At 39.7% G+C, this 72089-nt stretch overlaps 4 protein-coding genes across 7 annotated transcripts in view; 3 read left to right on the forward strand and 1 right to left on the reverse strand.

Moving 5' to 3' along the window:
- The first annotated feature begins 9027 nt into the window (after nt 1-9027).
- On the forward strand, nt 9028-18955 carry LOC108665182 (ets DNA-binding protein pokkuri-like). Its single transcript, XM_018151914.2, has 4 exons — nt 9028-9108; nt 14726-14955; nt 15345-15452; nt 15653-18955. Exons 2-4 carry the CDS (start codon nt 14769-14771, stop codon nt 17080-17082), a joined length of 1725 nt encoding a protein of 574 aa, XP_018007403.1. The 5' UTR covers nt 9028-9108; nt 14726-14768; the 3' UTR covers nt 17083-18955.
- Nucleotides 18956-23239: 4284 nt separating this feature from the next.
- LOC108665184 (glutamate--cysteine ligase regulatory subunit) lies at nt 23240-44092 on the reverse strand. Its single transcript, XM_018151915.2, has 5 exons — nt 43954-44092; nt 38326-38509; nt 29769-29965; nt 25817-25931; nt 23240-25343 (listed from the first exon to the last, which is right to left on the reverse strand). The coding sequence occupies exons 1-5, from the start codon at nt 44047-44049 to the stop codon at nt 25183-25185; spliced, it is 753 nt and encodes a 250-aa protein (XP_018007404.1). The 5' UTR covers nt 44050-44092; the 3' UTR covers nt 23240-25182.
- A 2054-nt stretch (nt 44093-46146) lies between these two features.
- Nucleotides 46147-58066, forward strand: LOC108665170 (xylosyl- and glucuronyltransferase LARGE1-like). Its single transcript, XM_018151898.1, has 18 exons — nt 46147-46150; nt 46636-46794; nt 47213-47366; nt 47804-47960; nt 48657-48852; nt 49164-49378; nt 49801-49886; nt 50353-50500; nt 51025-51126; nt 51600-51764; nt 51863-52301; nt 52657-52781; nt 53245-53406; nt 53833-53939; nt 54550-54622; nt 55005-55097; nt 56122-56252; nt 56512-58066. Exons 1-18 carry the CDS (start codon nt 46147-46149, stop codon nt 56579-56581), a joined length of 2586 nt encoding a protein of 861 aa, XP_018007387.1. The 3' UTR covers nt 56582-58066.
- Nucleotides 58067-67223: 9157 nt separating this feature from the next.
- LOC108665178 (carnitine O-palmitoyltransferase 1, liver isoform) overlaps nt 67224-72089 on the forward strand; it is a 14524-nt gene continuing 9658 nt past the window's right edge. For 2 of the 4 annotated variants that reach the window (XM_018151907.2, XM_018151909.2), the window contains exons 1-7: nt 67224-67633; nt 68274-68428; nt 68932-69041; nt 70590-70756; nt 71143-71466; nt 71721-71809; nt 71980-72089. The exon at nt 71980-72089 is cut by the window's right edge and continues 1 nt beyond it. In XM_018151907.2, coding sequence (XP_018007396.1) covers nt 67493-67633; nt 68274-68428; nt 68932-69041; nt 70590-70756; nt 71143-71466; nt 71721-71809; nt 71980-72089 — 1096 coding nt within the window. In that variant the 5' untranslated portion in view covers nt 67224-67492. Of the gene's footprint in view, nt 67634-68273; nt 68429-68931; nt 69042-69092; nt 69125-69164; nt 69208-70589; nt 70757-71142; nt 71467-71720; nt 71810-71979 lie in introns of those variants that run through there. The other 2 variants (XM_018151908.2, XM_047881877.1) reach the window with 2 other exon arrangements.

A 72089-nucleotide genomic window follows, 5' to 3' on the forward strand; every position in this document is an offset into this window, starting at 1 on the left:
GATTACCGCCCTCGATCTTTGCTAGCGTTAGGCTACCTTAACAACTGTTCTTCACTTTTCTGTGGACTTATTGTGGACATATATTTACTCGAACTAGTCACTAGCTCGTGGGAACATATAAAAGTTACCCTAACTCTTCTTCACTTTTCTGCGAACCTACTGTGGATATATATAAGCTATCCTAACTCTTCTTCACTTATCTGTGAATGTATTGTGGATATATATAAGCCAACCTAACTCTTCTTCACTTATCTGTGAATGTATTGTGAATATATATATATAAGCCAACCTAACTCTTCTTCACTTATCTGTGAATGTATTGTGGATATATATAAGCCATCCTAACTCTTCTTCACTTTTCTGCGGACACATATATCTTACCCCAGCAGTTCTTCAGTTTCTTAGGGATAAATATAATAAGGTTACCTTAACTGTTCTCCATTGTTTGATTATCAACAAGAGACTTGCTCTGCAATTACTCGATCGCAGTGCCGCGATCAGCAGGCATCTATACAATGCATCATCGTGACTTCCCGTTTTGGCATTCGTGACGTCAGAGCTGAGCTGTCGAGCGTCACCGTCGCCATGGCAACGCGTCAAGTGTCAAGCAGCGCACGCTATCCTGAGTGCCACGAACTGTTACGTCAAACGACAGGCTTGCGGTCACAAGTCACGTGATCATATGAACTCATGAACTCAAAAATGAACTAAAAATAGTTATGTGCACTAAACAAAGGACTACTAAACCCAAACAGTATTTCAACGGGCGATCTAATATCTTCTGAGAATCACAACATCAGCTTCAAAAATCGTACAAAAAAAATCGTTTTTGTTTTCTTGGGCAACGCTGCCCACAGGGCGTTATTTGTGGCTCATTAATGTCCTAATACAAATGTTGTTATTTGAGTAATGAAATGCAAGAAAAAACATCCCAACCTATTTTAGTCAGAAATACCGCGTAATCAGATCATGACGCGTGACTTGAATTCACATTTTTGTATTATTCATATGCACATTTATATTTTTTATCAACATCTTTTAGCGGTCGTATGGTTCGTGAAAAATAAAGCATTTTTCCAAAGTGTTTTCTCCGATTCGATAACATTAATGCGATTCCCAGAAGGCCTGTATGAGGTTATCTTACTTATCCACAGCTAATGCTTGCCATGTCTGAGCTATGGCGCTGTAGCATTCCATTCATGCAATATAATAGCGATTGAATCACACATGCATTCCTCACGGACCCCGTAATAGCCCAGTGCTTGGCCTATAGCTACTGTACTAACTTACTGTCCAGAAATAAATTTGCTGTGATAACTTCCGGCGCACAGATTTGGTTTGACGCAATGCTGACTCTGGCGTTCGAAGTACTCGAAAAATAATGTTTGTTTCAAGATACTTGAGTTGGGCTTCGCAAGATGTTCAAGCCATCAAATCAAGAAATTTTGTTTGCGGGTTGATACAAAACACAGTCCAACACTACTACGGGCGGTGATCCAGGATTACCATGCAAGGTAAACTTCTGCATTCATGAGTAGGCACTAGCTTCATTTCTGCATTCATGATTTTTTTAGGTACGCATGTAAGCATAACGCAGCTTCCGGGAATTGCTCGCCTCTTCCGTTGCTTTAAAATTACAAATATTTGCTCATAATTTAAATTAGTGTTATTTATGTGTTCACTTCAGCGCACATGATTTTCGTTCTTCAGTTTAGAGAAGGACGTCGGGAGAACAATTCCTACATTCCATATGATACAATCCTACGCTCAGTTGAAGGAGAATGATTCCGCGTGAATAAAGTTTATTGTTTCTATAACAAAGAAGTTTGTTGCAATCGCAGCCTCATTTGGACCGAGTGAAGTTAGATATGATTGAGCATTAAGAATATACATGTAGAGTGCATATATCATATGATATATGCTATGAAGGATTATAAGATTACAGGCAATTTGACTACATTGTTTCTCGAGTGTTTGTGGCTAGGTTAACCACAAAGCACTGTTCCCAATGCCCCTGAGGAAGAGGGGCTTTTGGGGCAAAACTTCCCACTTTGCTCCTTCCCCACATCGCCCCTTCCCCACACCGCCACTTCACCACACCGCCCCTTCCCCTTCCCACCATCCAGCTTCTATTTATGGATTCGGTAATTCGGAGGCGGGTCTCTGGCGGATGGACGAGAAAAGCCAAAAATTAAACGAAACCGGAGTTCCACGTGCGGAATTTAAGGCTTGCAGGAATACAAGAGGTTTTACAACATCTTGATGGAAGTTGGTTCGGTAGTTATTACAAAACTTCTTATTCATTTCAGTCAAAATTCATAGAAGCCTGGAAGTGGAAAAAAATGTATATGCAATAATTAAGTTCAGCAAGTTTAAATCTACCGTTTGAATCAATTGGATATCTCACTCATTTATTCTTTCATTGAACTGTGCGTATTTGTTTACCTCTACACCTAGCTTCTACATCGCCACATCGGCTCTGAGAGTTACATCTATTTTTTCTCATCGTTAACCCCAATTACCCATGTTTTTTCCATCCCTCTACCTTTCCCTAACATTTCCTGATTTCCTTTGCTCACAGTCTCATCACATCTCATCTCCCGCAATCGTCTACCGCGCCCACCACCACCGCCGCCGCTCCCCCGCCTCTCCTTCCGTTTCCAGGAGGCTCAGTTCCGAGTGCTGCGCTTCCGGCCGCGGACTCTTAAAGCTGACCGGGCGACGTCCGTCACTCCGGACCCGCGTGAATGGCGGAGGGTTGCTGCTGCGCATGAATGGCGTCGTGCCCGAACATATGCCGCCATCCAGGTCAATTTTGTTCATTTCTTGTACTCTTACTCCTGAATAAACTATTCATGTTGTAGTTAACGCGATATAGCCGTGCACCTATCGCTTGTAATTACCTGCCATTAACTGCTAATACTGCACTGTTTATGAAAGCAACCAGCCAAGTTCATTGTTGCAATTTTGCACTAACACAAGGTTTTAGTTAATTTAGTTTCTGGCCACTGTTAAATTCATGATTCTGAGAACCAATATTTGGTGAAGCTGACACTGCACAATTAATGCTTTAGGTTCTCCCCGATAAAATTTGTACAGTAAATTGATCTTGCGTTAAAGTTGAAATGTTCGCTTAACTTAGAGGTTGATGTTTGCCACGACGTGAATAAAAATTCATGCTAAAAGCATGCATGTTCATTCAGTCATATGTATGTGGCCGTGGATGAGACTTCCTAAATTAAATAAATGCATGTTTTCGTCTCCAAGCATTGACATACCACGTGTTGTTATTTGTGCGTGAAAACTATAAGAAAAAGAATCGAGAAATGAAGAAACCAACGTTATTTTTCGGATATTCGTAGAAGAAGAAACAAAAAATTTCTGTCATTTGAAAAATAAAGCTCAGCGAGCCACGTATTGTGTCGCGTGATTATAGTTTACTGCTTCACGATTAATCCTGAAACAATCATGATTGGATACAAAAATAGTGATAATCACCGTTAAGCCGAAAGAAAACAAGCCCCAAGAATTATATTTAAAATTTTAAAAGATGACAGATTTTTTTAGCGCATTTTCTCTTTTATTGAAAAATGCACTATTGTGCTCGCCATGTCCGTCCGTCCGTCTGTCTGTCTGTCCGTCCGTCTGTCCATGACCTCAAGTTTTCGTCGACGAGAAAATGCGCTCTCTGTCACTCACTGCAGTGAGTACTGAGTTATATTTTTTGTATGTATGCGTGCCCCCTAAGCTATAGAGTGTCTGACTCCTTACTATATGAATTCATTACACATGACAGAATTCAGCCTCTTTTACTGTGCGATCTGTTGTCGAGGTCGAAAATTAACCTCTTTTGCTTTGCGATCTATTTAAGAGGGCGAAATACCGGTTCTTTACCGTTAGACCTAATAAAGAGGACAGACTGCAAACTCTTTCACATTGCGATTTATTAAAAATGACCGACTGCAGGTATTCTTGCTGTTCGAATCTAGTAAATAGAATATAACTTAAACGCATTTTGCGGGTTAATCTGAACTGAACAAAACGGAGGCATGAGTTCATCAAGCGTGATTTCACTTCCGCGTCAGCCACCCGTGTCATACACCCGCACTGAGGTCGGCCAAGGGACAGCTTGCTTGAAACCCCAGACATGCGATGGGGGTTGTTTTAACTCATAATTGTTCCTTCCCGAGGCAACAACAATGCACTGAGCCTTCGTATGTTAACTTAATAAAAAGCATAAATAAAATCAAATAATTACATGTATAATTGCCTTGATTTTTCATTTTTCTAAAATGATTATGCAAAGGCTTACATTACATGCACAATTGTGTTCCGCGAAACTTGACGAAGATCTGTCAATCTCGTTAATTTGCACTTTACTCGTATGGATCAATGAGGCTTCAGACAGAGGCTATTCACAACCTTCGCTGCTTTAGCCGGTATTTCTGGCCGTCAATGCATGTGAGGTTATCTTTTCTCTTCGATCTTAGGTCATGCTATATTCAGCTGCTACGTCACCAGTTCCGAATACACCCCTCGGAACTCGCGCGAACACCGCTACAATCCTAAACTTGTGGCTAGGAAATCTCTGCACTGCGCTCAGTTATTAGCACTCAAAATAGGCCAAGCAACTCATAGACTTATTCCAGACCATTCTAGTATTTTAAACTGAAATTTACGCTAGAATGTGCGGCTAATTGAAATGAAGAACGTGTTGACGTGAGGGAGGGGACTATCGACCAACCGGAGGCTTGGCAACTGCCCTGCCTTGCGCCACTTCCGCTTTGATGACGTCAATGCAGGCTCGTGTCGCCTGCGTCTAACGGCGCTGCATGCGATCCTCAAACTCAATCTACATCGAGAGAAATTGTAGCGAACAATTTTACCTTGGCACATTATATTTGATTTCATGGAGAATAACGATTTCAGCTTGAGTCATGTTAGACTGCGTCTTGTTGACTTTTTCTGTCTTAGACTGCGCATGAATTAATTTTAAGGCAGCGATGACAAGAGATTACAGGAAGTCAATCCTGGTTAGTTTTGATGAGACACGCCGTTTTGAGCGCAAGTACTTTCATTGTAATCTTCCGCGACAAAATATCAAGTATGTCCTTAAGATTTGTAAATTGATTAATCCAACATATTTTCAGTAACGAGGAAAAATCCGTAAACATTCCATGCCTCAACGCGAAAATTACAGTTCATTTGTTTAGCAGAAAATCCATCAAATTTGCGTAGTGCAGAATTCACCGTAAAATTCATATAATTGCTCGTTTCTTTACAAGTAAGTTGCGTCGGAATAACAACGATCATCTCGCATGTCCACTGGAAGGTCGAACCCGAGTGACAGTGTAGAGTTGAACCTAACCTCGTGTTTACGTCGAGGCGAAGGAGATGACACGCTCAACAGGAGGATGTTCGAAGTGATTGAATTGCCAATTTTCTCGCTACTGTGGATTGTTCTCTGTACAATATAAAGCTTTCGTCAATACGCGTTATATTGTATTAATTTTGCCTCAGGATTGCGAATGCACCTAAAAAGATTGGAATTGTCCACAATGCAAAGGCAATAGTTAATTTAACAGATGTTGATATAAAAAGAACTCCACAAATTCACAGGAATTGTAACAAGTCAACCGGTTTTCTCAGTAAAGAAAACGCATGCAGTTTTCTACGAAGCGTTAACTCAACAAGCAGGTTAGGCAATTTCCGCAACTGAGATGCACTTCCTTTCCTCCAATCCTGTAGCTTCCTTCCCGCACATGCCAGCTAGGCATGAGGTCCACCGAGCTCTCCACGCCACAATCAACGTACGTATATGTAGGACGTGAACTACAGGGGCCGTACCATCAAAACTAGCTTTAATACAGGCAGCGGCCTAAATGCACCTAACGGTCAATTTTTCGTCTATGACTGGAGGGTTTAGCTTGACATGCTGTCAGTGGTTGGCTGACAAAATTGCTAATTTGTTACTATTTATTATATCACGGTTCCTCTGGTTGATCTCCTTAGGCAAAGTGGGTGCTATCATTTCCTTGATATCGATTCATCATATTCTGGTACTCGTGTTTCACAAGCGGCGTGCGTTAATTCGGTAATACAAGTTTTCATCTATAATGGCCTTCTTTCACTATTACTGATTGTAATCGTGAACGACTCATATTGAACAGCTTACATTTTTTCTTCGACAAAATAAATTGTTTGATTGTCGATGTTGTTAGTAAATTATAACGCACCTGCAAAACACAATTTTGCTCAATAATTTGTTTGACAAAGTCCAATTTTTGTTGAACCTAACTCAATATTTTTCATATTTACTGCAAGTAACTATGTGCCCGATGTATAAAAATTTTTTTATTAAAGACACACCATCTCAAACCGCCTTCCGTCACCATGCATCACTGCATAATTGAAGACGACTCGTCCTCGACCTGCTCGGGTTAATGACCCATTGGTGAATATGTGACCCAAGCAAGGCCGTGGACCTCAATTACCCTAAGTGACTGCCAGGAAACACGTTCCAGGAAGTGTCACTGTTATTTTTGGAAGTCGCAGGAGTGTTCCGTTGCTCGCTCCTCGTGTCGACTGCGTGCCTATTGCCGTATCCTAGATATATCGATTATACGTTGTCGGCAAGGACTCATAATGTAGGCAAGGACACTGTCGCGTCCTATGTGCTATAAATTATTTATTATTTAGGCGTAGTTACAGTTGCGTCCTTCAGACGTGCATTATTCCATTGCATTTGAATGTATGGAGGAACACAGCCAAGTAATAGTCTAATGAATTAGCAGTCAGAAATACATCTGCAGCAGGTTCCAAACAGAAACTTTAATCGAATCGAAAATGGTCTGTATAGCTATAAGATGATTAGGTCTAACTTATTTAGAATTTATTATGGTTTAACGGTTTAAAAATTTGTACTTACAACTGACTTTCTTTATTATATACGTTACGTTGATTTGTAATTTTTATATCCTTTCAGTTTGCAGGGGTTACGTTAAAATCGGCATCTGATGATAAAAAATGTACCCCTGTGAACTGATGCGCTATTTTATCCAAATATCTTTACTTATGTACTTCGCTATCAAGAAACCATTCAAGCCAATGTTTCCTGACGGTAACCCCTGTTACCAGGCCTTCAGGTACGAATAACGCTGAACTCGGTTGATAAAAGGTTGATTTAAGATACAATATCTTTTGCATCGGTGAGGAATAGTCGAATGTGGAGCGCATCGAAAAGTTCATTATTTTGCAGCTCAATCATGATAAATGGTTAAAAATCATGATCATTCTAACTTCACTCAATTTTCATAAATGAAATAGAGTAAAAATGCAAATATAAACTTGGAACACTAGTGGGATGTCGGCCTCACTCATGCAACACATCTTCTTTAATGAAACTTTAACATCCATCCCCGGAGTTAAGGATAATTTCTTAGTGAATTCAAAAACAAATTTCTTCGATGCATAGAAATAACGATAGTATAAGCTTACTGACAATTCCTGGTAAATGTAAAAGTGTTTCGGTTGCATAGAAACGAGCTGTAAAGCTTTAGTTCCGGTGCGATCAAGGTAAGGAAGCAGATCGGTTTTTGGAAGACTGCGGCGGTGGCACGTTCCGCTTCCTCAAATGACGTCATCGCCATCGATTGGTGACGCAGCTGGAGCGTCACTTGGGGGTGGCGGAGGTGGGAAGGTGAGTTGAAACGGGAGGCAGTGAAGGGGGGTGGCAAAACCCAACATAATATGGGCATTCTAGGTTATATTCCAACTATTTTAGGATATAGTTGTAGAAACCAATATTGAAACTTACAACGAAAAATTAAGCCATATGTTTTGTGAACTTATTTTCTGAAATTCCCAATATAACGTCGAGATTACACTCGAAACAAATTTCACGTTTGGCAGCTATCAATAGTATCTGCTAGTAGGTAATTCTATAATTACTATTGCAGTCATTACTATTGCAGTAAAGTTTGCATTTTAATTATATACTTATGTTGTATTCTCAAGTAACGCTTTTCACCTGCTACTGCAAAAAATTAGCAATTCGATACGCTTTTAATTATTTGATTACGTTTGATTGTAAAACGAGAATGAAAAGAACATAACTCAGTATTTTTATATTTTATAGAAAGGCAACACGAAGTCATTTCTACGATTACTACATAGTCACTAGCATACTTTTAAACTGCCATGGAGACGATAACTTCTTCCGCAGAGTGCGATGACACGTTCACCAAACATGTATGTGTACTCAACAATATAGTTCACTCGCTTTAATTTTCACATAAATGTAATTAACGCACGACTGGTTCAGCTCCGTTTTTTCTGCTCGCTGTGGCATAAGTTCTGAGATTTAAAGCTTTTTTAAGCTCATGGAAAGCATTCTATCGTGACGTCATCTCATAACTGCGTATTTGCAAATCTCTAAAAACGGTCAAACGAAAAAACAAAAAAACTTTCATTGGGGAACATGGTTGTTAAACTTGTACCCAAGGGCCGGAAGCACATTAGTTTCGTGTATATATATATCTATGTGCTTCGTAACCACTCAAAACGAATAGCGGGTCAGAAATTTATATCAATGTCTTTTTTTATCATATCAAATTGATGAAGCGTACAATCGAAAGATGATTGAACTCTAGTTTCAATTTCATTCGTACTGAATGGATGTCATTTGATTCAGACGAGAAATTCCACTGGGAGGAAGACAAGCCTGCAATTATGTGGGAAGAAACACTAAACTTTTCATCTTGAAGTATCTGGCAACTGCGGTATTCAGTGAATGAATAACAGAGACCGATAATCAAGTTACAGAAATATCATTGTCTTCCCATTCAACACAGTTTTTATTGAACAATTGAAAATCAGTGATATGTTATCATTAATTCCCTTTGTTTGGCCAAAAATAATCGCAAAATATTGCATAAAGTGCGTTTTGTACACAGAGCTACTATGTAACGTGAACGGAGTAGGATTAGAAGCTGCTGGGCTGGATGAGGCTGCCAGACTTCAGTTGGTAGTTGTCGAGTACGGCATTTGGAGCTCAGTGATTACAGTGCCCTCATAGCTACAGGACGTGCGTGAACATAGCTCCTGAAGGTGTGTTTTGTCGGCATCTGTTGCTCTCGGAAGAGAGAATGATTTTACCAAATTAGTCAAGTGTCTCAAATTAAATCTTTTGTTGTACAAGTATGCATTTGTAAAAAGTTTTTATTTTATAATATATATTACAATTTTTCGCTATTTCTATTTGATGTTTGGGTATCAACTTGAGAGTTTGTCCGAAGGAACTTAACACTTAAACCCGAATGCGTTACATTGTTAATTTGCGTTTTGGGATACGAATAACCAAACTATACGTGCATGATTTCCTTTGGTGCTGTGAGCAACTATGCGGAGTGTTATGTTGTCGAAAAGACGGTGGTGACAAACTTGTGGACAGTGATGGTGACTTAGAAGAGTGAATTAATTATAAAGAAAAATTGCGAATTCTTTCCTACAAGTTTATAGCGATTCCTACAGAGAAGTCAATTACATACGTTAAGTTATTTGTTACGGAGAGTTTCCGCGAAGTTCAACATTTCTTTAAAATGTTTTTAGAAGTTGTTGAGTTAGGGTTACCGGTAGCCGTTTTTTCTTATTATCAAATGCAATCCAGAATGAACAGTTCTACTCCAGAGGCAAAATTAATAACTGAACGCTTTTTCCATAATTTTAACATGGCATGATGGTTATGTCATCAATTATCTACCATTGAAGGTAGATAATTGTAGCGTTCATTTTATTAAATGTATCACGGCTACTCGAAATATTCAACTTAAAAATATTTATTCGTTTATCAATTCTCGACTTGTACTCATTCTCATAAAGAATTGGCTTAGTCAACAGTGAACTGCCACGAGTAACCATGACGTACAGTTACTTTCATCATTCCCTGAACCGTAATAGTTCGTTGTGCCATATTTAGGTTTGATACATATTAATACATTTGAATGTTCATATATGAACATTACATTCGTTCAGTTTTTCGTTCATATAAATAAGCATTTAAATCCTCTTATGCAAATCGGAAATCTTTGTTCACGCGCACCGCCCAGCGTTGCACCTGTCGCGCGAGTCAAGCAACGCGCCTCGCTTAAATCTACGGAATCTCATCGTAAACTGTCACTTGCCTCTCTATATGCAGACGTTTTCCGGTATGCAATTTTTTTAAGATATACGGCGCCCTTCTAAAATTGGATTGGTAAATTTTTTGAATTACCATTCTAAATATGTCAGCGCATTTTACATTGATTGATCAAAAAACCAACTTGTAAGACTAAACTTGTTCATCTGTATATAATAATGTGCATGTTTTTCCTAATCTCTACGGCATTACTCATGATGAGCTCGCTGCCGCACCTCGCCCGTTAGTAACACATCGGACGTTGCTTTGATGTACCCATGCGAATGTCGGCATTTTGGCCTGCCAGAGTTTCGGCTGTCATTTCCTTCCGCTGCTGCAGCTTCCTTCCGGTAGCTGTGACTGCCTTTCCTTTCCCACGTTTATTTATTGCATGTGAACGGCAACGAATTTTAGTGACACACATCTTGATTTCACTGGCTGCCCCAACACTCATTGGCTGTTGTGATATTGTGTGTTTTCATAGTTAGGTAAAAAACAGATAAAACAGTGTGCAGTGTTTGGATGAGAGGCGTCAGTGTGCAGTTTTTTATGAGAAGCGTGAGTGTGCAGTGTTTGTATGACAGGCGTCAGTGTGCAATGTTTGTATGAGAGGCGTCAGTGTGCAGAGTTTGTATGAGAGGCGTCAGTGTGCAGAGTTTGTATGAGAGGCGTCAGTGTGCAATGTTTGTATGAGAGGCGGCAGTGTGCAGAGTTTGTATGAGAGGCGTCAGTGTGCAGAGTTTGTATGAGAGGCGTCAGTGTGCAGAGTTTGTATGAGAGGCGTCAGTGTACAGAGTTTGTATGAGAGGCGTCAGTGTGCAATGTTTGTATGAGAGGCGTCAGTGTGCAGTGTTCAGCCCCGCATTTCACCTTGTAAGGTCTCGTAGTCCTAACAAGGACCTATCATTCCTTTAAGGGGAATCGCTTGGTCCCCTAAGGATCATGGGCGTCTCGTCCTGAGCCGATGAATTGCTGGGTGTGAGTGATGCCGCGCATGCTTCTATCCATTCTCGACGGTTCTCAACAATATCGTTCAATTTTCCTGATTTCCTGGCAGCTACTGCGATATTCTAAATGATAATTATCCCTTGTAAAATGATTTATGATGTGAAACGTGGTATCTTAATGAACCCCAACACCGTGTAGTTGTTTCTTCAAGCACGAGTCATTCTAACACGAGTCAATTCGAAATACCATGAACTTCTTATGTGAGAGACGTAGTTCAGCTGGGCAGTTGCCCCTGATGTGCTAAGCTGACATGCCTGGAAGAGGTCCTGACGTCATCAATGAGAGTGGGAGTTGCGTAAGGAAAGAGAGGAAGGCGTCCGGTTGAGGGCGGTTTTAGTTAAGGGGGATCTACTTATAGCTGCATTGCCTCTGCCGGTCGACCGATCTTATGGCGGCTGATGTTGTGTGTAAACTTCATCTTCTTAGAATGCTCTGCGTCAATCATGAATACTTAATAACGAAGACAAATCGCTGGTCGTACTTTACCATTCAATATTCGCTGTGACAGTTTTAGCTTGCATAGAATATTCAGGTCATTTTTCTCACTAATTTCGATGCGAATAGTACATGAAACAAAAGACACTGTTTTTGTGGGCGATAGGTATACCATCGAATAATTTTACTCCGTGCAATACTTACAGAAGTCAAGTTAGTTTATCGTAGCTCACCATAAGGGCTTATCAGTTAAGTGGCTGCACTACATTTCTGTTCTTATCAGAACTCTCTGATAAGAAGCATATCAAGCAGATCCATATCCTGTTTGTGGACCTTCTCTTTTCACCGGCTTCCGTATTATTCATTTGAGGAAGTCTAAATGAATTTTGTTACTAACTACAATACCGTCAGGAATGCGTCTTGTACTTTGAGAACGAATTGGCGCCCGTTTTCTCTTTGATGATTTTCCCCATTATCCTTTTCCCAACGGCCTGTTCTCTGTAGAAAGGAGCCGTTTCCTCTAGCGGCGTTTACCTGTTGCTCGGCGTGCCCCGACAGCCCGCAGCATCTCTCGCATTCTTTCCTCGTGCCCGAAGATTTACACCGCCATCTGTTCCTTAACTTTAAACAAGCTGCTTATCCAGTGTAAAAAGCTGTGGTCTTGTTGACCAGTCTGATTGTTGCAAATTATACCTTGTTGGCCAAATTTTGTTTCATCCAAATCACCTGCAGCAGTTGTGTTGCCAATATTTACGAGTGCTTGTAGAAATTTATTTTATTAAAGTTTAGCTGCATGTTTGGTTACTTCTCAGTTTTCTGGATTTCTAATGATTGGACTCAACCACGTTAGGCCTTAAATTTAACGCGAATTTACCGATTCCTAACTCCATCCAAGCTGTTCATTGGTCTATGAATGTCTCCCGTTTCACTTATTTATAGCTTTTGTTATCAATAAAACCAAAGTAACTTTTTATGAAGTATTTTCAGATTGTTTTTATGCATTTTTTATGTATCGAGTACCAATTGAAGTAAATCAAAACGTCAGTTCAATGCAAGCAACCACCCGCACATACACAAATGTTTCTGTTTCTACACAAGAGCGTCTTTAATAACAAGGTTTCGGTTGTTTCACGAATCGTTCCAATGTGGTTGCTGACCAGCTGGAGGCGAGCATCTCCGTATGCGGTTTGTTAGCGTTTTGTTAAGAGAGGACGTGCTCCTGCGACCATGCCCTGCAGTGGTTTGTCGTCCTCTGCTCAGCTTCCATTCCTTCCTCCCGAAGTTATTTTTTTAAAATCTTTTTCTACGGTTTTTTTTTGCGTTTGGAGCGTCGTTCCTTGGTAGCCCCAAGATCCCCGCCGGCGTCCAGAATCACGATCTCGCGACTGCGTCTTACGAACTCTCCTGCCGCTTCTAAAACTTATGGCATTGATTGTTAAATTATTTCATGCCTAATAACAGCACATTGATTTCTCTCATTTAAACCATAATGCAAATCGAATTTTTGCTCACGAAAGAAAACAACTTGCAAGAAGTAAAACAGATATTAGCGTAGCAAATGGATAATTGAAAACGTGAATTTTCTAATTTACCCCAATAAGAAACTCAGATGAAACTATTCCTGAAGTTTTGCCTGAGGCGAGGTTTTGTTTTGCTGGGAAGTGAATCTGTGACTAGGTGCATAAATAAATGCATGGTTGGGACGTTAACCCGTTAAAAGGTGAAAAAAATTAATGCATTGCTTGTAGTTGAACCTGTAAGTAGGCGAATAAAAGAGTATTGTTGGGAAGTGAACCTGTGAGGTGCAGCCTCGAGCCCCAGCTCAGCCAGGCTGCGCACCACACCCGCCACCGGATGTTGGTCATTACACCTCCCCATACCCACTCCCCATGCCCACCTCTCCAGCGTGCCCAGTATGCCCCCCTCCACCCCACACTCTGCTGCCCAGTCCTCCTTCTTTACATCCTTTCTTGAAGTTCAAATCCTTACTCGTCTTTTTCATGTTCGTTTGTCAGCCTGCGGGCTGCTTGCGTTTCGGTCGGGTTGTATGTAGGTATTGTCGACGGAATAAACGTAGCAGCACTCGTATAATGATGCGCTGTTGAGCAGGTGTTCTTAAAACAATAACGGAAAAATTCGTCTTTGTATTCAAGAAACATTTTGAAACCCTATTTACCGTAGACTTAGTTTGAAAGGCAAAGATTTCTACGGGCAAAAGTTAATTGAAGCAACATAACTCATGAAAAAAGATTCGATAAGGTAAATTGTTAGTGACGTCTGGGTATTGTGCTTGGATGCCCGCCCATAGTTGAAATTGAGCATTTTTTGTTGTTTACTTTTTTATTTCAGTTCAAGCATTCAGACGCGTTCATAGTTTTTCCATTTCTCATCCTGACCACCCTGTATATATGCAACATTTTTACTCATGACTATCCCGTGCGGAACATTCCCTAGCGTGGCCATCCTGCATTCTTTGCACAGCCATACTGCGTTCAACATTTCTTTGCACGACCATTCTGCGTTCAACGTTATTTGCACGACCATTCTGCGTTCAACATTTTTCGTGGCGCGCAGGTTAACATTTTCGCCTGAGGAAGTCGGTCGGCAGACACTGTCTTGTATCAGGTTCCTGGAGCCTTTGTGGCGAACATCCTGTGCGTCTCTGTCCATTCCTTCGTCCCGCTCCAACTTGGGACGTCGCGCGCGCTCAACTGAGACGCGTCCTTCTCTTAAGTGGAAAAACCTGAACTTTTGAACCTTGAGTGTCTCTCAAATTTTCTGCGGCGCTCCGTTGATTTGATCGAATTATGTACGGCGTTTTAGTTTGCAATTTTGTCCGAGTGCTTTACGTGCACCTTGTTCTTAACGATTAGGTTACAGTGACACCACCTCATATAAATTTTTTCATCTTTGACTCCTCGATTTGACTTTGTAATTACATTCTTTAAGGGGCAATTATAATTTTATATATAAAGGAACCCCTCTTCGCACAAAATAAAATTTATTAAATAATTGTGAAATCTTTCGACATCGTTAAAAATCCCTATTTTTACGACATTTTAATGTTTATCCGTTTTCAATGTAATAATGACTTGTTTTTGTGGGCAGGTTGCCAATCTGCAAGTATCCATCGAGAGCCCATCTGTAGAGTATGAAGGTACCACCTCTGAACCTGACGCCTGACATGAACAGAGTCGGTATGTCGTTGCCCTTCAGTCCGGAGCTTCTCTGGAGGTCCTACCCCAGCATGGCCTTCTCGCAGACGGCGTCTGCGGCGCCTCCTTCACCTCTCGACGTCAAAAACCAGCTCGACATGAAGACCTTGCCGTCGCGTCTCAGTAAGTCTCGCTTCGTCGTAGTTATTGGAATTACCTACTTACTCGATAGGAATTAGGAATAGTTTTTTTTAATATGAAAGCTGGGTGATTTGGGATTATTCATTGATCATGAAGTAAATAAAAATCTGCTAAAAATTCTAGATTCAGAGGTTATTGATTGCGGTGAAAGCATATGAGCTGATAAAGGAAAATAAGTGGGACCCTTGAGAAAAATATTCTCACAGTTGCAGGCAATACCTAAAGAAACATATCTATAGGCTGTAAGCGGGCTTTGCCTATCCTGGGTACATTAATCCACTATTGAATTATTTGATTGATCATAATTATCTTGTACTCGTATCTTTTTTTGTTACGCGAGACAATTTTCTCATTGCCATATTTTGGTGCAGGTTTGGATCCCCGCGTTTGGTCGCGAGAAGAAGTAATAATTTTCCTTGGTTGGGTTGAGAGAGAGTACGACCTGCCCGCCATCGACACCTCCAAGTTCTGTATGAACGGTGAGCACACGAGGGCTTGTGCATGCATAAAGAATTCGCGGAACGGAATATATTTACTGAATTCTTTTATGAATTCTGACCAAAGAGCGTTTTATAAGAGCGTTTTCCAAATCTCAGTTAAGCAATTTTACTACATCGAATTTGTAGCTTAACGCGAGTTTTTTTAGAAGTCCACTTATGTGTTGTATTCACTCACGCAGGTAAAGCCTTGATGATGCTGAACAAAGCAGACTTGTGCGAGCGAGCCCCAGACGCCGGGGACATCGTACACAACACCCTGCAGCAGATCTTGGGCCAGTCGTCGCACGTTCCTCCTTCCCCTTTGACTCCTCACCACCCCATGCTCTCCCCCTCCCCTCTCACAACCTCGGCAGCAGCTGCCACTTCTCAGACTTGGTCGTTAATGCCTCCAGAGTTCCACAACCTGAGCCACTTGCTCCAGCAGAACAGCTCCGTCACCCTCAGCCCTGCCCACTCAGAACAGAGCGGAGGCTCGCCCCGGCACCCCGATAACGCGTCCACCACTTCCAATGGCTCGGCCCCGGGCTACCCTCACTCTGGTAGCCAATCAGACTCTGAGGACTCCACACGAGATGCCTCATCTCCACAAAGATCGCCTGTACCGGCCCAGACGACATCCCAGTCGAATTTCTCAGTCCACGCATTGGCATCGTTCAAGCAAATTACGGACTACCAACAGCGAATGCAAGCTGCTGCCGCTGCTGCAGCTGCAGCTGTTCACAGTCAGCACCAAGAAGAAGCCCATCACAAACACCACCTGCAGCAGGCTCTACAGTTGCAACACCAGCAGCAGCAACAGTCTCAGCAGAGTGCGTCGCAGCTCCACCATCACGTTTCTCATCAAATTCCATCGCATGTCCAAATCAAATCTCGATCGTCGCCCCCATTGAGCTCATCATTGTCTTCAAGTTTACCAGCGTCGTCACAGCAACAGCAGCAGCCGCAGAGTCCTGATGAGGCCGTGGAACCCGGCACAAATGGACGGCTTTTATGGGACTTCTTACAGCAACTCCTGAACGACAGGGACGGACGGTACGCTCGGTACATCGCGTGGAGGGACTCCAGCACGGGCGTCTTCAAGATAGTCGATCCTCCGGGCCTTGCACGACTCTGGGGCATTCAGAAGAATCATCTGAGCATGAATTACGACAAAATGTCCCGCGCACTGCGCTACTATTACCGTGTCAATATACTTCGTAAAGTTCAAGGCGAGCGACATTGCTACCAATTCTTGAGGAACCCAACCGAACTTAGGAATATTAAGAATATCAGTTCCCTGAAAATCCCGTCTAGTGTATCTCCTCAGTCGCCGCAACGGCAGCACCAGTCTCAGCAGCAACTGCAATCCCACCAAATGCCTCATCAGCAGGCGCTGCACATGCAGCAGCAATCTATGATCTCATCTCAAATGGTGTCTGAAGGTCCAGAGGATGAAGAGGAGGAAGGACCTACCGACCTGTCAATGTCGAGCCTGCATCACCACCATCATCACCACAGCCACCACATTAGCCGTCACTCTCCACAAGACATGCATTCTCGTCGCGCTGATTCTCCTCAAGACATGAGCGTTGACGCGCACTTCGTCAAGGAAGAAGTTTCCACTGATTAAATGTGTCAAGAAATTTCGTTGTGTTTCGATTGTTTTTGCGTGACTGAGGTTCTAGATGTGACTAGATCTTGTGCTATTTAATCATTCGCGCTTTTATGGGATTTCAACTTGTTTTATCTGATGTCTGTGTTACTACAAAGATTTTAGTTTAATGCAAATCATATTGTATTTCATTGTTCGGTATCCACATTTCATCACGGTACACATTTTCATTTTAATTAGATTTTTGACTCACGTTGAGTTAAGTGAACGCGTTCTGATTTCATTTAATGGGGTCCTTATAGTGAATTTATTGCTCGTGTATTTTCTCTTGTATGTGCTGAGGTTTACGGTTTGTCTGAGGAACCAAATTTACTGTGATATCCAGAGCGTGTAGATATAAACCCTCCCTTTTTTCTAATTAGTTCTAGTGTAAGAATTGACGTATAAACTTAAGCACTTAAGACGGTATTAATTTGCTATTTGAGTTATTATGAACATAGGTTTTTTTTAGCGTAAAGAAAATCTTATTTTCATCGGGATTTGAAACCACGTTGCATTATCGTAGCTTTAGCGCTTTCAGTTGTTGAGCGGTTATACTGAATAGTCGGTTTGTACGTCTTTCTTTTGTTCAAAAGCACGATGGGTAGAATTTCGTGCTAAGCATTGTGCAATGGCACTATTGGAATATTGTTCCTCTCGTACGTGTATAAATAAATCTTTGTATAACTGCTATTAGTTTATAACTCGTCTTTTTTTGTACAAACTTTATGTATTCGAGGATTGAGAGCATAAACATTAATTAGACTTACTTGCCTTCAAACATTCTTTGAGTAACTGCTGGATGTTTCAATTAGCTGTACGCAGCATTCTATGTTCTCTTTAATAACTCGCTTAAAGAGACGATTAGATGCTTGTACATTTCTTCACCTCTATCTCCGTTATTATGTTTTTGTTATTATGTCCGCAACCTTATTATGTACTTTATCTTTTCAAGAGCAGATTCTCTTTGAGGTTCGGTAGTCAAATAACAGTGATGCAGTCAGACGTGCCCTCACGCTATGGACAGAAGCTGGATTCGTTTCAGGGTACTGCTTATTCATGTACTCATGAATAAGCAGTACCCTGACTCATGCTTAAGTACCCTGACTCATGCTTATTCATGCTTATATATTCATGTACTGCTTATTTGAGGCATTATTTGTTACTTTTATTCAAGGGATTAAAAGACGTGTGAGAGTTTGTTACCTTAGTCATTTCCGAACTTGCCGAGTTGGCTCAGCGTACTGTTTTTTTGTTGTGGGGAAAGGTTTTCGTACAGAAATATAAGATGGGACATAGGAAATTTATCGCATGGAGTATTAGATGCTTCAACACAAGATGATGTTCAACGAAACTATGTTTACGTATCACGATTTGTTTTTGATAATTGAAGGTAGACAGTTGAGAACATCGTTGATTTTTTTGTTGTCGTCTGCAAAGATTTTGCGTGAACATTCCGTTGTTTTTCCACTTCTCCACAAGAATTTGTTCTATTCATTTTTTCTTTCAAAGCAATGAATTATTAAACGATGACGATCTTGTGTGCTGAATATGCAAATCATTCTTTAATTATGATTCATGCTTTAACAAATTTAGATAATGTTACTTCTACATCTAACTTAAGAAATATCAAGAATTTAACTCTCCGGGATTGAAAACTTTTCTTTCTCAACCTCGGCTTCAACTGACTAATAACTTTTGTAAAATTGTACAGTTTGTTTAATAACTACTATATTCCGTGTACTTATCTGCATCCACGTGTTTCTTCTTCACTTCCATGAAATCCATTTATCTATGTCCAGTAGGCCTTGTATAAATGTATTTATGAATAAACTCGTTTTATACAAATCAATACGACTTATTTTAATTTCACCAGCATTACATTACATGATGCGTCGCAAATCCAGACTATGATTCTAACAACGTGAAAGAGACCGGTATTAATGAACAGTATTCAGACTGGTATTTATGAACGGTATTCAGACTGGATGAACGGTATTCAGTGAGATTGTCAGACTGGTATTTATGAACGGTATTCAGTGAGATTGTCAGACTGGTATTTAGGAACGATATTCAGAGAAACAGTCAGACTGATATTTAGGCACGGTATTCAGAGACTGAGAGATAGTCAGATTGGTATCTAGGAACGGTATTCAGACTGGTATTATGAATTTTAAGTGAAACTTACGAACGCCACCAGAACTTGTTCTAATTAACTACATGGACCTATTTTATGCTTTATTTATCAAGCTAAAACAAAAGCTTACATTAATGATTTAGTGCTCGCTAATTTTAGGAGCTGAAACGTAATTTAAATTTTTAAAACGAAAATGAATCACTCATGCCAAGACAACTTTTCTCTGACATCAGTGGTTTTGACCTGGGAGTTAACTCGTTATAAACGTTCAACAGTATCTATGAGAGAGTAAATATTGACGGACTTGGAACTTTAGAGGAATGCTAGCAGCAAGGGTTCTTAAGAATAAATGCGATGGACGTCGGTTCTTTGATATATGGTACGTTTACCGCCTTCAAGGGCTCTCGATGTTGAGACAAACATTATGTACAATATTACTACGTATTTTGGAAATAAAAAAAAAACAAGAAGCAAACTGACCGGTTAAATAAAAGGAACCGCAATATATGTGTGAAAATAGATTGAGTATGAAGGGAAACATATGAAAGATTATAATGTAAACACTTATCGTCAACACCGGAGACAAAGCGCTGCACCGTTGAAGGAAATGTTGGACTCTTATGAGCATTTAATATAAGATAAAAAACATAACGATAATTGCATTATATTGAAAAAATAAAGAGTAAGATGCAAAGGATATGCAAGAAATCATTACAACGAAAATAACGATGTTCTTAACCACCAAATGCATGTAAATACTATTTTGATCGAACGAAAACATATTTTCTGATGTCGTTTGAGCTTGAGTTTGACCTCATATTTATTCCTTGCTCTTTGAGCCTCAGAGGTCTAATGCGGGGAAAGATTTACTACAAGCCAGAATTGACAGAATGAAAAAATCAGTAAAAAAATCAGTCAAAATAAAAAGAAATCATTCGGGAATTTCATTGAAATGAGAATTGAATGAGTTAAAAAATGGCAATATGTATATGATGTTGGGCTGAGAATTACGTCGACCGATGAACAGCTATTAGGAAAAATGAAATATTTGAGGGACTCTCCAAGCGAGTGCGGTGCTATAACATAACATAACATAGTGATCTCGGCGCTGCAGTGTAGGCCTGATGTGGCCTGTCGCCGATTCTTTTCCTTTTCGTGCCTTCTTCGCAGAAATTCTAAAATCGTGTCATTTGACCGTATTTTTTCATGACTGACGAAAGTTTGAAATAGCTACTCGACTTCCACCGGGTTCGATATGGTGCTAGGCATTTCAAATCTGAACATATATTTATCCATAGCTTTATCTAGTCTGTTCGTGAACGCGTTCATACTTGGAGCGCCAACGATGTCATCGAGGAGGCTGTTCTACATGTCGGTGATTCGAAGCGAGAAGAAATTTTGTCGCGTAGAGAAGTTGCAGCGCAGTTTTTTTAGCTTAGAGCCGTGGCCACTGGTGTTGGTTCTTGTTTCAAATTCTAGTAATCCTTCCGGGACCTTGTATAAACCATGAGCATACTTGTATACTTCAATGAGGTCCACACGCAGACGTCGATAACTGAGGCTTGGAAGCTTCATAATCTTTAATCTTTCTTCATAGGACTTGTCCTTCAAGCCTGGAATTATCCTTGTTGCGCGTCTTTGAACATAATTTATTAAATTTCTGTCCTTTTCAAATCTCGGTGACCACACAACATTTCCAAACTCTAGATTCGGGCTATATGTTCTTTCGGGCTAACTATGTTCCAAACTATTCGGGCTAAATATGTTCTGATGAATGACCAAGACTTCGCCACATTCATATTCATGATACAGTCAGAAATGTTCGCTGCACTCACTGATTCACGAAGTTTAACATAGTCGCCTTTCGCAAAGTTGAAACGTTCACGCTTCCGAGGCGTCTTTTCTGTATAGCACTTAATACTGAAAAACAATGACTGGTGGTGACTTTTGCCCAACGGAGACTCGTGGCGAAGCTCTTCTACCATTGATTCTTCACTAGTAAACAAAATGAAATCCTCGCAGTGTTCACAGATGACCATCTGATCATCTTCTCTCAACGAGGTCTCTTTGCAAAACTTGCATGCATCTTCAACTACGCACTTCGATCTCCTGTTCGATTTTTTCGGCGCATCTTGTTTCAAAGAACCGCATTCCTTCTTAACAATCTTGTTTACTTTCTTCCCAGCCATCGAAATATCTTCTTTCTTAATTGTTTAATGATTTCCGGGTTTCTTCACTGAGATTTAGCTAGGGTCTCTCACAGCAATAAATCACCGGAAACAATAAATCACCGGAAACAAGACTGTTTAACACAACCGCCCGACGGTAATAAAGTTCCGGAAGTACAGCACAGCCGCCCGACGGTAATAAAGTTCCGGAAGTACAGCACAACCGCCCGACGGTAATAAAGTTCCAGAAGTACAGCACAATCGCCCGACGGTAATAAAGTTCCGGAAGTACAGCACAACCGCCCGACGGTAATAAAGTTCCGGAAGTACAGCACAATCGCCCGACGGTAATAAAGTTCCGGAAGTACAGCGTCCGATCTCCAGATTGAGAGATAGCACGTTCAGATTGTTCAGATTGAGACAGCACGTCCGATCTCCACCGCGTCTCAATCTGAACTATAAACTTAACTTCTTCAAACATTTCTCAAGTTGACGACGTGTCACTCATATACAAGTGAGAATTGAAGCAAAGATGAGTATAGAAAGCTCCCACGACGTCATTGATGAGACACCAGACTCTATACCGAGCGCATCATCCTGATTCGTGCGAGTGTTGAATTTGGTGTGCGGGTGTGAACCAGTATGCAGAGCTGGGCAGCGCTACTTTGAAATGTAGCGGCCGCTACCGCTATCACTACATGCTCTAAATGTAGCGCCACTACAGCTACCGCTACTGAAAATGCAGCGGCCGCTACATGTAGCGCGCTACTGCCCACCTCTGCCAGTATGATTGCATCTCTGCTCTTTCGCACAATTTGAACCAGGGTGTATGAAAAATGCCAATGTGAACTGAAAGTGTATCGAAATGATCTATGACTCATTAGGCCGATCAAGTATCAAGCATTCCGGCAAAATGAATTATAGAATTCAGAGGAGATTAAGAAGCGAGCGAAAGCCTCGCTATTCACTGGAGTTTTAATTTTAGGGAAGCATCAGTGAAACTTCCTTTTCGCAAGACATCAGGGAAACTAAATAATAAATTATTTTGCTCGATTGACGTTCAACCTAGCAATTCTGACTGTTTTAAGAATGTAATGTTGACAGCAAGTAATGATGAATGCGAGAAAAACCGATATAAAATGTTCAACCACTTCATTAGCGAGTTTCATTCAGTGCACTCGCACTGAAGTGTAACCATGGCTATACAGCTAGCTACTCCAGTAGCTAGGTAAATACGATGCAGCTACTGGATTTCACGTGTACATTAGGCGACGATGGTAAAATTGACGAGGAAAAATAAAAGGGTTTACAAAATATTAATAAGTTGTACTAGAAAAAAATATTAGAAGTAGCCCAAGCTAAGCTACTTCGCGTATCGAACACCTGACTTCAGCTTCAGCAATACGGGCAAAGAATAATAATAATAATCCTAGCAGCGAGATGTTTTACGTTCAAAACTTGAGATCAAGAGAGGACATTTGGGTGAAAAAATTCATAGCTAAACTCACATTGAAAGTTTACATTGCAGTAAAGGGTGGGAACTTCTTAGAAATTTCAATCCTTCTGTTCACATAATTCATGATTTAAATTTTTTGAAATGAAAAAAAAATAAACAATTCAAGTTTTCCAATAGAAACACAAAATAACGAGAAAAATGTTGCTCGAATTTCGTGAGACCGTCTTACAGTATAAAGAGAGTAGCTTACTCGGCAGTACGGGCTCGATCACATCACGCATGGATTTGTACAGCGACATGGACTGCAACGATCGGTACAATAAAAGGGACCAGAAAAACTAAATTTCCAGCTGCAAATGACTTTTAGCAAAATTTTACAGAACAGATTTGAAACTCAGATACACAAATTCATGATAAATTTATTCGAACAAACAAATCATATGGATAGGGTTTTTTAGTCAATTCTTGAGCGTACGATGCGCGGCAGAAGCGTCCTAAGTTATATTGCACTTGATTACTATTTGGAGCATCACCACACCGCACCAATGATGCTGCGAAGAAGAAGTATCACAAAGACTCCAATAAGCGCATGAGCGCCAACTATAACCATAGAGGCGACCTAAGAGCCCGACATGGAGAGGACGATTGCACCGAACAAAACAAGGAATGATGACGAATTCGCCCTCGATCAAAATATTCGTAGATATGAGAAAATAGTACAAGTCAAAGAATTATATTAATTACACATTCTTTGTCTGTAGAGCAGCTGCTCTCTAACTCAGCAAGATAATCATGACTATACTAATTAGTTCAAGGTTATTGTTTAAAATAATTTTCAATTATTTCTCAAAAGTTTATAATTTGGATTTCAGAATCTAACCAAATGCTCGAAACACCACATCCAACAATCATCTATCGAGTGTTTACTCCTACATCCATTACGAGTTTCCTAAATGCATTCATTAACAACTTTCGGCTCTAACTTCGCATTGCGAGAAATTTCTTCACGAACTTAAGCTCGACCTCGTTTGTAGATGTAGCATCCACAACAGAATATCATTTAACGCCTGTGAAGAGTTTAGAACAAGGCACTAAATTTCTCAACTTCTTACCATATTTTCCCTCAGCTTGTGAGGGATTCTGCCTACATTGTCGAATGTTTGATAAGTTAATTATTATCGGTGCTTGAATATGTGAAAGCTAACAATTTGCTGAACACATTTAGTGGCGATAAAAATTATTAAGGAACTTAAAATCTTATAAAGGTGGTCAAAGATGAACAAAACGCTTAGAATTAAACAATCGCTGCTTAAATTTTGCAAATTATGCATTGAAACTGACAAAATTTTATCTACGCACAGAAAATAAAGCGCATTGCTTTGGATATCATGACTAGGGACAGCGACGGGCCCAACTCTGATAGAACACTGAAAAGAAATGTATTGAAGAATAATTTCTTTCCTGTAGTAAGCTTATTGAAAAATAATTTCTTTCCTATCGTAAGCTATCATGTATATACCGCAGTCAGAATAATCCAAGTTATTCCTTCCGATCTCGAAATTGGATGTTAAAAATAGTAAGATAAGCCAGACTGAGTAGGAGTGAAAATTTGGCAATTGGTAACTGGGCAAATTCATCCCTTGTTGTTGCTGTCTCGCCATATGATTTCAAATTAAACTAGGTCTTCTGACAACTTCATTCTATGCCGAATATTAATGCACGTAATACAATTCGGCCGAAATCTGCAGCGAGCCACCCAGGCTAGGACGTGTTAACTTCTCATATCGGGAAGTTCACACTCCGAGCGTAAAGTCTTTGTGAGGGAATATCTGAGCCAGCACGCATTTTAGGGCAACGAGAGGTTTCCAGGTGGCCGATGAATAGCAAACGGTCGGCTAGTATCAATTGGCTGATGACATTTTATTTTTACGAACGATGACCTTTTATTTTTACCGTTTCTAGTATAGGATGCTTAACCACTAGCACTCTAGGGCGTGGCATCTGATGAATAAAATTAGTACAGTCAAGATCGTCATTTGCCACAAAAGAATCTTGAATATATGATTCAAAATAATAATTAGAAGTATCATTTCTTTTTGGAAGATTACATAAATAAATCTCAGTCATACGTAGACCATAACTCTCCCTTAGATAAAGGGATTTATAAGCGAGCGTTCGAGCTTAATATCAATTTGCTTCTTCCACCAGAACGATATCATCAATATTTCTAATAGAGGCCGCTGGAGAACAATCACAAACGCATTTTCCTCTACTTAGGGCTTGTAATTTAATTAAAATAAACATTATAAGTGAAGTGTCTAGTCATCGCAGTCTAGCGCGATGGTATATCCCTTGTCGAGGATGAGGCCAAAGCACGTGTGGATGGTGCGGTGTCGAGCGAGCCACCGCACGCGACAGCTCGAGTGCGGGGCGCCCACGCGACCCAGGATGCTGGACACCACGTCTTCGTCCAGCATCTCTGTCAACAGGAGGGTGATGTGGTCATATAATAATACAATAGTAAGGATGGTGTGATAGAGGGGATAACTGTGTAGAAAGGGTGGTGTAATGGAAAGAAAGGTGTAATATAAAAGGATAGTGTAATGGAAAGGATGGTGTAAAGGGTAGGAGGGTGCAATAAAATGAATGATAAAATAAAGAATGTGATACTTTCAACATTAGTCTGATTAAATGGCAAATTTATCAAGAATTCATAAGCAAAAAGGGAGTACCGTATATTCGGAATGACGTCGCGTAACATTTATATCAGGATTGCCGAACACCACGACAAGATTGCCGAACACCACGACAGGATTGCGGAACACCACGATTGCCGAACACCACGACAGGATTGCCGAACACCACGACAAGATTGCCGAACACCACGACAGGATTGCCGAACACCAGGAGGTCATGGTGCCGTCGCAGTCTGTACCGTGCAGTGGCACGTACCGTGGTCGTCGGAGTGGGTCAGAATTTGGACGTCGTGCGTTCTGGCAAATTCCGTCATGGGCTCAGACACCGTGCAGCAATCGTCCACGTTGATCTGCAGCGTCGACGGCTTCACCTGCAACAACAAGTCTCTTGAGTTGCGAAGCACCAACGATCTGTCGTAGAGATAACGTCGATTAAACGTTCTTTCGATGAAATAAACTCGTAATTAACTTTGTTCCAACGAAGTCAACGTTGTTTCAGCGGAATCAAAGTTGTTCTAACGAAATAAACGTTGTTTCAGCGGAATGAAAGTTGTTCTAACGAAATCAACGTTGTTCCAACGCAATCAAAGTTGTTCTAACGAAATCAACGTTGTTCCAACGCAATCAAAGTTGTTCTAACGAAATCAACGTTGTTTCAGCGGAATCAAAGTTGTTCTAACGAAATCAACGTTGTTCCAACGAAATCAATGTTGCTTCAACGAAATCAACGTTGTTTCAACGAAATCAACGCTGCTTCAACGAAATCAACGTTGTTTCAACAAAATCAACGTTGTTTCAACAAAATAAACCTATAATTAACGTTTTTTACAATCGAATCAACATTATTTTAACGAAATCAACTAGTAATTAACGTTGTTCCAACGGAATCAACATTGTTTCAACGAAATAAACTTGTAATTAACGTTGTTTCAACGGAATCAACATCGTTGCAATGATATCAACTTGTAATTAACGTTGTTTCAACGGAATCAACATTGTTTCGACAGAATCAGATCGTAATCAACACAATTCTCCTGAAATTATTTAAGAGTTAAATAAAACTATCAATGGCGTAGTGCCCTTGCCCAGACAAGGAAGAAATTAAATGTCCAACGTCTTTTCACTTTGAAGGCCCTAAACGCATAAATAATTTTTAAGTCAAACATTATTGAAGTTTACGCAACTGAGTTATTCATTTCTAATCATTCGATTATTAGGGGCAAAACCAAATAGACAATTTTGTTTCGTTCGGCAGGGATAATTTTTTCCGCACCCTAGAAAATACGAGTTGTTCATTTATAAGCTTGATTTCTTTAGGATTTTTGTAGCGCTGACCAATCAGCGACAGAATTACTAACCAAGCGAAAGATATTGCAATGAAATATACCAGTATTGACCCTAATTTATTAGATATTGCAATGAATTTTTCAAGTACTGACCATAATTTGAATGATATTAAAATGAATTATTATAGTATTGACTCATTTCATACATATCGCAATTTATTATTTCAATTTTGACCCTCATTTCAAAGTCCCACATTTCGATTGGCCAAACTTCCTCCTTGTCGCGGAATATTATCCCAACAAAATTCGGGGATCGCCTATAGGCTTCAGCCGAATAATCATTACACTCGGCACAAAGATATACTCGGTCTGCTTGGCCACCCGATCAAAATCAGTTTCTGGTCAGAATCTCCAATCCGACTTTATAGTCGCCTGAGAGTATATATATAGACAAGGGTTGGCTGAGCCGAGTCATACCGAGCTAGCAAGCTGCCCAGAGGCTGCCCTTCGAACCCTGAGCTGAAACGGACATCGAGAAGCTGATTTACGTGCTCTCCGAGTCCTAAGCGATCCTAATGCAGGGTCGCTCACGCCTCTAGATTTTGTTAGGGAAGCGACATTTGTGGGCATCAATACCTTCAAGCGCCAAGGACACTCAACGACCGCATAAATACACCTCAGTGTCGCAGGTCGTGTCGCACACAGCCACGCCGAACGCTCTATCAATCGATCTCAACATTTCGGCGAAACGTGTCAGGCCCCGGCGCGGTGGGAGGCGTGAATATTCTGGCGGCTGAGCTAAGAGTTGCAGCGGCGGTGCTATAAATTGCACCAGGCAAGACAGCAAGTCCATGTGGCTGCGGCGGGGCTATATATAGCACTAGGCAAGACAGCAAGTCCACGTGACTGCGGAGGTGCTATATATAGCACCAGGCAAGGAAGCAAGTCCACGTGGCTGCGGCGGGGCTATATATAGCACCAGGCAAGGAAGCAAGTCCACGTGACTGCGGCGGTGCTATATAGCACTTGGAAAGACAGCAGTTTCATGTGGCTGCGGCGGTGCTATATATAGCACTATATAGGCAAGGCAGCCAATCCACGTGACAACTTCGTTGCTAGTACAACTCCCTAGGCAAGGCAGTTAGTCACTTAGTCTAAGTGGCAGCGGCGGTGCTATATAAAGCACTAGGCTGAGCGAGCAACCAATCCACGGGGCAGCGGCGAGTGCTATACGAGGCGGTATTTAAAGCAGAAAATACTATACGGTGCTATATATAGAGGAAAACTGCAATGAGGTAAGTAGGAAGACCAGGAAATGGTTTAATATTAATGATTATTCCGGCCAGGAGATACACATACAAGAGACCGTGACAAGCCTATCCAAGCATAGATAAAAGTTCAAAATCTACGGAAGAATAGATAAGTAAACTAATAAAATTATTGCGTCTGTCTACTTAGCAGTATCTGGTTGGTAAATGACGTTTGTTGTACCAGGAAAAGGAAGCGAAAATTCAAAACAGACTTCACGCAGTAAACTGATACCGAGTAAACGGAGAATGTGCGCTGAGTAGATTTCTTCTCTAGCATTAGATATTGACCCTCTAGCATCGAGCGCTCTCGGCGTGTAAAAATGCCATTTTTTGTGACGCACGATGAAGAGTGACTAAATTATACCTGCTAAGAACTGAATAATTCAGTTCCGCAAAGTTGGGACATTAGCCTTAGTCTGACGTCACAATTTTGCGGAACTGGAGTTGCCCGAGTTGGTTGCCACATGCATGGTATATATCAGCATTACGTAACGACTGCGGAGGCCTTCTGAAACATTGCTTCGCTTCTCGTGCAGTGGGCAGAATGAATAAAATATCCATCTTTTGAATCCATTTGGGATATTTGCCTGTAGTTTTTTGTGAATAAAGTACTTATTGGCATGTGTTTTGATAGTGTATTAGTTTAATTGCGGTATAATAGGGAGTGCAGGGGTAATATCAATTAGTTCGTTAGCAGTGTATCGTAACTAGTGCGCTTAAGAATTACTCAAATATTTTCAGAGCGAAATCGATAATCCTGAATTACTGCATAATATAATTAAGGGGAATTAGGATAGTTTAAATCATCTATTCAAATCATGAATATTATAAGTATCAAAAACTAATTACTAATTTTTTCGAGTGATCAATCGAAATTTTTATCATATTCATTTTAGTTTCAGGAGCTTGTTTCCTCTTACTTCAATTAGAAGAAGGCAAACTCCAATATGCTTTCTTGTGTTTTGCCTTCTACTGCGGCCTGACCATCTTGGCTCCTTTGCTTCTGCTTAATTCTAATTAAATAATACCAACAGATAGAAAAATAATTTTTCTTTTCGGACTTAACTGCTTTTAGTTGTCGTAGTATGTCATTCCGTAGTATGTCATTGAGAGTACCGTGCTAAATTTTACCTACCTGGACTTGTGATCGCACGCCTCGATTTTCAAGCTATCTTATTGACCTTAGTTAGGGATGAAAATTGCGAAAAAAATTCTTCAAGCCTTTGAATTTAGTTTAACAACGAATAACAAGTCTTTTGAGGTGATCGAATTAAAATATAGGAACTTATATGAAGGAAGAAATGTGCGATTGCCCTGCTTGCCTCGGCCAACTCGTAGAGTTCCTCAAAGGTCCGGAAGTGTGGCGGGAGTTTGAACTTACCTCAGCACACTCGTAGAGTTCCTCAAAGACCTGGAGGAGTTGCGAGGGTCGGGCTTACCTCGGCCCACTCGTAGGGTTCCTCAAAGACCCGGAGGAGTTGCGAGGGTCGGGCTTACCTCGGCCCACTCGTTGAGTTCCTCAGATACCCGGAAGTCAACGAGGGTTGAACTTACCTCGGCCCACTCGTAGAGTTCCTCAAAGACCCGGAAGTGTGGCGAGGGTTGAACTTACCTCGGCCCACTCGTAGAGTTCCTTGAAGAGCCTGTAGGAGGCGTCTGCGATGCCGATGTGGCTGACGATGCCGTCATGCACGGCGCCCTCGAGGGCGCGCCACGTCGGAATGAGGTCCTGCAGAGGCGAGTCGTCGCTCACGTCGGGCGGCGCGACGATCACGCTCTCTATGCACTGGCGATCCACGTTCTTCATCACTGCGAACCGCAAGATAACGAGGTTATGAATATTAGGAAAATGTTTAAAAACGTCATCCGTAACTGAATAAATCAGCGTACTATCTGTAACTTATTTAGTACCATTACACGGGAGTGACGTCCCGATATTTCAAAGTTGAATTATTTACTGTTCAACGACACTATTTAACGTGACATTATGTTCTTCTGCGACTTCAGAGGATATTATTCTTCACCATTGAACTGCTATGAAAAAACACTACCGTTAATAATGAGAAAATATATTCAGTGTACGTACAAAAAAAATTATTAGTCAATACAAGAGAATATACGTGAGCGTATGTTGCCTTCAGAAATTGAAGTTTGAATTTAAGAAAAGCTTTTTTTAAACGTGCGCGGTGTTGTATTGAGGCAAAGCGATAAAAAAACATGCATTGTAGGCCGTGGAAATGAGCAATGGTGTATGAGTACAAATTGAAAAAGTCGGTAAATGCCTGGTGTGACTGTATTTCCACACATACATAGTTGTAAGATGTAAGCAATGCAATTCTAATTAATTGGCACAAGGTAATTAGTCGCATTGAGCACCATTCTCCATTTGTGTGCTTATGCGCACACCTCGAGACGCATGAGGTTAATCTCAAACCATGGGCATGCAGGCAGAAAAAAAAAAACTCTGGTCTGAAAATTTCGATAACTCAGCGCGTATATTTAGCGCTGCGGCAACGCGTCACAGGAAATGTTTTCAGGCAGCCATATATGCGCGTCAAGAGCCGTACTATCAAAAATAGCTACGAGTTCGTAACTCCGTCAGCCAATCACTGACAGCTTTTCCACCTAAACGCACCAAACACCGACGAGGAACGGGTGCTAGGGGTACTTAGGCTGCCACGTGCACCTAAGCGAGTTTTGATACTTCATATGATAATTCATTATCATATGAATTATCATAAAGTCCCAGAGCACTTCAGTGCTGAGTGAGACCTCCAGGCTGCACACTCCCGGGTTCGACGTTCTGGGAGAAGTCGCATGTAGTAGCTCATGATTTCGCGTGTGGTCTTCAATTGTGAATTAAAATTGAATATTTTGAGTTATAAATAAAAATTCAGTAGATGAAGCCTCGATGGGTATTATAATTGTACATGTTCCCAGAATTTAAATATTCATAGTTTATGCATGTTTTAATTGAAGGTGACACCTAAAAATTAGTTCGCAAACATTTACTATATTTTCTGGCATAATTACTAAGATAAGAGAGGCCAGGTATAGAGTGGCTGCTTATTTACTCAGTTGTATTAGAGTGGCCAGGTATAGAGTGGCTGCTTATTTACTCAGTTGTGTTAGAGTGGCCAGGGATAGAGTGGCTGCTTATTTACTCAGTTGTATTAGAGTGGCCAGGGATAGAAATTAGAGTGGCCCGGGATAGAGTGGCTGCTTATTTACTCAGTTGTATTAGAGTGGCCAGGGATAGAGTGGCTGCTTATTTACACCGAGCACGAGCGAGGACGCGACAGAGCGGCTCGTCTTTAACGGAGATCGATAGCCTGGGCGCGACCTTGATTCTCATCTCACCGGCGCCGGTGGCCGCAATAGCGCCCGCGAGGGAACACTTGGTCGACGAGTTTTGCAATTACGATCACTAAATTGGCAAGAACAATTTATGAGCTTCTGACTCTCATGAGGAAAGCCAATATTAATAAACGAGTAGAAGCTGTCTTTCAATTAATAAAAAATAAAAAAGACAGGCACAATGAAAGTCTTATGAAGTGGTCAGTTTTACTGTTAACTTTCAATTTCCACTAAACCTTTTATCATTAATAAATCATTATAACAAGTAATTTGTTAAATTTAATGTTATGTTTTGGATTTTTTCTAATTTTTGTGACATACGTCGGGAGATTAGTATATATATCGAATAAAGATACCTTGTAAGGCAAGCTTAGGAAATGACCTAATATTTTCCAGCTACTCGGAACACGAAGCCTCGGGAGATCGTTCATCAAAACATGTCAGCAAACAAACGGCCAACGACGCAGCGGCTAGAAAAAGCATGCTTAAAAAATATATTACGTGACGCACGAACGAGCGCACAAAAGCTCGAATGATCGTCCATCATTCATGGCAGGCGGCTGCAATAGCAAGCATGCTGGAAGTTATCAAAGTTTCATCAGTTTATCAGACTTGCATCACCTGCAGAATTTGCTCGGAATATGCCCACCATGCAAAGCTAGACGCACAAGAGCAATGAACTAGTATAATATCGACGCATTGATTAAAGAATGTGGTTGTGCGTTCAAGACATTCATTTTACACAGCATATTCTATTGGGTGCGCTCTTTTCTCGTTTAAATTTTGTATGAAGGGCAAGGGTTGCAACGCAGTGAATACTTTAGTCTCGTCTTGGACCGGAAGACGCTTGTTTTACTCGCTCAATTAATTATAAGAATACCAACGAAAATATATAATGCTACATGAAATAAATTTAGAATAAACGAATGAACGAAATTTGAATATTTCACATTGCAATTTATGATATTATTTACATATTTGTCATCTCCACATCAAATATTTAAGACAAGTTCTTAATAGATATCTACGGGAAGCTATCTCATGAATGGATACCTACTCGTGGAATATTCAGCTCTTTCAGTTTGCGTGATTACGACTTTAACGAATTTATCAGCAAAATCAAATAAAAAATGAGTGGCAAAAAATGAGTGGCCAAACAAAAATGAGTAGCTTGGCCTGTTTCGTAGACTAGATTTGAATGAAGTGAATTAGAATGCTGGGCCGAAGTTGATTCAAGTCAACTACCCTTAATCGAAATATTTTAAAACAACTTGGGCTTTAGAATTAGAGAGTATTATTACAATAGTTGTACAATTTCAATCACTCTTCAAGGCATTCATTATACTTAAACAGATATACGTATTACAAAGCCGTGGAGCAATGACGCAAGAAATGTGTTCCACTAACCAGTTAAATGCTGACCTATACCAAGCCTCGCCGGGAAGACCGCTATAACCTAGTGACCGCTATAACTTAGCCTTTGTAAACTATGGGTAAAATCAATCTCTTCGCTCATGCTATTGAAGCCCATCATCTGAACCGAAGTGAGTCAACTTGTTTCTTTTGAGTACAGCTGGTGAGCGCGCTCCGGTATTGTGCCAAGTGGGACTGACCTTGACACCAATGTTATGGTGGTCACTAGGAGACATCAGGCAGCAATTCCAAGGTCAACATCGACCCATAATAATGATTGAGTTTGAATCTGGCGTGAGTAACGGTTGCATGACTCGTTCAATCCAAACATTATTAATTATGTATGGAGCTGTGGCGCCGTGTCATAGATACAAAATAAAGGCTTCCATAAAATATTGCTATATAGTCAGGAAACGAATGCATCATTCATGATTTATTCAACCTCACAAATTTCTAAATACATTTGAACAAGATGAGTTTTCATTTGGGATAAAATTCTTGCAAACGCCGCTTATATGAACTTGTGAGCTCTAGTTTCATTATTTACAAATGCTAATAAACATGGGAGTAATTGAATATATTGAGTAATTGTAATACTTGTACAATGAATAGTTTAAAGTACGAGTACGGTAGATTGAGTGAACAGGTTACAGTAACAAAGATTGCCTTGAGGAACTGTAACGTGACGCCTGATTGCGGTGTGAACAACACAGCAATCAGACGTCTGGCGTGGGCGGGCAGTCTGCTCTCACTCTCACAATATCGATCACGTTTAAAGATCACACGAAAGCGAATCTATTACTAACAAAAATAACCTGCTCTGCCATCATGCACGCAACTGGCGCTTTATTTTCACCAGCTATATTACAACAATTTGCTGTCTCTTGAAATTACCAGAAAATACAAAAGCGCAGAGTTTTTAATGATAATAGTAGATGACAGAAGTAGTCCACGCGGGCAGGCCTAACTAGAAAGTCCCTAGGCTAGAATGAGCACACCGTAAAAACTCATCTGGTTGGCATCTGACCTGCGGGCGAGACAAGCAGCTTTCCCGCGGCGTCCAACCCGATAATGAGTCCAAATTTTCATCCCCGAGAATGAGTTCAAGAATATGCACGAAATGGCGGCATTTACACAATAAACGCTAAAAAGTTATACGCAAATAAGGTTCACAATACCTTCACGTGTCAGTCACATACGATAAGGGAGAAACTACGCTTCAACATCGTAATCTTGCAAAATGGCGCAGAATAAATTGAGTAAAAATTAAACATTCTCACGCACTTGAATTATAAACATTTTCTTCATATACGTTTCAAATTTAGCAGTGTTCCTATAGTAAGCAAAATCAGTGAATTATCGTTGTACTACCTGCGTGAGATATCTTTAATTACATTCGTTTTCATCGATTAATAATGCTTCTAGAACTGTACACACCATACACAGTACAATGATGCGTCATTCGTGAACAGCAAATAAGACGTGAATAGATCTCTTATCGCGGGAACCTTCTCAAGGTTAGTGAGAAAATGATAAATCAACAGCAACAACATCCACTTCATTCACGCGCATGAAGGAAGGAGCAATGAAGGTGACGACCTAATTGAGTCCTGACTTGAAATTAGGTATCGAGGGAACTGTCAGCTATATAGACTATAATTAGAGTAACTGATACAGCAACGCTATATGATGTCTTGCTCTCAGAAAGCATGTACAAAATATGTAACCTGCTTGAACAGGTCTCAATCAAAAACAAGATTCAATTTGGGATAAAAACACATTCATGTACAAAACAAGTAAACGAGTAGGTACCATATATAAATAAAGACCTATTACCTACCCAGAAACTTAATAGCGAAAGTACATTAATAGGCAATCTCATTTCGATGTTTTTTTTAGAAATAAGCAGTTCATCCAAAATATATACTGAACGTGAATGGCAAGGTCGTTACGGAACAACATATGCGCATACTTGGGCTTGTAACCATGTGTGGCATCCGGTACGCGTACTACATGTACTTTTCGATTGTAGCCTTACGGGGCGGAGCTGTACATATATCCAGGATCGCAGCCGTCTGCTTTATTAATGTTTTTGCTGTTGCTAGGAGCAGGGCTTTCGCTGAACTATTCCTTAGGCTTATTTGCTATAAATTGTCTCGTATATTTATTGTTCATATTCTCGTAGTCGGTTAACAGTTCTCCTATGTGAAGTAAAGTAGTTTTTTTCTCCACAGAGTACAGTAGGCTTAAATTTCCCGTTGACAACTTTCGAATTTAAAGACTAGGGCACACCTTCCACGTAAGTTCGTAGGGATTTGTAGTGGTAGCTACATTGACATTTATTATAGCCGAAAGTTATGTGATGCTTAAACATTGGTTTATTAAATACCCGCATAGATTTACAATTCGTAAAATTCCCAAATTTGTATTTTCATTTGTTCTAATGTGCGGAATTTTGTTCCGCAGTTTTACAGAAGATAAAGGAAACAAACGAAGAGTGAGCACTATTTACCTTTCCATTGTCCCTGCCTGGCATGATGAGGTGGCCTTTTGACTTCTCGCCAAGACATTATACATTAGCTGCGTTCAATCAGACGGAAATATATAGTTTCTGTGCATAATACTACTGTCGGAATACGATGCTTATATACATATCAAGATTACCTCAATATTTCCAAGGTTGTAACTGACTGACTATGCAAGTATTCCTGAGATATTTTGAATCTAATATCAGCCCTGATTAGCTGCATTTGAGTGTATCCTCTTGAAGTGTGGCATCATGGCTTCATAATATCGTGGCAAACGAGGAAGTAAATACGCGTTCCGCGCTTGCTCAAAGCTATTCAATTAATGCTCATTCTAACATTTAATCGAAGATTATTAACTCTTAACGGCTGGGCAACTGTTTATTTTAACAAAGGCAACTTTTTTCGTTTAAAAAAAATTCAAAGAGAATGATACAGAAAAAGGACACTGATAGAGAAAAGAGAATGACACAGAAAAGATTCAATTTGAGAGTTATACGAATAAGAAAATTCGGTCGCTGGATTGGCAATATGTATTTGAACTCTATATAAAATTATGAAAATCATAATGAAAACGTAAATGCCAGCTGGAGAAAACAGAGTTATAGGCCAGTGAAGCAGGAAGCTACAGAGCAGTCAAGCGAAAAGAATTTTTGAACTAGGGCCATAGGCGACAATAAAGTTACAGGCATGTATCATAGAGCTAATACTAGAAGGCATTATTAGCAAGCGTTGAAGCGGCCAACTTTCACATTGTGTTGCATTTTCTGACCGCAACCAAAAAAGTGCCTGAAGTCAAACTTAATTAGGTATACGTCTAAACACTAAACAGTAACAACACAACTACCCAGTCAAATAATCATAAACTTAACAAATATTAATTATTCAATCGAGTATAATCATCTTCTAAACATTATGGGTATCCAGGATAATTCAAGAATAAAATCAAATTGAAAGATGATAGGAAAGCTTCGCTCTATCATTATTCGTTATTTGGAATTGCAATCATTTCAAGAATCGAACAAAAACGAGTAGAATGGCAACCAACATTCGCTCGCAAGGAGTGAGGGCACTGGAGCATAATCGTGCACATAAGGAACTAAACGGCCATTGCTGATGACAAGCCCAGGGTTGAGGAACCAGAAGCGATATCGTCAAGTATTAAAATCAAGGGTAGAGTCTGTTTGAACTTGAAATAAAAAGTTAATTTCTCGCATGGCAGTCAAACAGAGGTTAAGTCACTGATGTTGGTTTCCAACCCACGAGATAAATACAGTGAAATTGATTCCGAAAACTACTATCATTTAGTCATTTAATGGGAAGTCAAATAAATAAGCCTCGTGATGTCGGGTTCATAAGAGAGGGCATTTTGGTCAAGCGAAGTCAGTTCAATGGCGTGTGAGTAACACATTAGCCACGAACAATTGAACGTCTTTTAAATTAGTTGCATGAAAACGTGCAAGTTCATTGCAAAGGGCATGTGAATGGCCCGGAAGGTCATGACGCAAGCACATGCTTGCCATTATGTAGAAGAGCCAAAGAAAAAGAAAAAAGTTCGTCTACACTCGGTGTAGCAGGCTTCGTCTACACTCGGTGTAGCAGGCTTCGTCTACACTCGGTGTAGCAGGCTTCGTCTACACTCGCGTAAGAAGCTCATTCATCTTCAAATCTCTTATCAGTTGTACAGGCTGAGCAGACTTACTGTACCATTGCGCAGCACAGCAATGCACTCCAATCGTGCAGCGAACAAATAATGAATTTTTATGAATATCAGTGAGAACGCTTCTCTGATAACATCGCATTAGTCATTTAGAGACGAGCAACGAGATATGTGCAGTTTATCTCTGCATATATTGTATAAATGCCTTTAGTGTGCTATGATCTCGGTCAAACTCTCAACTATATACATTTATAATTCATCACACTACCAGCATGCACGACCATGCATGTAAATGGAATGTAAATGCAAACATTAAACAGCATGTCCAAATATCAATACCATGCAGAGGCGTACATTATTGTATGCGTCTGCGTGTGTGTATCATACGTGTTAGTATGTCTCATATACAAACGTCTCTCAATTAAAGGTTATAGTAGATAGATATGGTCAAAACTTGAATACTGATAAACATAAAGGAGATAATTCCAGCGTATTGAATTAAGAATAATATACCTGCTCCTCTAACTGATTAGAAAATATGTTCTGAAATATGGTGCATGCGTTGAAGCAATGGTTAAATATTTACAACGTACTTCTGATTAAATTGGAAGAAAATTTCACTAACTCTTTATCTGACCTCACACTGCTAAACTTATCGGTCCACTGCTCGGTCCTGTTATCTGCTTCCAGTGACATTATCGCTTCAGTCGCAGCCACAAAACCAAAGTGGACAAAATACCCGCGAAGTAAGTCGATCAGAGCGTCTCACGCGATTCAGATCTTGTTCGACAATGCAGGGCAATTAAGTTATTTTGGTGCATTGAAGCCAGTATAAAGCTACGAATGAGGCATAATAAGTTATTTTTCAGTGTTTCACATTTGTTGCGGAGTTAGAGACCTCTGCAATTTTCTTCGTTTTCGGGCACTTGCCTCGTCAAACAGTTTTGACACTCGTCTTATCGAGCAGGTAGACACTCGTTTAACAGGTAGCTGATAAACTGGTTTTAACGAGCAAGTAATATCATGCGAGTTGAAACAATTACAAATATGATGATTGAGTGCGCACCTGTTTCGACAGCGTTACGGACAATGGTAACAGAGTTCACATATACTTCAATATTTAACTGATTGAGTGCGCACCTGTTTTGACAGCGTTACGGACAATGGTAACAGAGTTCACATATACTCCAATATTTAAATGATTGAGTGCGCACCTGTTTTGACGGCATCTAAGACGGTGTCGCCGGAGTTGTCGCAGAGGAAGATCTTAGCAGTGGTGGAGATGCCCCTAGCGGAGTTATGAAGCAGCGGCTCACGGCGCCCCTGCACCACGACCACGTCACCGAGCTCCTCCTGCTTCTCCCACTGGTTCAGGGCAGACTTCACGCACCCCTTCAGCTGTTACGGGGATTAAATAAAACCGTTATTAATGCCAATAATGAACCTAATAAATGTGGAAACAGTTGCACTCCGAGCCAACAAATAAAAAGAAAAACATTCTAAACAACCTGGATAAAGGAACTCAACATAAGGTAATTTATCACGTAAAGGAAAAACGTTTGTTGAATCTATACGAGAAGCATTAGTTTCAACATGTCATTCAGGTGATACTTGATTTGTTTCATTCATTGTGCAGGCAATGTCACGTACATAACGGCAAGCCATTTTTAGATTCTAGTGGAGTTGGTCAAAAAATTATCGGTTAGATTTTCTTAACAATAGCAAGCATTTGGATCATCAATCCCTATGCTGAAATTAATCAACTTACTAAGCAGTTGAATAAAAAATGCAAATTAGCGACCGAGGATCGAGGCACTGAAAGAGCGGAAGACACTTCGACTCGATAGCGAACGAGACAAAAAATCGACCAAAATGCACTCACAATTTCGGGTTCAGAATTGCGTTAGCTCCTACCTACATCCATTGCTTCATAAATCAGAAGGACTTGTTAATTATAGAGTTCGAGCAAAAGCGGCCTGCCAGAGGCAACGTTCATGGAAGTACAAAATTATTCTTATTATTTATTGGCCCCCAAGTTGGTAGTGGACAAAAACGAGGCATGCACAGAGAACAGAAGAAAAAAATATATAAATGATAACAGCGCCAGAAAAAAATCGATCCCAATACTTAAAAAATAATTCCGAGCTCATAACTCGATCGTATAAAATCGTATAAAAAATTATCCGATGATTGTGCCGGATATATGATATGCATGAGGCAACGCGACCCTGACTGCGGGTCTGCTGCGTTTTCATGGTAAAGATACACGTCAGCAAGATATTACACGTCAGCAAGATATTACACGTCAGCAAGATATGACACGTCAGCAAGATATGACACGTCAGCAAGATATGACACGTCAGCAAGATATTACACGTCAGCAAGATGTTACACGTCAGCAGGATGTTACACGTCAGCAAGATATGACACGTCAGCAAGATATGACACGTCAGCAAGATATTACACGTCAGCAAGATGTTCACGTCAGCAAGATGTTACACGTCAGCAAGATATTACACGTCAGCAAGTGATGAGATGAGGTTTCCGAGCAAGGCCATATTTAGCACGGGATGTAACATATATGCTCACATTTGCTCTAAGGGAGATCAGCACAACATATTCATCCTCATGTGCTCTGAGCACAAGGAGTGTGCTTATGCCGGCGTTCGGTTTCAAGACTATGCCGCGTGCAGGTCCCTGCGAGACTCTGCAGTTACTACTGTGCGCATAACATGACTTCATAAAAGGAGCGGTGCATTCTGAGCAGCATCTAAATAATCGATTTCTTATTTGTGAGTTAAATATTATAAAAAATATGCTGATACAGCTAAATTAATTTTATGTTATAATTATTTTCACATATTTTAAACAAGGGGTTTCTACCAGGTTCTCAGCTCATTTTGCAGCAAGCCGAAATACATTTACAAGTATCATGTATGCAAGTTTATATTTACATGATATGAACATAACGATCAACGAACCAGCATCTTGAGCATTTACTAGTAAAATAAAATGAACACCGCGGATCCTCAATTCGATCAAGCAAAATAACAACAGAAATACAACAACAACTGATAGAATAAAACTCTTTATTACAAAAACACGGAAATCAAGAACCTTGCCATGAAAAATAATATTTAGAAAAATCGGGACGACGTCGCACAATAATATTTAAATGTCCCTCGGAAACCTCATATTCGAATTTTCAAATCTTACCAAAGTCTAATTGGCCTAATAGAAAAAAAGCAATAAAAAATGGTTAACATGAAATGCTCTCTGGTCCTTAACGAAAGGTGAATTAAAGAATAACTTTTGCCTAAATATACCAACATAAATATATTAATACGGCTGTATAGGTGACACGTCCGCCTTGGTGTGAGGCCAATCCTCGTTATCCCCCGACCCTTGTTTCAACCTTATCTTATTAACGGAAGCCATGACTTGTGCATGGTTGCCATGTCAACTATTCCTGTAAGATAGCTGCGTTGACGGAAGACGAATGCTTTTGAATGTTTTGGTATTCTTTTATATAAAGTTTAATACATGATAAAATTAGACCAAATTGTACTAACCTATATTTACGGAACGCTAAGCGTCTTGAGGTTGAAGCCGGCATATAATGGGATATATCTATAGCGCTTTACACCGTACTATTGTTACTTGCAAGGAGCACATTAAGAGCTGGTCATTTATACAGAATAATTTAGGCAGATCTACGTACTTGACACGTAAAATATTATCCATACAACCTCTCACATTAGGGTTGGCGTAACATTTCGGTAGCAATAGCACTGTAACTTAGATTGTAATTAACTTGTAGGAACAAGCAAAAGACTTGCTTGAAATAAAATGCGTGGTAACAGTGCCCCGGGAAGATAGGCTTGTCGCATGCCAATCGAAAGCTTCCATGTCAAGATAACTTCTCACGAGCGGTCGCTCATTAATCGGGCTCGTTCTGTGCCGTTGCTGAGTGGCCGGCTTGAAAACCGGTACCATCCGGTTATGTTAAAGCGTTGTTAGTGGTAGTATCAGGACAAGAGTGTTTGCTTTGCCATTAAGGTCAAAGTAAGCACATGCAAACGCTTGGCCTCAAATGTAGACGAATAAAACGCAGGATGTACGATATACTTTTAACTGTCGCATGTCCTGTGTCGGTCACCAAAGATGGGATGACGAGGAATCGTTAGCCATTTGCGTTGCTTTACCTCCGCCAGTAGATTATCCTTGATATTATGATTTAGATAACATATTGATCACAATTTATCCCGAATAGAAAAGCGTACCAGCTAGACAAATAATATATTTAATAAAGTTTGAAAACATTGCAAAACCTATTTGTAATGGATCTTGAGAGAATGATGCAATTTGAGGAGATAACACTCGTAGATAATGAACCTAATGTCCATCATCTTAGATGATGGTCCTAATATTTCTCATCATTCCGGTTCAATGTGTCCAGCCATGCATGTACCACATGCCTAAAATAAAAATACCTACCGTCATGCGCGAACATGTCTTAACAATTCAGGATTTATTTAATGGATGTCTAGTAACCTTTTTTTGCACTTCACTTCACTGCACATTTTTGCAAAGCCAAATACAAATCACAATATCATACTTAGTGAATTATAATTTCATATAAATCGCATATTTTCTTTGATTTTGCATGACCAAGCATGGTCGTAACTGAGCCGTTCAAGACGTGTTCTAGCACTACGGCTTGGTGACACTTTCAATTCAAAAGGCAAAGGCTTCTCGTTGGTTTGTTCGCTGCTTTAAAGCTAGGTATTATTATTATTATCATCTTTTATAGTAATCGAGTAGCAATTGGAGGTCCCGTAATCACCGCGTACCACCGCATATACTTACTACTGTGCACCAGCCGCTAATATTTAGCAATAGTTCTATTTTATCTCGCCCAACACACCAGCAATTAGCGATGCAAGTAAATGTACCAGTGGTCCACAAGGACAACGTGGGTGGCACGCGGCATCACTCCACACCTCCTGCTAACTATACACCAACACCTTCACTATACCACCTCCACACCCACAACAAACACCCACTCACAACAGTTGTGGTTATCTAACTACAAAATCCTTCATGACTCCCAAAGAGACACATGCGAGTACCACTAGTGTTGTTAGTGGTACTCGCAGATTACCACTAACATGCGAGTACCACTAGTGTTATACCACTAGTGTTATACGTACGAAGATCTTGAAAGCATTGTTTTAAAGGATAACAGCCATCAATCTCGACCCGCTAGAGACAGATATCCATTCTAAAAACCAAGCTTTCTCCTACCATAATAAATAGAAATCTATCGGAAAAACCACGCACTTAATTCTTTAAATAACAACAACGCCGGGTACTAACAAGAAAACATTTTATCCCCGTTTTGAACGTGGGAGGAATTTTTTTCGGAACTGTTTACATGTTTTGAAATGAAAAGAAAATTTCATTTTGTATTTCAGTTTGTATATGCGATTCAAACACAATAAATAAAATCACAGCTAAAAATTATCCCTGAGACATGATAGGTATATCGCAGATACGCGATCGATACTCCAGGCTTGAGAAAGAGAAAGAAGCACAAAAAAATAACGACACCACATTCTTGGATCTAGTAACGATGAATATTAATAACTCGAGGAATTCAAGTTCGACATTCTTGCGCTTGTTCGCTCGGATAGACTGGCCAATGGAATTAGGTAGGATAGTTTCATGGGCACTACTATCAGTATGAAAACCAGCTGTCTTCATACAAGTTTGTGTCAAACTTGTTTTTCATACAAGTTTGATTGTAGCCTCGAAATATGTTACCTGAAATCATTTGTTGATTGATTTTCGGGATAATATTTCTTAAATGTACCAACATCGATTATTTTCTGCAACGAAACTTGCCAATTTTTCACTAAATAAAAGAAAAAATGGGAACTTTAGAAAAGTTAATTTAGTTTATGTTTAAATACTTAATTCGAGTTAACTTAGGAAAGATTTGATGAATTTAAATCATTCAACTTATTTGATGAATTTAAATCATTTAACTGCAAAAGCAAACGATAATCGACTATATCTTGTAATGCTGCATAGGAATTGAAAAAAAGTCGGAACGCCATAATGTTAAATTAAAAATCTAGACCGGTGTAAAGCATGGAGCCAATGAGCAGACTGCATGCTGAGCCACAGTCAGCACATTTCCTATTGCACCACATCATGGCACATGGCCATGCTCACCCAGTGGCCGTCCCTTGTTATGAAACACGAACAGACATGACAAATAATCAGCAAAATGTATAAACTACTGTATATTAGTACAATAATATACGGACTTGAACTTAAGTATTAAAATCATACGTTAGCGACAGATCTCTTCGTTAGTGAAACAGTATAGCATAATCAGCACAAACAGTAAAATTAAAATAATTTTAAGAAATCAAGATTAGTTACAAATGAAAAATATGAAAAAATATAAAAGAGAATCATCATAAGAAATTTTCGCGAGATTTAATTATTAAACAACGTTTTGGGTATTAACTTACCACAGGCCAAAACGTTCACATTTTTGTACCGTAGAGTTAGGTCATCGGCTTGCGACTAAAAGGATATTAGATCACCTGTAATGAACCGCTCGATGTCGTTTACTCGATTGTTGCTCAAACATGTCACGTTAACAGTTAAGAAAAATCGCTTCTGAATGATGCGCCACAATAAAACAAGTAGGTAGCTACCTAGTGATTTCATGTAGGTATAGCAAAAGAAGAATAATTTTGTTATGAACGACTAAGTTTAGGCGTTTCTTGCTAAATTTACATGGTGTAAGTAAGAATTTATCCCACCTCCTCAGATGAAGATTGCCCGACCAAACGTATTTGGTCTTCCATGTCAATTATATTTCCAGTTTGCACGATGATTCGGCGCGAATAGACTGCCATTTTGAAAATTAAGAGCACGATGTACCGACCTCACTCCGGCAATTGCACGCTCAGACTGCCGAGTGCCGATGACGATGAGTGAGTTCTCATGTGTTGATTCGCCACACAAAAACACCAAATCCTGCCTACGGTAGAGTAGACGAAACGTTCGAGGCAGCGTTCTCCCGATTTATGTGGACAACAAATCATAGCCTCCATCTGGTGCATTCGAGTTTGAATTGTTCTTTTATAATAAACTTCATAAGTTTTGAAGATTTTGTTGTCATCGTTCTATTTATTTACTTTTAAATTTCTTGGCAAACTGCGGCATTATGGCTTTAGCCTAATTTATGCAGAAAACCTATATAAAGCAGCATGCTTTTCACGTATAATTTATATGTTACTTGTTTTTGTTGTTGATTCATTCTTATTTAGAAATCTTATATGTTACCGAACGAATACCGTCTAATCACTCGAATGTAGCAATGACTGAGGCTGAGTCGTGACTCGTGTGAGTCGTGAGTCGCAGAGATGCCGCTTGTAACTTGCCGGAGTCGCTGCTAGCATTGAATGCTATATATAATATTAGTACCTATATAATAATAATGCTAATCAAAACCATGTTTTTAGGGTTTATTCGTAAAAAATTACTTTTGAGCTTGTTCAAACCAAGTAGAAACTTTTGGTTTACTTTTCTTTATGAGATGTGCCATTTCTTATGAAGTTTCTTACCATCATGATGAGACCGGTGTGTGCTTAGGTAGGTAGGTAGCCTAGCTACTATGGCGACTTGGATGACATTTATTAATTTAATCACTCACTCTCACCGGATTAACGTTGGCTTCAAATTTGAGATGATTCTTAGTGCAAAACCTCTCCCATCTTTTAATTTTAATTGAATTGAATGAAAATTTTTATAAAGAGCTTAGCTAAATGAACTTGTGTAGGTAATAACTGTAATGATAATAGATTTTTTCTGTGATTGCATCCTCATTGGACCTCAGTGAGGCTCAGTCTGAGTCAGTCAGTCCTCACTCACTAGTACTCATAGTGGCAGTTTGGTAAACCAGTGATTTTTAGAATCGGTTCATTTTTAATTTTCTCATTTACTCAAGATTTAAACAAATGTCTTACATATGATGATGCTATTATGCTGGTATCCATGATACTTTGCTCAGTTTGCTGGTCTAGGTACTTAGGACTTAGGAGTTAGGCCTATGCTAGCCTTACTAGGACAGTACCTAGTCTGGGACTTGAAGCCTAGTCAGTAGGACTTGAAAAGTTGAAATTGAACTTGAAGTTGAAGGAGAGTCTAAAAACTCTCTGCTTTGCTACTACTGTCTCCTCAGTCACCTCATATCATTTAGGTATCCTGAATCCTGATTATCCAGCTAATGAGCTAACAGGGTCTTTAAAATTCTTCTGTTTTGTTTGAACTACCTCACCTTAACTTCTGCTTGGGAGTGAGTTGGGAGTTGGGACAGTTTTGTTAAGGTCAATGTCAAATTGTCAATGAGTGAGTATTTGGTGCAAATTGGAGGAATTAATGAAATAGGCTAGTTGTTCATATATTCCAAATAAATCCAACCTGTTTAATTTGTTCAAATCTAATTTGCAAAAAAGTCTAATTTCATGGTTTTTATTCAATATGATAATTGATATGTGATAACTGACAAGTGTTATGAACCAAACCCTTTTGAAGTTTTTGTACCCACATATCAAAATCTCAGACTCTCAGTCACTGAGTCAGTGTCTGTGTGATTGTTTCACACTGTCAGTCTGTCACAGCTCACAGCACAGACAACTGAGACAAGTGGCAAAGCAGAGGCCAGAGAGTTTTTTAGCCTTTAAGCTATCCCTCAAGGCTCAAGTTCATTTTGAGTCCTATAAGTAGACCAGAAAGGTATTATGAATACCAGCAATAATAGTCCAGCAAGACCAGCATCAATCTTTGGTACATATTACATAAGAAGTTGGTTTAAATCTTGAGTAAATCAGGACTCAGGTACTACTAATTAGAAATGAAATGATTAAAAAAATCTTTGGTTTGTCACTATGATTACTAGGTATGCACATGCAGAGTCATAGTGTCATACTGTCATAAGTGCCATTTGTACTATGAGTGACTTTGTGAAGGATGAGACATCAGACATCCAAGAAACCAATTGCAAAAATAACACAATAACAAAACCTGCTTTATTTGGCAAGGGATTCTATAAAAGCAAACCCAACACACACTAACCCTCTTGGCTCTTGAGTTGGACAAAATAAATATCAAAATTGTAAAATTCTATTTAACTGGTCTTGTATCGTCAATGTCATGTATTAGAATGCCATTTAATTATTAAGTTTTATTAATAATAGGATAGGAGATGATTCATCTGTTGGTCCTTCAAAGCAGCTTAAGTCAATACTTAGCATTTACTGCATTTACATAGTGGCTCATCACTAAAAACAGCACTGTATAATACTAGTCAGATTCCGAACTTCATTTATACTTCCTAACTTCAGTTTCATTATAATACCTACATATTTTGATACTTGTTCACATGTCAAGACTTATTCTCATAAACAAAATTGAATTTCTTCCAGAGATGCCATGAATAGTTCTTGTGTGCAGGCCTCAAAAGTTTTCCATCATTGGTCGTCATCGAGATCGTGTGTTGAGTGTGAGATTCGTCCACACTCGACGATGGTGCTGTGGACTGTTGGCTGGCATCCTGTTAGGTGCCATATTTGCACTACTTATTATTGATCATCTTGATGGTAAGGAATACAATATTTTACAATATGACAGCTGATGTCTTTGCACTGTTGATCATGAAAATAGAAAAAACATAATCAGTATAAATTTGATAAAAGCTAAACACTTGAATACTACAACTGATAGCAGCTCATGATAAGCAAGCATCATAGCTTGAGTTTACATGCCAGTTTTCTGGTTGTATAGTTATACACAGTTTGCATAAACCTTTTCATCCCATTAGAATGATGAACTGATATATATATACCCTGCCAGTCTCATTTTCCCTGCTTCTCTTTACCAAGTATCCTCAAAATGTTATGATAATAATCAATAGGTTACTTTTTTCCATCATCCTTGACAATTTAAAATTGATTTTCTTTCCAGAAAATTGTCTCATAGTTCCTTTTTCTCTATCATTGAAATTTTCTCAAATTTCAGGTTATCATGACCCAAGTAGTTTGCTTGGATTCAGTCCAAGGGAAGTGAGACTCGTAGGGCGCTTGAGGGAAAGTGAGCAGCAGGTGCAGCTGCTGCGCAAGCATCTCTTGGTCTCTCAGTCTGAGCTTTTAAATGCATGGAGCACATCTGCAAGGTAATGTACATTCATTTATGAAAATTTCTTAGCACATCATTTGAAGATTTTTCTTTTCTAGATTTTTAACCTGCTATGCATTGATTTAATAAAAATTCACATAACCAATAACTATACCTATACATAGCTTTAGGCTTGAGGCAAATTTTTTTCATACACATGAATAAGTTTTGAACATGAGATTTTACTGCTTGTGGAAATTTCTATGATATCAGTCTATCATATCATTTAAAAAAAAAGTTATGTATCAAACAAAATTAAATTTATTTATAAATTTACATTTTTTGAATGAGGCATTTGATGAGAACTCAAAATTAAAACTAATCCCAATTTAGCCGATCAATATTTTCTGACTTGGAAGGAAATCTGGGGGTGTTTTGCCTCATCTTTTTTCATGTGTTGAACACATTCTGTAATGAAATATCTCTACATTTAAGGGAGCAACAAGACGATGATGTGAGTGCTGCAGTCTTGGAAGAAGCTTCTTCTTTTGATGTGACGAGTGATACATTGAGAACCAAACTTCATCCTAATGGAGGCAAAGGAAGAAGAAGAAATAATTTGGATGCCCTGGGTGTCCCTTGCAAAGATAATGTATTACTTTTCCCATTCTGTGTGTTTTTTTTAGATCTTATTTATGCCAGATTTCACTGATTTGTACAATATCAATTGTACACCTGTTGTAGTGACTTTACAAATGCTCAAGCTTAGAGCTGAGTTTGATGGTATATCCTTCAAGTATTTCCATACCAGACACGATGGTATATACTTCAATTTGCTCCATACCAGACACGATGGTATATCCTTCAATTTTTTCCATACCAGACACGATGGTATATACTTCAATCTGTTCCATACCAGACATGATGGTATATACTTCAATTTGTTCCATACCAGACATGATGGTATATACTTCAATTTGTTCCAAACCAGACGTGATGTTATATACTTCAATTTGTTCCATACCAGACATGATTGTATATACTTCAATTTGTTCTGTACCAGACACGGTTGTATATACTTCAATGTGTTCCATACCAGACACTTATGAGACTTATTTTTATAACTCATTATGTAATTTAGTAAATATTCAAGGATGAGGTGATGAAGAAAATGTTTTGTTGTGTTCAAGTTAACTGATTGAATAAATTGAATGAAATCTGGCAACTTTTATGATGTTATGTTTTTGTGAAATTTCTCATTAAATTCATTTCTAAATGTTTATTTGGCTTTAAGAATTATATACCTAAGTGATAACTGATTAGCTAAAACTTTGTTTTAAATTTGCAGAAAGGAATTGTAAGCAAGTGCAAAGTCCTTCACATAGCAATTGTGTGTGCTGGATACAACTCATCACGCTCAGTGGTGACTCTGCTGAAAAGTGTGCTCTTCTTCCGCCGAAATCCCCTGCACTTTCACTTCATTGTTGACGATAAAGCACGTGTTGTGCTGCACACTCTGCTATCATCCTGGAATATTCCTCACGGTAGCTGTATAACTAATTATATTCAAGTTATTATAAGTAATCATTGAACTCAAGCTTAAATAGGGCTTTATATCCTCAAAAATGCATTTACCTTTTGCTACAACTGCAGTGTAACTAAATCTTGTAAGTGGAGACAAAATCATTATTCCATCAGTTGAACATTTTTTATTATATTTTGCACCTAGAATTCTGACAACAAAAGTAGTCCAATATCATGTGGCTAACTCATTTTTACTGTGTATTAGATTATACATGTGCTTTTGAAGAATGATGACGAAATTATCTATTCTGAAAACAGTACTCCTTTTCAGTGTCAGTGAGTTTCCACGACATCGTCCCCCTAACGGACCTCATATCCTGGGTACCCAACAAGCACTACTCTGCGCTGTATGGCCTTGTTAAGCTCACTCTCAACAAAGCTTTGCCGCGGTCCCTGGATAAGGTCATTGTTCTTGATACGGACATCACTGTTGCCACGGATATTGCTCAACTTTGGAGCTACTTTGCCAAGCTCAAGCCGCAACAGGTCTGTTGTGCCTCATTTAGAACCCGCATTAATTTTCTTTGCAGTGAGCATTACCATGCTCATTGCAAAGAAATTGCTTTGAACCCCCTTTTCTCTAGCAATGAACATTCCCATTGATATTTATCCTTATTCAATCTGTGAATATTGTCAACCAGCTATTCTTAAACCATACAACCATTGCAAATATTGAAAGGGATTTATTTAAAAATAATATACAGTTTTCAGGTCGGTCACTCGTAAGTCATCATTCCGGGAATTTTGCAATGATGTCAATAGGTATTAAACTTCATGTAACTCCTATTATGTAACTATTAAACTTCATGGTTGTTTTTTTTTTTTTGTCATTTAGAACTAAACTGCATACCCAACTTAGATATTGTTTTATTTGATGACATGGCAGTTTAACTGAGGGTTTTTATCAGCTGTTTGGTCTGGGGGAGAATCAGAGCGACTGGTATCTTGGCAAGCTGTGGAAGTCACACCGACCATGGCCTGCTGTTGGAAGAGGGTGAGCTTAAATCTTATTTAGGTCTTCATCCTTAAAGCCAACAACATTTTCTATGTATTCCATTTTGATATCTGTTAAACCTGTTTTTTTTATTCTTGCCAGATAAATACAAATCCTCATAAACGAGTTCAATTATTTTTGTGTGCTATAGTAGTTTTTAATCAAAAATTATTTGCAAAATGAACAATTATTTCAATATACCTATCTATAATGTGCTTTAAATCGTGCATAGAATGAAAAAATGACTTGAATATTTAGAGTTACTCTATAGACTGCCTCCTTATGTGCCAAGGATATGATTACATCAGGTGATACAGGTACAAAACGCATGTGATGTTAGTGCCATAAAATGATGCATTGAGAGGTAGTACCATACTCACCATATTGCAGTGATACAGGTACAACACTGGCGTGATGTACCTGCAGTGATGCATAGAGAGGTAGTACCATACTCATCATATTGCAGGTACAACACTGGCGTGATGCTGGTGCGGCTAGGGGCGCTGCGGGCCAGCAACTGGACGCAGATGTGGCGGCTGGCAGCGGAGCGTCACCTCACTACGCTGCTCGCCACGCAGCTTGCTGACCAGGATATTATCAACGCCGTAATCAAGGTTTATGCTTCAATATCTTACTGTTTTTCACCAATGCAGTGGAAATAGTTATATACTGAATTAGTTTTTTTATATCTGCTCCTTATTTATTTGATACAAGTAATTTTTGGATTCTAGATTCATCTTTTTAATCTGTTTATTCTCCTGTTTTTTTTCGCTTAATCACTTGTTTGTGCATTGCAAACTTCTGATGTGAATTTCTTTTGTAAATTAAGTACGGTATGGTTGAAGCATTTACTGTATATTCGTCAAAGATTTAACGCTTCCTTTCAAGATGTGATGTATAGATTAGAAAAACGTTGGGCTGCAGTATCAGAGAAATTGAAGTCTGATTTAGACAAACGATTTCTTACGTCTAATGGCCATTATTTTTCAACAGGTAATCTCTCTTTATACCATCTGCCGACGTCTGTAATGCCTAATTTTGCTTTATTTAGTTGGGACAGATTATATATTACATGACTTTGTGTGAAATCTCTTGCACCCTGCCATCGCTCAACTCTGTTTATTAAAATTGTTATTAGGAGCATCCTGAAATAGCGTACAAGTTGCCGTGCCAGTGGAACGTTCAGCTGTCGGACAACACGCGCTCGGAGACCTGCTATCTCGAGGTCGCCGATATCAAAGTTAGTGATCATTTCTACCTGACTGATATTTAAGTCCGTTTACCAGTTCCCTCTGTCTTAATCGTTTCTATTTTTCTGTTGAGATTCTACTAAGTTTTATAACATCTGAATTTTCTATCATGTATTTTTTATCAAACAATTCTGTATTCATGATTCATTTTTCAGTAACTTCACATTTATTATCAATACTAATCAAACAAGTGTTTCATGGCTTGATATATATGATATTTCGAGAAGTCAAGCACCATTGGCAAATGAAGTCCCGTTTTTTTTTCTTGCTTGCTCAAAGTGCAATTTGAAGCGTAACTATCAATGCCTGTCATGCATGTTTTTGATTTGCTGCTTGTTACTGATTTGCGGCATGTTACTGATTTGCTGCTTGTTGCTTACTTGATCTTGTTACTGATTTGCTGCTTGTTACTGATTCGCTGCTTGTTACTGATTTGCTGCTTGTTTGCTCACTGCTGCTGCAGGCTATCCACTGGAACTCTCCGCAGAAGCTCAAAGTTCGCAACAAACACATCGAGTTTTTCCGGAGCCTGCATCTGACCTTCCTCGAGTATGACGGCAACCTCTTGAGGCGGGAGCTATTCGGCTGCAACGCCACCGCCGGCAAGGCCTCACAATTGCAAGTTCAGGTGGCCTATTTTATCTTTACAGATATAATGAATTTTTGGCTTTACAACATTCTTGGGACTAGTTAGTGAATATTTTCAGCTCTGATGCATTTTTTCAGCTGAGCGAAGACGACGACGAATGCTACGAGTTTCACCGCGCACGCCGCACCAACTATCGCACGCATATCTTCTTCGTTGCGCCGCGTACGCCTGATCCGGCAGCGCTGCCTCCTGCGTCGTCTCGACGGAGTCATGGCGGCAGTGATGGCCGTGCTCGCGAAGATGCAGGGCACGGCCGTGGCATGATAAATGGTTTCGGGGACCTCGATGGTAACGTTGGACGTGGCATCGGCGACGACGACGGTAAAGATCGACGTGACAGTAGCATTCACGACGGCAAAGATGGCCTTGACATCGGCGACCACGACAGCCAGGATGAGCATGGCGGCGGTGAAGGAGAAAATGATGCGCCACAGCAGACTGTGGACGTGACGCTCGTGGCGACTTTGTCCATGGATAGACTGCAGATGGTAGAGCAGCTGCTGATGCATTGGGCTGGTAAGTTTAGTGTATACACACTGAACATAATTTTCATAAATAAATTGTCTCTATCAATAGACACACAGTTGAAATTGTATTCCGAATTTTTGCATTTATTTCAATTTGTTGAAAGATTTGTAGCCCTCTCAAGGCTCCTGCTGTTACCTACCGCTGTTAACCAAACGTATCACAAGGAGTTGTGCTGAGAAAAACTGCAATGTCAATATTCAGAACAACCATGTCACAACCAAGTGTTGGAAAATCTAAAATAGATGGCTTATTACGTATATAAAAAAACTCATTGCACACAACACATGGTTAGGAGCTGAGTGCCCGTGTGGCGCGGAAGTGATGATGCAGATCCTATGTGCAGGTCCCGCGAGCCTGACGCTGTATTTATCAGACGCGGAGGCGCAGCAGTTCCTGGCCTACACTCAGACTTCGGAAATTATCGCTGGGCGCTCCAACGTCGCATACCACGTCGTCTATAAAGAAGGAGTGAGGCTCTCGTGTGCTAATTTTCTTTTTAAATAATATCGTCCTAGTTTTAGGTACCATCAACAGAATAGGTAGTTATGTCTTTACCAAAGCAGTGCATCTTCTGCTGTGAGTTTGATGCACTTATTTTTTGTGTTAAAGTATATTGTGATTACCCAATTTGGAGTTGGAGGTAGCGGCCCGTGGAGGTAGCGGCTTTCCTAGCCACCCTCCCTGCCTTCGCCCGCCTCCCACCTCTTCCGGTTCCGGCCCCCCGCCCGCCACCAGAGCCTCCCCCCCCCCCGGCGTGCGTGACGGTCGAAACCAACAACAACAACAACCCAATTTGGGTCTGGGCCTCAAGTTGTTTCATACGAATGCAGTTTTACAGCCAAACTGCTACTCAGGCCTACAAGTGAACTCTCTAGAAATAATCCAGGCCTTTCCCTGTTGAAGGTATCCTTAATATCTTTTGTATGGACAGAACTTCTACCCGGTGAACTTCCTCCGGAACGTGGCAATGCAGCAGGTGGAGACGCCCTTTGTGTTCCTCACCGACATCGACTTCCTGCCCATGTTTGATCTGCACGCACACCTCGGCCGTTCCCTGGCCGCTCTACAGGCCACGCAAGGCTTCCACAAAACGGTGTGTCTTGGCAGTGTTTCTCACTGGCAAATACTAACATTATAAATATATTATGGCTATACTGGGAACTTGCAGCTTCGAAAAAGGTTCATAAATAATTGTTCCCTTTTGAAATCTATATAAAATATTTTTTTCTGGTTCGAATCTATTGCAATGTACATTTCTGCATACCGTAGGTATATACTGAGTTGTTCAGGTTCAACAACCACATGAGACATCTTGTTGATATTTTTTTGATAAATTAACTGATACTTTAATTCGCGGTGATATACTTGAACTGATGTTTACTGTTTTTTGAAACATGTTCTAACTATCCAAATTATTTTTGGAGGAAAGGGTTGATTTTCAACAAGGCTTCATAATTTCAGTAAAACTAGCTGTTGATTTTGTTGTATTGTGAGTGACGGGAAAACTGGTATTGTTCAGGCATACGTAGTGCCGGCTTTTGAGACGCAACGCTACCGCCTCACCTTCCCCCGTAGTAAAGCCGAACTACTCCACGGACTGGATATGGGGGAGCTCTTCACCTTCAGGTGTGTGGTGTGGGGAGAGCTCTTCACCTTCAGGTGTGTGGTGTGGGGAGCTTTTCACCTTCAGGTGTGTGGTGTGGGGAGCTTTTCACCTTCAGGTGTGTGGTGTGGGGAGCTCTTCACCTCCAGGTGTGTGGTGTGGGGAGCTCTTCACCTTCAGGAGAGTGTGTGGTGTGTGGGAAATTGTCACGGCTGGGCCCTTTCACCTAATTTCATTACCTATATGCATTTGAACATAAGCTTTGTACATTATATCTTATACGAAAAATTGCATTACAAAAACATAATGTATAAAACCACTTCCATTTAAGTTTATTGCTGGCATTATAAAAGGTTTCCTTTTTCTTGTATCTATAATAAAATAGTGCGATTGCTTATAACTCGATACTAGCTCACAATGCTTCTTTTTTATTAGCGTTATTTCTTATAAGCTGATTGCCCTACAAACGTATCATCCGTGGTAATATTTTGATCTGAGTATATATCTATATATATCATGTGTGTTCCTCGCCAGGTCATAACGCAATAAAGGGGGGACATTTGTTATTATTTCTGTAAGCAAAGCAATAGTTTTAATGTCTGCAAAGGAGATAATAAAGTTGTTGGTGCCCAGGTACCACATCTGGACCAAAGGTCACGCGCCTACCAACTTCGCCAAGTGGAGAACCGCCACAACGCCGTACCGGGTGAGCTGGCCTCACGTTCCCCTTACAACGTCGGCTCTGTTGCCGACATCGAAATTTATATTTTGTAATTAATATAATTATGCCGGAATTAGACTAATCCTAGCGTTAATATCTGCTTTTAAAACGTTTATGCAAAAGCCATCTAAAAATCCATGTGATGTTAATTGTCCGTGTTCTGTAGAGTCTGTATGTATTTTTATTCATTCTATTTCTGTTGTACCATTTGTTTATTATTTATTGCGTTTTATCGCTATTATTAAATCGATAGATATGAAGCCTTTCACCACTATCTCATGATTTTAGTCAGTGAGATATGAGCGTCGCATAATGTTACACATGAAATTTTATATTCTGTTACTAATAATTCTTTGCTTCATTAAAGGTACAATGGGAAGAGGACTTCGAGCCGTACATCGTAGTGCACAAGGACGTTCCACTGTACGACACTCGCTTCGTGGGATTTGGTTGGAATAAAGTATGTTTTTACCACGTTTTTCTTGGCTCGCTTTCGTGTCCGTCTGTCTGTCTGTTTGTGATGATCAAATCTTGCAATCGATATTTCACCAACTTTCCCGCTAGCTAGCGCTCTGAAACTTTTAGGGAAGCTCAGCTCCCGATGACAATACAATAATCAATAATTTGTTGCACGTTTCCAGGCGTATTTATTCAATGAAATGTCGACCGAGAAATTGTGGACGCAATACGGGAACAACAATGTATCCCCTCGAATACATTTTTCTACAGAACTTCGAAAAGAATTTTCTTTCGTGCATTTGCGTGGCAAACTGAAATAAAATGAATATTATGTAGGATGGCTGACCTTTGTGCTGTAGTTATAAACTCTAAAACTCACAAGCAGGGGTTGGGAACCTTTAATGCACGTCATCCTCGAGAGGATATTTGTGTTTAGACTGCGTATATCGATGATACGCAGCGTATCATCGATACGTACGTCAAGTCAAGTAAATTGGCTCGCAACAACGTTTTTCATGTGTAGCAACGGACTAAAAAGGAGAAAATAAAATACTTAAAAAAAATTTTAAAACCACGTTTTTCTTGTGGACTAAAAAGTAGAAAATAAATTATTGCTCGCCCCAAAAAACGTGGGTCGGGCTGTACGTTCACCATCAAATTTCCAAAATTCGTGTGTTGTGTGCTTTTCGCTTTAACCATAAATCTGCCCGACACACGTTTTTTGGGGCGAGCCATAATTTATTTTCTACTTTTTAGTCCACAAGAAAAACGTGTTTTTAAAAAAGTTTTTTTAGGTAATTTATTTTCTACTTTTTAGTCCACAAGAAAAACGTGGTTTTTTAAAAAGGTTTTTTAAAGTACGCATTTTTTTGTGATTGTAAACTACCACCTTATATTACGTGTAGCTTATCGTGTTGCTGGTGCCCCACATCATGTTGCATTTATAACACATCATGTTGCAGGTGTAACACATCGTGTTGCAGGTGTTCCACACCATGTTGCAGGTATAACACATCGTGTTGCAGGTGTCCCACATCATGGAGTTGCACGTGCTGGGCTACGAGTTCCTGGTGTTGCCCAACGCCTTCATAATCCACACTCCGCACGCGCCCAGCTTCGACATCGCCAAGTTCAGGACCTCACCTCAGTACAAGTTGTAAGTTTACTTCATTGGAAGGAAGTTTCCTTCTTTTGAATATGTTACGGGTTCTTGTATATGACGTATACATGTATGCTTATGAATACATTATGCGTAAAACGAATTTGATCCAATTATAACGCTGGCCCCCTAAAGAGGATTTCAGCGATCCGAATGAAGAATGATTTTTTTACCCTACTAGCATAAAGTTCTTTTCGCAATCACTGCTTATAAGTTGTTCCTGAGAATCCTTATCATGGACGATCTTGTTTTTCAGCTGCGTGAAGGTGCTTAAGAAGGAGTTCATGGAGAGCTTGAGCCGCAAGTATGGCAACGCCGAGTCCTGAATACAATTTTGCTGTTTCTTTTGATAAGATGGTAATCATGCAATAGACGGCAGCAAATGGCTACAATTAAACTTTTATATATGGTTTAATTTACATGCATTTCCGATGTTCTATTCAATTTTTAGGCTCAAACAATGTTGAGATTATGGTTAGTCTGCATACGATCCACTTCCGCCGTTGCTAATATTTTTGCAAGAGAAAAATATTTCCTTACGGCTTACACATGAGACATTCAGCATCGAAGTTGATCATCACATGCAACTGTTATCATATATTTGACTTGATATTATATGTACTTCGTGCAGTTACTGTCTATTTAGAATTTATTTTGAACAAATTAGTGATAAGCTTGTATCTGATACACCTGTTAAGAGTGATGTGGAATATTGCAAAGTTTCTTCTACGGCCTCTGTTGTGTTTTAGCCGAGCTACGATCCTAAAGTATATCCGGGGGGGGGGGATGTGCATTTTTATTAGTTGTTTACTCTCTAATTAGTGTTATCACAAAAATACTTGTATCTCACAATGAATTAAATACTCGATGCTGGTGTGTGCAATTGGACTGAAGCTTTCAGTACAAGGTCTGTGTTGAAAGTAATATTATTGTATTTTAATTTATTCAAGTTATCGAAGGAAACAATAATGTTTGGAACCAGCGAATTGGTGCGCCCCAGAGGGGATCTCTGGGCCCACGGGCTGGTGAAATCCCTGAGCGTTCAAACTATTAAAAAGTGTAAAAATGTTTTTAATTGTACGTATTTTAGCACGTTTTATTTTATTTGTTTCCTGATAATTATTGAGGAAGTTCTTATTCAGAGTCGAATGCTGCAGGTCATCAGTATGGTTGTTTGCCCTGCCAGCCTGTTACGGAATAACTTACCCTGATCGTATGTGTGTCTTTGTAAAGTGTTGAGAGTTCAGCAAAAATTTGTCATTACCTGCTGCAACAGAAGAAATCAATAAAGAGACGTTAATCCTTGCTCGGATTTTTATTTTTAAATTTGTTTTCTCATTTATTTATACTTTATAATTATTTTTTTTGTGATTTCTATACGCCCCAAAGCGAGTTACGAGCGCATCAATAGTACATGACTATTTACATTGCAGTTAGTATGAATATGTCCTTCTGTGTATACACATATGTAATTTGAACCAATATTGCTGATGCGTCAATAATTGCTTCTGGTCAATTTTGACGAACATTTCATAGAATAACATTGTTTACCCCGGGGTGTAAGTATCGTCATTATAATTTATTGAATCTCCATATATTTTCTAGATATATGTAATTTATATTGTTTTATTCCTATCAATGTGTACCCTTTACATTTCATTTCTAGAACTATTATTACTCACACACCGCACACATTATGACTGTTGCTTTCTTCTTATGAATCCGTGCTGTTTTTTCATCTTCACTTGTGACGCCTCTGGGCTTCCTTGCAATTTGACGTTTTTTCTTCCTGAAGTAAATTATGACTTTAATACCTTGTTAATGCTAATTCTTCCTGAAACGCGAAGCTGAAGGTGCCAATAACAATAAATGGAGGCGATTAATCATCAGTTCAGCATTACGGTGGTGGCTTGTTTTTTTATCGTACGTGATTATTTTAACAGACTTAGATACTAGATTTCGGCGTAGGTTTTGTACAAGTTCTTGGTAGGCAAGTAAGTTTCACATTATTTGCAGGAAGTTTTACACTCAAAGCAATTCTTTAGAAATTGCGTTTTATCTATCGGTCCAGTATATGTATGTTGCGGGCGTATTGAAATGGAAAAATCATTTTTCGATTTGGAACTTCAAACAAATATTATGTATCTTTATTTAATTGCTGGCAACACCGTAGCTTGATTGTCTTTGCGAGCTGTATCATGTATGATAGTATTAAAATTAACACAAATAAGTTTTGTATCAATTTCTCTGGATCGAAAATTTGCTCACACTTAATTACACAAATCAAGTTTGGAAATTATGCGAATGCCCAGTCATGTGTCATGACTCATAGGAATTATTTCGGTGATAAAGCGGCAATTTGTGTCCGATTGTGTTACATAGGGGCTAGCTGACATTAGTATTTGACGGTTTCTATATTATCGTGATGGGTTAGGCCTAAAAATAACGGAGTGTGCTGCACCTTGTTTCAACCTTCCCTAATGTTATCACAAAACTACTGTTAACTACAAACAACACTATACGAGGTGCCCACTTACCAATTCCTTGCCTAGTAATGGCTAGTATCTGTGTATCGCTATCACTACATGACTAGTTTGTTAGTATCAGTTCAGTGTCATCAATCCGGAAGAGAGGTAAACGGCCTCTGGTCTCGGTGAGAGTTGTTCGGCTGACCTCGGTCAATGAATGACTCCGAGCCACTCGGGTGAGCAAGTAATTGAATAGACAATTATTGATAATTTTTAATATATCACACAGCTTTGTATGAAAACAGAGGCTTCAATGTAAGTTTTTACTGAGCCTATGCAAAAGTAGGGAGTGACTAGAGACGTAGGGTTGAATTGTAGTGTAGACTGTAGTCACTGTACTCTGTAGACTACGCTCCGGCACCGGCTCAGAGACAGAAACAGACTATTCTACTATTTCTACACATTACACAATGAGTACACATTTATTTTTTAGGGGACAATCTACTGAAAATACAATAAATACTATACTAAATTAAATATTTCCAATTCTATGAATTTTCTGTGCTATTCTCAATAATAAGCGGAAGACTGTCTTCAGCTTTTGCATCAAACAAATGAAAGAGGAATAATTTAACCCCATTCCAAATTTCAATGACTGGAACTAAAGTTTAATAGGACTTATGTTTTGAGCTATGGTCAGACATTTTGACCAGAATAGTTAGTTATCCGTGCAATGAAAATTATTTTTTTCAGAAAGAACATGCATTTTCGATTTCCTAATCCTAGGTAGGTAGGTACATGAGTACATCGTACGTAGGTAGGCTATTTGGGTTTGGCCTTGCCGTTTGACTACTCACTACTGTAGTACTGTTTAAAAAATAAAATGGCTACTCTGTGCTAAATCAGTAAATGCTAAACAGCTAAAGAACTATAAATAATGCTCAGACTATTTCAGATTTCACTACCTAGGTAGTCCAAGGTTGGAAAATTCTTTTTTATGATTGGAAATTTGGAATCTTATGGCTCTAAAGTCCAGAGTGCCAACCGCAAAGTGACATATTACTATAAATTTGAGATCATTTAGCTTGATCATGCACTTTTTTTATTATTTATTAACTGTTAAATGAGAGTTTTTCTTGTCACTTGTCAGTTGTCAGAGCTCAGAAAGTAGGTAGAATGGTAGATAGCCTATAGCCTATACCAGTTGCATTACTAGGCTAGGCTGCAATCATTACCAATCAAGTTCAGCCCATTCAGGATTGGAAATTTCCTACTTATGAGTTATGAATGAAATCTTATGGCTGCAAAGCAAAAAATTTTCAATACATTTGGAATCTCGCAGCCCAATCTTGTACTTTTGTTAACAATTACAAAGGAGGTAATTTATCTAGCGGGAATGTTGCGGCTCCAGATATGACAGGAAAGCTTAAGGGGACCGGCTACCCTAAAATTTTCAATTTTGGCGTTTTTCGGTTTTTGTGCTCATCTGAAAGCTGGAATTCTGCTCTTTCCAATGGTACCACTGCCATTGCTGTACGTTAATATTTACGTTCATGACGTCTCTTTAAAGGGAAGCGGGTGAGAGAGTTCTTTAACTAAGTAATTAGATATAAAGTAATTAGCTGCTGAAATCTTTGAATATAGTTTCTACTTGAGTTGTGCTGCAGTTACATGCTTAGTCTCATCTTAAAGCTGACATTCTGAGCTTTCCAACGATACTACTGCGATCCATGTATGGCAATATTGACGCAGACGGCCAGGCTTTAATTGGGGGCGGGGGGTGGAGTTCCTTAACTAAATAGACCTAAGAAAATTACAGCGGATTTTCTATGAATTTCACGTTTTCTATCAATTTTTTTGAAAAATACATAGGAGCAAAATGTTTTTCTTTTTACCTTTTACGTATGTATGTGAAGTTTCATGATAATCGGATAATAATTGTAGAAGTTTTTCCGGAGGGTAGCCGGTCCCCTTAACTTTTAAGCAGGGTTGGGTGGTTGGCAATGATTAAATCAAACTAATTGTTATGAAAAAATCAAAAATTTTTTTATTTTTTTCAATTATTTGGATTTATTTAAATATATTGATTGGCAGTCTTTGATTTTTTTTCAGGTATTCATGGTTTAGTATAAATGTACTTTGACAAATTGGAATATAAACCTGTTGCCTTTACTAGTGTGTATTACATTTCAATTAATTGTATGTTTTTGGTACAGAGGCTTCAAGTGTTGCAATACATAGGACATAGCTAGCAGCTTAGCTAATTCTTATGAGGCTATAAGTAGTTTTTAACTAACAATTTGTTATATATTAGTAATTAGTTAAATTATACAATTTACATGTGTTACCTACCTCATATAAGAATGGTTGGTTGAGATTGTATTGACCCTTTAGGCATTTAGAAAGATTTTTCACTCTAATATGAGTATTCTAATTAAAATATTTAATTTCAATTTTTAAATATGTGAATTTATACTGTAACTAGAAACAAAACAATTTCAATTATAAAACTATATATAGTAAAATAATTAAATGCAGTGAATGGAAATAAAATGTTTGAATTTTGTACATGTTTATTGCAAACAGTGTTTGCTTTTCTCATAACATAAGTCTTGTTTGAGGTTTGTTTGGTTGTTCAGTTTTTGTTCAGTATTGGTTTATTGGTCTGCATCTAATGGGAACAGTGCAGTCAGTCACTCCGTCACTACTAGTTGGTGTGATTAGAGGGTAGAGTCTGGTAGTTTTATAGGACATAAAACTAGTAGATCTATTGATGCTATCAGCTATCTATCTGTTATGTGACTCTTCAATGTTTAGGAGTTCTGCATTCCTGAAGTGTTGTATTTTGAAGCCAGGTAAATTGTCTATATTTAGCCCGTTACCTTGCTCCATACAAACTTTACAAAGCTAATGAATAGACTTATCAATAATTGTTTACCCAAAAGTCCCAAAGGGTAAACACCACCTTGGCCATTCTTGAAGGTAATAACTGCCCTTTTTAGCCATCCATTTCAAAAAGACAAAAATAGAGGTAATATATGAATAAGATTTAAGAATCAGAAACTAGATTTTCCTTTCATATTTAGCTAACCTTTTTTTACTGATCAAGTTAACAAGCTGGATTCATCCTAAATATATGATCCATCATTCCTAGAATTCCAACCTACAAGAATCCACTTTTAACGTCCTTCTTCTCTCTCTCTCTCAGCCTCCAAAGACTCTAAACATCTCTTTACTCATCTCAATCACAGCCACACTTTTTCCCTCAGACAAATCCATAATCCTTGTAATCTGCTCCTCACTTGTTCTCTCAAACCCTAGTCTTTTACTCTCACCCCCTTCATTCATTATTACCTTCAAAGAATGTCATTCTATCTCATATGCCCTACATTTGACCATTAAGAACTCCATGGTTTCCCTCTCATCCCCATCACACAGTGAACATTTGTCCCCCCTTCCCTCATTCCACCTGTATGTATGTACTTTCATTCATGCCCAGTACCTCTGCCCTCATGCTAAAAAAATATAACTCGGTACTCACTGCAGTGAGTGACATAGAGCACATTTTCTCGTTGACAAAAGCTTGAGGTCATGGACAGATGGACGGACAGACAGACAGATGGACATGGTGAGCACAATAGTGCATTTATTCCATAAATGAGAAAATGCGCTAAAAACAAGTCCCTCATCTACTTCCATCTTACATACATTTATTCTAGGCATCATTTTCATTTGATACGGTTTGAGGGTATCATTTCCATCCATTCCATGTTTCCACTCTTATTCCATATCTGTTTACCCTCTTAATTATTTCTTTTTTCCATTCATTTTCATCACACCCAATTCCAGCTGTACCCTGCATTGTCACCACCCATCCATCTTTGTACAAGACCCATGCCTCATGAAAATGATCTAAGATGAGATCCCAAGGAAATATTTGGTACGTAGCAGACAGCTTATGCAATCTATTTACTGGGAAAGATTGAAATGAATATTAACTAAAGATTTCAACTGGTCTTATTTTGGGACTGATGAAATTTTTAGCAAATTTTGTATGTTCATTATCTCGTAGGGTTTTTGTGATTTTGCCTTGCGTGACTACAAAAAAAAAAGTATAAATCATCACCATTCCCCAGAAATCACCTTCATACTGGCAGAAATTACAGCAACCAGCCCATAAGAGATTGTTATCTAAGTAGAGGCCTCAGGGGTGACAGACTGGGTGAGGGTGACGTACAGAAATAGTCTATTTATAAAGAGACTGTCTTGTCTATTAAACATTGATAAGAGTATTACAGTCTAGATCCATCTATGACATCTTTACTCAAATTTTTGAGTGATTTTGCTATTTTTTTAGTTGACCAAGTTTTTTGCATCGTTCTCGCATTTTGCTCTCACGCGAGTTCTCTTGGACATGAGGTGTTTCGTTTGGTAGCTCACACACGAACGCAGCCCTGTCCCTCGCTTAGTATTCAGTGTGCTGTTCCCCTCAACTTTCACTAGGCATGAAGTGCTCTGGTGCTCACCAGTGCGCTACACACACTAACATATTCGTTATTTAAAATGACTTGGTCGAAGGCTGACTCACCCACTTGTGTGTTATAGCAGTAATTTGAACAGATTTGTGTTGAAGCCAGCTTAACAATTTGAGCTTATGGTTCTTCGTGTTACCTTGAAATTTTTAGGTATTAACTTGCACGAAAATGCCCGACGTTTTATCCCCTATCACTTTAAGTTTTGAGACTCTCCATACGCGTCTTTTGACAAGTAAATTTAATTTATCCTTCTATTTTATATTATTTTTCAAACTTGTTTCTGTCGGTCTTATTCTTTCGTTTGCCAATTGTTGGGGACTGAGTATCTCGTCAGACAAGTAGGTGTATCCTAATGCTTGTCAGTCCAATGTAACCGAGAATTTCTTTGAATTAATTTTACCTTCAGAGCGTATTCGTGCCCAGAATTAAGCTTTTTAGCGCATTTTCTCATTTATGAAAAAAATGCACTATTGTGCTCGCCATGTCCGTCTGTCTGTCTGTCTGTCCGTCCGTCCGTGACCTCAAGTTTTCGTCGACGAGAAAATGCGCGCTCTGTCACTCACTGCTATGAGTACTGAGTTAAATTTTTTTACTTTCACGATTTTTGGGTCTCGTTTTGAAGCCTAGGACAATTTCAGGAAGCTTATGACGTTTCTCAAAATTAAAGTTTAGTTCGCAGTTTGCATGCATTGCTGATCTCGTATCTCGATGACATTAGCTAAGAAGTGTTGCTCACTTAATGCTCGCAAAGACGTTAGTCTCGTGTTCGTTATTGCAATGCACGATATCTTGCCGGCTGGTTATGGACTTTGGACTCTGATCCCTTGCATTTAATGGGTGCTTCAGCATGGCTGCAGAATAATGTATGGCAGTGCATGGTAGTTGGCAGAAGTTAGCTAGTCAGGCAATCAGTCGGCGTGTGGAGGTCGGGGAGGAGAGATCTAGTCAAGCTTGCCCTCCCCGCGCGACGCGTTGAGAGCTGTCCGATACCGTGGGCTGCTTTTTAGAATAGAATAGACGTGTCGGCGTTGAAGTGTGCAGCTTCCTTCTAATAAGTCTCATTATTATTATCATGACCAAAAGGGGTTTTGATTCTTTGTTATGTTTGACATATTTTAGCTTTATCATTTTAAATGCTGGAATTTTTGTGGTACGCCAGTTAGCTCGAGTACGATTTTAGTGTCGTGGTTCATTCAAGTGCGTGTGAGTGTAATGCGTCGAACTATTGCATGGGAAAGAACTCTTTAAACGACGCTGTCTCGGTTGCCCGTTCGTTCGATTGCCGAGCCGAGTGTAGTTAGTGGTCGTGCTTGAGTCGGCTCTGTCAAACGCTAGCCTGTGTTGCTTCCGTTAAGCCTTTGTCTCCTAATAGGCCTAAGGATGCGGATAGCATTGGCAACCGGTAATGTATTCGTAGACGTAGTTTCCGCAGTGACAGCGTTTTTCTGGTGTTTTCTTCACTGAAGCCGCAGCGTTTTCTTTTGAGAGAAGCGTCTATGCTCTGTCGTATGCCATGTAACTTTTCATTTGTTTTCTAGATTTTCAGTTGTGCTAGACAGATTTGTGTTGTACTTAGTCATGATTTTTAACTTTATACTGGATGACTAATTTAATAGTACCAGATGATCACAAAATGTTTCTTGACATACTCATTAAACACATTGGTACATACTTACTATATCAATCAGTTGACATTTATTAAATTATACGATGAAATGCTCGTTCATGAAATGAAGTTCATTTATAATATTATTCGTTTTACAATTATTCAGCTCCAATTACTTTATGTATTACGGTATTGAATTTTTAACCAATGTAAGTAACTTGTGTCTGGAGGGTAAATCTATGAAAGATTGACTAATAACCTAACCTACGTAATGACTGAAAGCTACCTTATAACTAAAAGATCATTAATTAAGTCATGCTCTCTTGTCTCTTGATCCTGACATGTTAGGTGCGACGCGATGTTGCTAGCTCAGAATTGAGCCGTGTTCTCGGCATAACCTTGCCAGGAGCCTCTGACCTTGTCCAGTGAAGTGAGAGTGTCTGGGATGTAGATTTCCATGCTTCAATGTATGGTACATTATCGAGTCTGCACTGCAACTTCAGTTTTATTGTTCCTGAGCGCCCCACCACAGAGCTCGCGGTGCCTGACTCTATGTCACAGTTGTATAGGCAGGATTCCTATAACAATTCTCTTCCTTAATTGTCTCTCTCGTGCGGGCGACCGACGTCCAGCGTAAGCGACTTCTTGTCCGAGTGTCTTCGTTTCTGTTGCTTTTCACCTGTCCCTCCTTGTCACTTCGTTTCTTTGAGATGCTAACGCTGCTTCTTTCGAGCCAGCTTCAGCGGCCGGGCCATTTGAGACCTTCCGCCCCCAATGTGCGATGAAAGATTTTTCATGCGAGAAACTCTCATTTTGAAACCTCACACCTCATTGGTAATAATGGACTTGACATTTAGTGCTAGACAGCTGATTAGCAGCTGAAGTGCTGGTAAACATGTGGCCTCTAAACTAGGTGATGGTTCGTCAATTGCGCCTCCCGAGAGAAACGCGGGGGGGGGGGGGGCGAATGGCAGAAGCAGGAGATGAGAGCAGGGGCGGGAGGGTGAGAGTGAGCGAGGCGATACCGGTTTCAATTGTGGACTTCGTACCCTGCGTTTTCTTGTCAAGTGGCAAGATCCACTTTGGCCCACTTTAGCCGAAGTTGCGTCCCGGTGTCTGATATGTTTTATCCCTCTTTCCATTGTTTCTCTTTAGTGGGATGGAGAAAAGCTGTTTGGCCCTGATGTGCGGTGTATTGCGCTCGAGTTGTTTATATTTGCAATTATCCAAAGGTGGATGATTGTGAGCCGTCAGGCACGCATTTCCAAAATTGTAATAGAAAAAAGTATTAGCCTGCAAGTCGACAGCTGGTCTTATTCGTTGCCGATATCACATCTCGCGCCTGCTGCTGATGAGAGAGCGTGTGAGTGAGACCTCAGATGCGAGATCACAGGCTCTGATCATTGTCAATGCAGGTGCTGCACAGTTTAACATGCATTCAGTGCACAGTTCATGCATTCAACACAATCGCGGCAATGATTAGCTCAATGAAATGACCTGACGGTTTGGTACTATGTCTCTTATATGATTTTATTTTGTCAAAATCTTGATTAAACAGAGAAAAATGCTCGCCAGTAAAGTAATCAAGTGTTTACCCATAACCAAATTACTGTACTATCATCAGATTTCGACGTTTACCCTGCCGATTAAGCAAATGCCTCATTAAAAACCGTAGAAGATTTCCATAAAACCAAAAAACCACTTGGCTTCGTAGTTAGAATAAGTGCGTTTCCTGAGGTTTCGTGACACGCTGCCCAAATCTGAATTAGCACTATCAGTCCCTCCGACCAGAAAAAAATTAAAAGTAATTATAAAGCGTCTTCTGGTCGTGTCGCGACTCTCGTGGCGTCGAGTCTACTTTGACACGCCGCAAATAGTCTTGCTTGAGAACATTGGAAGTCTGCCAAGAATGTGAGTTGTGACTGGTCTATTCAGAAGGCGTGTCGTGGAGGCTGGTGCAAGCTTTCTTACGAGTGGACTTTGATCTTTACCTGCGTCATCACAGGAGTTTGGGTTCGTTTCTTTCTTCTCTCTTTTTGATTAGTTTATGTAATCTGTATTTCCTTATGAGCTATCGTAAAGAAATTATTTTCTGAAATTCCAAAGTGGTCCTAGTCCAATCATTAAAAGATATATGCTAAGAGTTCACCGATTTTTTTTAAAAGAGGAAACGGTTCACAAGCGATTTATCGCAGTGTTTTCTGTAGCTATTTATCTTCATTTTAAGGTAATTGGAATGAGGTTAGATTAGTCGTTATGTAGTTGTGACCTAATTGTATTAACATACTAAAATTATAAATACCATTAATTAGACTCAATGATCCGTGAATAACTTTTCTTATTAAACTTTGACATTTTTTCCAGGCATAGGTACGCATTAAACGCCTCCCCCGTAGGAGCTTTCGCGCTTTGGGGCAGGGAATTTATTTTCATTTTAATTTAAAATAAATAGGCTAAAAACATAGTTCCTGCTCTGACTTTTACTTCCCTTAATCTAATTCTCGAACAAAATTTAATTTCAAAGTATTTTACTCCAACAAAGTTCATTGCCATTTTAAAAAAAGATATATCAGATAGAAAAAAGATCAGCCCTCTAGTGAAGACCAGTGCTGAGCCTACGTCTTGAGCATGGCAGAAGCGCACTCGGCCGTGGCCTTCTCGTTCTCCGTGACCCACGAGGGCGTACAAGTGGACTATGACCGCGAGCTGCTGCACATCATCTTCCACTCCGGCGTGCGATCTTGGCGTCGTAACTTCACCAGGTTTGCCGTGAGTATTTACTCCGCCTCTGTTTTTAGCGCATTTTCTCATTTATGGAAAAAATGCACTATTGTGCTCGCCATGTCCGTCTGTCTGTCTGTCCGTCCGTGACCTCAAGTTTTCGTCGACGAGAAAATGCGCTTTCTGTCACTCACTGCAGTGAGTACTGAGTTATATTTTTTTATCTTCTATGTGAATTTTTGTTTTCTAATTGATTCTGCTTGTCTTATAGGTACTATTGAACTTTTGAGCTGATGATGGAGCTAGACTCCGAAACGTTTTCGTTCTTGAGAAATGATGAGTTTTTTTGGCTGTTTTCTTTGCTTTTAAATTCTTAATCTGCATTTCTTAATCCATAATATTCATAGGAGACTATAGTTGTGCTAGTCGTGATTGTGATGGTGCGGACACTAGTTGCGGTTGTGATGGTGCAGAGACTAGTAGTTGTGATGGTGTGGACACTAGTGGTTGTGATGGCGCAGACACTAGTGGTTGTGATGGTGCAGACACTAGTGGTTGTGATGGTGCGGACACTAGTGGTTGTGATGGTGCAGACACTAGTGGTTATGGTGCGGACACTAGTGGTTGTGATGGTGCAGACACTAGTTGTTATGGTGCGGACACTATAGATAATATATCTTCGTTGCAGAACAACATCAGATGCGGCGTATACCCAGGGTCGCTGTCGGCGATGGTGCTGAGCGTAGGCACGTACAACGGCCTATACCTCACCAGGCAGGCCTACAACCACAACATTGATCCGTCCTTCGGCCTCATCGATGTCCTCAGGAAATACATCAAACTGTTAGTGCTCCCCCATAGTCTTCATGTCTACCTTTCTTCATTGGCTTCATTGTATCAGCTCCGTTTTATTTAATGAAATTGTACCAATCGATCTTGATCTGTTTTTATAATATCAATCCCCTTTATTTTACCAATGTTTCTTTATAATGAATGGGAGTTTTATTGCGATTACTTCGATTTTATTGATTTGTTTTTATAGATTTGTTGCGCTTTAGAAATGTTCTCTATAGCAGAAGTTGAACGTAACTGTGTATCTATAATCTACATATATATTCACTCTAGATACTTAGTTGGTTGATTCAATAATTGACATAAATGTGCTCTATTAATCCTGCAGCGTCGTTTAGAATTCATTTAGAAGACAGATTAAGTTCGTTTTATGTTTAATGCTATTATTATTATTACGGCTTTATTAACAATATTTCATTGTGTTTGGCAGTGTGTGAAATGAAATTAATTAAGTAATTAAAATTAAATTGAAGTGAACGTTATTACCTGAACAGAGACGAGCCGTCTCAGAGCATCGTGTGCGCCAGCCTGTCAGGCGTGGCCGTGTGGCTCGGGGTTTGCTACGCCCTCAAGTACAGCCTCAAAGGTCTCTACCAGTACAAAGGTACAGCTTCTTCTTCAAACAATATACAATAAATGTTTGCTACGCCCTCAGGTACAGCCTCAAAGGTCTCTACCAGTACAAAGGTACTCCTTCTTCTTCTAACAATATACAATAAATGTTTGCTACGCCCTCAAGTACAGCCTCAAAGGTCTCTTCCAGTACAAAGGTACTGCTTCTTCTTCAAACAATATACAATAAATGTTTCAAGTCAATTCTGAACGCATGAAATCAGAGATGTGTGAAGGGCCATTTTGGATTGAAATAGAATTACGTGGCTTTAACGATCGAAATGAAATTATTTGAAAAATTGATTTACGATAAATTATACTGTCTAGGGTGTATCCAGTTCTATATGCAATTTATGTTAACCAATCCTATTTAAAAAAATGTAAAAGAAGGGGCTTGAAGAAGGGGCTTTGAATGTAGAAGGGTCTCTGGAATGCGAGTAATTTGTTTAAACTTTTCATTTAGATTTTTTTATTTGTCGCATAACTGTTTATGGCGTAAAAAGTTCTTGAATAAAATGTAAGTGGGCAAGAAATATTACTGTATTACATTATTGGTGCAATATAACTGCACCGCACAGTTATGTGCGGTGCAGTGTGCACCGCACAGTTAGCAGTAAGAGCAGAACACTTAAGAACCTCACTCATGGTTACAATGGATGTCCTGCAATCACCCATTGCTGAGATTCCTAAGTCGTCTGGCTGGTTCTTCCCCAGGCTACTATAATTATTCCCTATGATTGTTTTAAATTGATTCGTAGACGAAAAATTCCAAGTAGGTATTTAATTTAAGATCCTTTAATGCCAGACGCGCAAATTTAAAAGTGAAACTCATGTCTAGATAAAAATGCTGCAAGTGGGAAGTTACAATAGACTAGAGCTCTAGACAATGCTATGCAGGGTATATGGGTATATGTTCATTCTTGAAATTCCTATCACGTTACGAACCTGGCCAATACTTTCAAAAATCGCAAAGTGAACGTAAGTACTTACGCTCTATTTTCTTGTATATTATTGGTGGATTTTGCTTGAAAGGCCATCAAGGATTGGCTGATGAACTTACGATCTCTTGACTTTTTTTGAAAGTATAGGCCCTGGTAATAAGTCAAGTAGTTATCGCAAACAAACGTCAGTTTTGAAAAGATCCAGTCAAAAGGGCGGGGTTTTTAGCGCATTTTCTCATTTATGTAAAAAATGCACTATTGTGCTCGCCATGTCTGTCTGTCCGTCCGTCTGTCCGTGACCTCAAGTTTTCGTCGACGAGAAAATACGCTCTCTGTCACTCACTGCTGTGAGTACTGAGTTATATTTTTTTATCTCCTCTGAACCCGCACATGTACTTCTCTCCTCAGAAGTCACAAAAAGTACCTACATGAATCGGCTACAGGTTCAAAAAGCTCAGCACCGACACTTCTAACCTAATACAGTTTTGGATTCAGTATGTAAAATTAATTGATTGTTCTAGTGAAATTTCTCTGTCTACCAGCGTCATTAATGATGAAATGAATGAGTCAATATCAACTACCTACTTTATTTGAGACAGGATGGATGTACGAAGAGCGTGGTCGAGGTGCGAAGATGTCCCTAACGTCGAAGGTGTGGCTGATGACAGTGAAGTTGCTGTCGCAGTTCTCCTCTCCCATGCTCTACTCCTTCCAGGGCTCCTTGCCCTCCCTGCCCGTGCCCTCCGTTGAGGACACCATGACTCGGGTACCGTCTTATTATTGCTCGTACTTAACTGTTGATTCTCTTACTGGGTCGCCCGTCTTATTTGTTATGGTTAATAGTTTCTCTCACTGGGGCGCACATCTTATTTAATACCTTATGATTGATATGTCGTATCTGTTGGCTGAATGCAGTGTCTGTGAGTGCCCAAGTCTAGTCTAGTAGGAGATGTGTGAAAGTGTGGACATGCATGTCGATAAGTATCGCATATATCGATGAATTTGTCATGTCAACGAACCACCTGCAACTTTGTCTCTGAATATATTTACTATTAATATGTATGCATTTTAATCGATATGACAATTATTAAAGGAAGTTTGGAAAAATGAATTACATCACAATGTATAGTAATGTTGCCTTGCATTTTGCAGTATTTGCGCAGCGTGCGTCCTTTGCTGAACGATGAAGAGTACGCGCGCATGGAGCGCCACGCCAAGGAGTTCCAGGGCGGTATCGGCCGCAAGCTGCAGAAGTACCTGATCCTCAAGAGCTGGTGGGCCACCAACTACGTGAGTGACTGGTGGGAGGAGTACGTGTACCTGCGTGGCCGTGCCCCCATCATGATCAACTCTAACTTCTATGGCACCGACGCCATCGTCGTGCATCCCACCTTCGTGCAGGCAGCCAGGGCCGCCAATGTCACGTACTCAGCCTTCCTTTTCCGCCGTCTCATTGACCGACAACAGCTAAAGCCTGTTAGTGAACTGCTGTTTTGTTCTATCTGTTGGGTAACGGTTGGATCGTTATGTGCTTGCTTTTCCGATCCATGCTACTTGTATTACTGCAGATGTCCTGTCGGTTTCACCAGTATATACACCAGCTGAAGCTGATAGAATTTTATTACTTTACGATTGTTTTACATTGATTCCTAATAATATCGCATTAAGAGTGAAATTTCTTCAATTAGAAGACTTGATATTATAGGCAAAGCGATCATTGCTGCCCGCAGATCATGGTCAGTGGCACGGTGCCCTTGTGCTCTGCCCAGTACGAGCGCACCTTCAACACCACCCGCGTGCCTGGCATTGACACTGACAGGTAAATAAATTGACTTACATTTGTCTACAGGAATTGTGCAACGAAATAACGTTTACTTATAATCGATATTTGTGATGATAGCATATGTTTAAAGACTCTAGCATCGAAAAATGTGCTGACAAAGGACCAAAACTTATGATAAACTAACTGATGAAACTGTTTTCGCGCAGACTAGTACACTTCGGAGATTCCATGCACATCGTGGTGATACACAACGGGCGCTACTTCAAGGTGCCGTGCTATTACAAGGGGCAACTTCTCACTCCTCCCGAGCTGCAAA

This window comes from Hyalella azteca, unplaced genomic scaffold, assembly GCF_000764305.2.
Source record: "Hyalella azteca isolate HAZT.00-mixed unplaced genomic scaffold, Hazt_2.0.2 contig9044, whole genome shotgun sequence".
Taxonomy (NCBI): domain Eukaryota; kingdom Metazoa; phylum Arthropoda; class Malacostraca; order Amphipoda; family Hyalellidae; genus Hyalella; species Hyalella azteca.

What these genes read in the sequence shown, in the direction of transcription:
- LOC108665184 (XM_018151915.2), bottom strand. Translation starts at nt 44,049, where the DNA reads ATGGCAGTCTATTCGCGCCGAATCATCGTGCAAACTGGAAATATAATT. An exon ending in GGCAATCTTCATCTGAGGAG is followed by an intron (nt 38,510 to 43,953) that starts GTGGGATAAATT and finishes TCCCCGTAACAG; the next exon opens with CTGAAGGGGTGCGTGAAGTC. An exon ending in AACTCTACGAGTGGGCCGAG is followed by an intron (nt 25,932 to 29,768) that starts GTAAGTTCAACC and finishes TTGTTGTTGCAG; the next exon opens with GTGAAGCCGTCGACGCTGCA.
- LOC108665182 (XM_018151914.2), top strand. Translation starts at nt 14,769, where the DNA reads ATGAAGGTACCACCTCTGAACCTGACGCCTGACATGAACAGAGTCGGT. An exon ending in GACCTTGCCGTCGCGTCTCA is followed by an intron (nt 14,956 to 15,344) that starts GTAAGTCTCGCT and finishes ATTTTGGTGCAG; the next exon opens with GTTTGGATCCCCGCGTTTGG. An exon ending in CTCCAAGTTCTGTATGAACG is followed by an intron (nt 15,453 to 15,652) that starts GTGAGCACACGA and finishes TCACTCACGCAG; the next exon opens with GTAAAGCCTTGATGATGCTG.
- LOC108665170 (XM_018151898.1), top strand. An exon ending in CGCAAGGCTTCCACAAAACG is followed by an intron (nt 53,407 to 53,832) that starts GTGTGTCTTGGC and finishes GGTATTGTTCAG; the next exon opens with GCATACGTAGTGCCGGCTTT. An exon ending in CCGCCACAACGCCGTACCGG is followed by an intron (nt 54,623 to 55,004) that starts GTGAGCTGGCCT and finishes GCTTCATTAAAG; the next exon opens with GTACAATGGGAAGAGGACTT.